Source organism: Sciurus vulgaris, assembly GCF_902686455.1.
Source record: "Sciurus vulgaris genome assembly, chromosome: 14".
Classification (NCBI taxonomy): domain Eukaryota; kingdom Metazoa; phylum Chordata; class Mammalia; order Rodentia; family Sciuridae; genus Sciurus; species Sciurus vulgaris.
This window is the reverse complement of record NC_136475.1, coordinates 34183250-34255338: the sequence shown is the minus strand read 5'-3', so window position 1 is coordinate 34255338 and position 72089 is coordinate 34183250.

Sequence of the window (72089 nt, the reverse complement as noted above, 5' to 3'; positions counted from 1 at the left end):
AATATAATCATGTGACATTTTACAGTATTTATAAAAACTATAGTTAGTCTGAGAATGAATGAAAGCAACAGATACATCTGGTTCAAAAATTCTTTCTTTCCCCTTTGGAGATATTAAATGGACTGATTAAATTGGGGATTTTCACGTTCATTAATCTTTAGTGGGTTGCTCATAATCATTAAATATTCAGACTTATTTACAAGCCATTACAGAGTCAGAATAAAATAAACAGTAATTTTGAAGAATTATTTATCCAAGTATCAAGTTTGGATGTTGATTGATGAGGCTATTTAATTTTCTAAGTAAATTTGATTTAGATTCTGTGTCACCACCGCATGTTTGACTAGAACTGAGGAAGGCAGCATAGTGTAGGTAAAGAAACTTGATTCTTGATTTATCTTTTAATTCTGATGTTTATTATTTGTTTGATCTTGAGCAAAACTTTCCTGAGCCTTCATTTTCTTACATGTATAAATAAGTAAAATAATGACTAATTTGCAGATGAACATGCTTGATCTCCACCTCTCAACCATGTGGTGTCACTGAACTTTCTCATACCCATGGTTAAGTGGGACCAGATAACAAGTTGCTGGTTTATTACTTATTAATTTTGAAATAAGTATTGTTCCTTTGGCCAAGAAAATTTAATTGTTGAACTAGATCAGTAAAAGTTGTCTTTGACTCTGTGATAATGATAGCAGATATTAAACATAGTAGCTATTCAATGTCCCAGAGAGAGGCCAACACAGACTAACCCAAGGAACCCTGGATGGACAAGAAGAATGAGCAATTGGTGAGCCTTTGTTTCTTAAGTTGGGTAATTTTATTACTTCATCATGTAAAGTGTCTTCAGTGACAATTCTTGAGGGGACTACAGCTAAAACAAAGAAATTTGGTGTTCTGGATATTCTATAGTACCTAATAAATGAGAGTGATAGCTACTATTGGGAATAGTCATTGTTACTGTCACTTGATACTTTTAAAATTTTTCTGGTAAGTGGATCCTATGAGAAGATAACTAATTTTCATGAGCAGTGAAGTAGTTTCCATCTTTAGGTTGCAAGGAAAAGAGAATTAAAAAGGTGATTGAGGAAAAGAATGGAAAAATTCTCCTTTGTATAGAATGTGCAGATTTACAGATTTGTTCTCTGAAACTAGGTTTGATATCTAGAATTAAGGTAACCAACAAAGTGGCAATTTAAAAGAATTGGCTTCCATGGATTTGGTTGTTTTTCCACAGAAAACTAGTTACTGTTAAAACAATAGTAGTAATAGATAATAATAGAAATCCTTAAACTAGGGCAAGAATAGCAATGATATTTTCACATTTTTCACAATTAGTTTTCACATTTGTGAAACCACATTTCACAATGGTTTCTGTGGCATAAACTGAAGAAAACTTGCTTTCTCTCTATTCATATTACCATCAAATATTAACTACAATTAAAATTATATATATATGAATATATAATGCATATATCAGTTCTCTTTTCCTCTCTTCTTTCTGATGCTAGATGTAGAAAAACACTTTCACCCCCTCACACAAATACAGGATTTTAATATTTAAAAAGTGAAAAAATATATTCTTCATACTGAGAAATCAATAGAAAGAAGACTTCATTTTTACGTTGTTTTGTTTCCTCCGTCTTACCTTTCAAAATTCATACAGTTTTTGAAAAAAAAGGTAATATGTCATATTACCTACCTTTCATGTGTTAAGAGTATAATCAATATTAATTTATATAATTTATTTTTTGCAAAATGTCTACAGTGGTATGGTTACTTAATTCTCTAATGCAAGGAATGCCTGCTGTATTGAATTTATAAATGATAAGATATGATTTAGATTTTTACAATGCTCATATTTTCCTAACTTTGGTCTATGTCTAAAACTGGTTATTCAGGACAGCATAAATTTTCCTGTGAATGTTTTACTTCTGCCATATTAAAAATTTGACTCTGGTGTTATAAGGAAAAGAAATACTTATTCTGGGGGGAAAAAAGGCTGAAGACGAGAAATGTCTTGTTTAACGTAGTGTGTAATATCTGTAATGTAAAATGAATATTACCCGTATTGCTTTTCTTTTTTTCCCTCATTTTTTATTGGTACATTATAATTATGCATATTGATGTGATTTGTTGCTACATATCCATACAAGCTCACAATATAACAATATAATTTGACCAGTGTCACTCATCAGCATTCCCTGCCTGGCTCCAGATAATCTGCTTTTTTAAAAATTTTAATTTATTTTTACTTAAACAAATGGGATACGTGTTGTTTCTGTTTGTACATGGAGTAACAGCATACAATTTGCGTAATCATACATTTACGTAGGGTAATGATGTTTGATTCATTCTGTTATTTTTACCCTCCACCCCCACCCCTCCCACCCCTCTTCTCCCTCTATACAGTCCCTCCTTCCTCCATTCTTGCCCCCCTCCCACCCCCATTATGTGTCATCATCCGCTTATCAGCGAGATCATTCGTCCTTTGGTTTTTTGAGATTGGCTTATCTCACTTAGCAGGATATTCTACAATTTCATCCAGTTGCCTGCAAATGCCATAATTTTATCATTCTTTATAACTGAGTAATATTCCATTATATATATCTACCACAGTTTCTTTATCCATTCATCAACTGAAGGACATCTAGGTTGGTTCCACAATCTGGCTATTGTAAACTGAGCAGCTATGAATATTGATATGGCTGTATCTCTGTAGTATGCTGATTTGAAGTCCTTTGGGCATAGGCCAAGGAGTGGGATAGCTGGGTCAAATGGTGGTTCCATTCCAAGTGTTCTAAGGAATCTCCACACTGCTTTCCAGAGTGGCTGCACTAATTTGCAGCCCCACCACCAATGTATGAGTGTGCTTTTTTCCCCACATCCTCTCCAACACCTATTGTTCCTTGTATTCTTGATAATCGCCATTCTAATTGGGGTGAGATGGAATCTTAGTGTAGTTTTGATTTGCATTTCTCTTATTACTAAAGATGGTGAACATTTTTTCGTATGTTTGTTGATTGCTTGTACATCTTCTTCTGTGAAGTGTCTGTTCATATCCTTAGCCCATTTGTTGATTGGGTTATTTGTATTCATGGTGTAGAGTTTTTTGAGTTCTTTATATATTCTGGAAATTAGTGCTCTGTCTGAAGTATGAGTTGCAAAGATTTTCTCCCACTCTGTAGGCTCTTTCTCCGCATTGCTGATAGTTTCCTTTGTTCAGAGAAAGCTATTTACTTTGAATCTATCCCAGTTATTGATTCTTGCTTTTATTTCTTGCGCTATGGGAGTCCTGTTAAGGAAGTCTGATCCTAAGCCAACCAGTTGAAGATTTGGACCTATTTTTTCTTCTATAATCTGCAGGGTCTCTGGTCTGATTTCAAGGCCCTCGATCCATTGTGAGTTGGTTTTGGTGCAGGGTGAGAGATAGGGGTTTAGTTTCATTCTGCTGCATATGGATTTCCAGTTTTCCCAGCACCATTTGTTGAAGAGGCTATCTTTTCTCCATTACATGTTTTTGGCCCCTTTGTCTAGTATGAGAAAATTGTATTTATTTAGGTTTGTGTCCGTGTCCTCTATTCTGTACCATTGATCTACCTGTCTATTTTGGTACCAATACCATGCCGTTTTGTTTACTATTGCTTTGTAGTATAGTTGAAGTTCTGGTACTGCGATAACCCATTTCATTTTTCCTGCTTAGGATTGCATTAGCTATTCTGGATTTCTTATTCTTCCAGATGAATTTCATGATTGCTTGCTTTATTTCTGTAAGGTACGTCATTGGGATTTTAATTGGAATTGCATTGAATCTGTATAGCACTTTTGGTAGTATGGCCATTTTGACAATATTAATTCTGCCTATCCAAGAACATGGGAGATCTTTCCATCTTCTAAGGTCTTCCTCAATTTCTTTCTTCAGTGTTTTGTAGTTTTCATTGTAGAGATCTTTTACCTCTTTGGTTAGATTGATGCCCAAGTATTTTATTTTTTTTTTGAGGCTATTGCAAATGGAGTTGTTTTCCTCATTTCCCTTTCAGATGTTTCATCGCTTGCGTATAAAAATGCTTTAGATTTATGCATGTTGATTTTATAGCCTGCTATTTTGCTGAATTCATTGATGAGGTCTAGAAATTTTCTGGAGGAGTTTTTTGGATCCTCTAAATATAGAATGATGTCATCAGCAAATAGTGACAGCTTAAGTTTCTCTTTTCTTATTCATATCCCTTTAATTTCTTTAGTCTGTCTAATTGCTCTGGCTAGAGTTTCGAGGACAATTTTGAATAGAAGTGGTGAAAGAGGACATCCCTGTCTTGTTCCCGTTTTTAAAGGGAATGGTTTCAGTTTTTCTCCATTAAGAATGATGTTGGCCATGGGCTTAGCATAAATAGCCTTTACAATGTTCAGGTATGTTCCTACAATCCCTATTTTTTCTAGTGTTTTGAGCATGAAGGGGTGTTGTATGTGCCGAACACTTTTTCTGCGTCAATTGAAATAACCATATGATTCTTATGCTTAAGTCTATTGACATGATGGATTACATTTATTGATTTATGGATATTAAACCATCCTTGCATTCCAGAGATGAACCCCACTTGATCGTGGTGCACAATATTCTTAATATTTTTTTGGATGCAGTTTGCCAATATTTTGTTAAGCATCTTTGCATCTATATTCATCAAGGATATTGGTCTAAAATTTTCTTTCCTTGATGTGTCTTTTCTTGGTTTAGGTATGAGGGTGATATTAGCTTCATAGAATGAGTTCGGTAGGGTATCCTTTTCTATTTCCTGGAATACTTTGAGAAGTATTGGAATGAGTTCTTCTTTGAAGGTCTTGTAGATCTCGGCTGAGAATCCATCTGGTCCTGGGCTTTTCTTGGATGGTAGATTTTTAATGGCTTCTTCTATTTCATTGCTTGATATTAATCTGTATAAATCGTGTATGTCCTTCTGGTTCAGTTTGTGAGGAGCATATGTCTCTAGATATTTGTCAGTGTTTGCGGTAGTTTCTATTTTGTTGGAATACAGATTTTTGAAGTAGCTTCTCATTATGTTCTGTATCTCAGTGGTGTCTGTTGTGATATTTCCTTTTCCATCACGAATTTTAGTAATTTGAATTTTCTCTCTCCTTCTCTTTGTTAGTGTGGCTAAGGGTTTGTCTATTTTGTTTACTTTTTCAAAGAACCAACTTTTTGTTTGTCAATTTTTTGAATAGTTTCTTTTGTTTCAACTTCATTGATTTCAGCTCTGATTTTAATTATTTCCTGTCTTCTACTACTTTTGCTGTTATTGTCTTCTTTTTCTAGGGCTTTGAGCTGTAATGTTAGGTCATTTAGTTGTTGACTTTTCATTCTTTTCTGCAATGCGCTCCATGCAATGAATTTTCCTCTTAGTACCACTTTCATAGTCTCCCAGAGATTTTGATATGTTGTATGGTCGTTCTCATTGACCTCTAAGAATTTTTTTATCTCCTCCCTGATGTTTTCCATTATTCATGTTTCATTCAATAGCGTATTATTTAGTCTCCAGGTGTTGGAGTGTTTTCTGTTTTTTTTATTTTGTCATTGATTTCTACTCTCAGTCCATTATGATCTGATAGAACACAAGGCAGTATCTCTATTTTTTTGCATTTCCTAAGGGCTGCTTTGTGGCATAACATATGGTCTATTTTTGAGAAGGTTCCATGTGCTGCAGAGAAGAAAGTGAATCCGGTCATTGATGGATGGAATATTCTATATATGTCTATTAAGTCTAGGTTATTGATTGTGTTATAGAATTCTATGGTTTCTTTCGTTGGTTTTTGTTTGGAAGATCTATGTAGTGGTGACAGTGGTGCGTTAAATTATTACAGAATTATTGTGTTGTAGTCTATTTGATTCCTGAAGTTGAGAAAGATATGTTTGATGTACAGGGATGCACCATTGTTTGGGGCATAAATATTTACTGTCATTATGTCTTCCTGATTTATGGTTCCCTTAAGCAGTATGAAATGCCCTTCTTTATCCCTTGTGACTAACTTTGGCTTGAAGTCCACTTTATCTGATATAAAGATGGAAACCCCTGCTTTTTTGCTGAGTCCATGTGCATGGTAGATTTTTTCCCATCCTTTCACCTTTAGTCTGTGGATATCTTTTTCTATGAGATGAGTCTCTTGCAGGTAGCATATTGTTGGGTCTTTCTTTTTAATCCATTCTGCCAGTCTACGTCTTTCAATTGATGAGTTTAGGCCATTAACCTTCAGGGTAATTATTGAGAAATGATTTGTAGTTCCAGTCATTTGGCTTATTTTTGGTTTTTAAGTTGGCTTGGTTTCTCCTTTGAGTGGTTTTTCTCTAAGGTAGTTCCTCCCTTTGCTGACCTACATTGTTGTATTTCATTTCCTCCTCATGGAATATTTTGTTGAGAACATTCTGTAGTGCAGACTTTCTATTTGTAAATTCTTTTAACTTTTGTTTATCATGGAAAGATTTTATTTCATCTTCAAATCTGAAGGTTAGTTTTGCTGGGTATAGGATTCTTGGTTGGCAACCATGTTCTTTCAGAGCTTGAAATATGTTGGTCCAGGCCCTTCTAGCTTTTAGAGTCTGGGTTGAGAAGTGGGCTGCTATCTGTATTGGTCTCCCCCTATATTTAATCTGATGCTTTTCTCTCGTGGCCTTCAAAATCCTATCTTTATTTTGAATGTTAGGCATTTTCATTATAATGTGCCTTGGTGTGGATCTGTTGTGATTTTGTGCATTTGGTGTTCTGTAAGCCTTTTGTATTTGATTTTCCATTTCGTTCTTTAGGTTTGGGAAAGTTTCTGATATTATTTCATTGAATAGGTTGTTCATTCCTTTGGTTTGTATCTGTGTGCCTTCCTCAATCCCAATAATTCTTAAATTTGCTGTTTTCATGATGTCCCATAGTTCTTGGAGATTCTGTTCATGATTTCTTATCATCTTCTCTGTTTGGGCAACTTTATATTCAAGATTAAATATTTTGTCTTCATTGTCTGAGGTTCTGTCTTCCAAGTGGTCTAGTCTTTGGTGATGCTTTCCATTGAGTTTTTTATTTGGTTTATTGTTTCCCTCATTTCAAGGATTTCCATTTTGTTTTTTTAAGAATCTCTATCTCTTTGTTGAAATGATCTTTTGCTTCCAGCAGTTGCTCTTTCAGCTTTTTGGTATTATCATTCATTGCCTGCATTTGCTCTCTTATCTCATCCTTTGCTTCATGGGTCATCTTAATCATATATAATCTGAAGTCCTTTTCTGACATTTCTTCTAACATTGTCTCATTGGATTCTATTATTATAGAATCTAGATTTGTTTGGATCCTTTTCTTCCCTTGTTTTTTCATGTGTTCATGTATCTTCCCCTCTAGCAGTGCAGATCTGTGGTATTGCAGATTTCTCCCTATAGGCTTATAGTGGCCCTATAGGTTTCCAAAACCCTTTCTTTAAGGGGAGATCAGTATTAGCAGTGCCCAATTCAGACACTATGCAATCCTAGACCAAATAGCCCCTATGAGGACAATAACAAAATTGTCATAATAAACAGAATGAGTTCAAATAGAAAAACAAACAGATTTGCAATAAGGTGCAGTTTCAAGTGGAGGACAAAGAGGATGCAGAGGGATGTAGAATGTAGCTGTTAATGGGATAAGAAAAAAATATACAGAAGTTCTATATAATAGGGTGAAAGTGTAATCAATAGAAATTGGATGTTAGCATGCAAAAAAGGGAGAAAGGGACTCTGAGGGAACTGGTAAACAAAAGGAAAAGAGAGCAAGAAAAGTAAACAAATAAAATCTTAAAAATTTTCAATAAGGAGAAAAAGAAAATCTACAGTATAACAGTCACATAGTAATGAAATCTCCCAGTCTTCTGTAGCCTGATGCATGAGAGGTACCTGACAACGAACTTCAAGTCTCCAGCAGGCGTCTCAGGATGGGATTTGCCCCACCTAAAGATTGGAGCTATGGCTTCCAGGATTATCCAAGATGGGCCTCTCTGGCTTCTAAATGTGTTGGCCATTGGGGAGCTACAGCTCAGGGTGTGGACGTGGTCAGCAGGAGGTCCTGGAGGTGGGGTGGGGTAGGTCAGTCCTGGAGGTTGGGTGTGTTTGGTGTGATTGTGGGATCCTGGAGGCTTGGTGCAATCATTTGGTCTGGGGTCCTGGTGATAGCGCGCAGTCTGTTGATCTGGGGGTCATGGCTGCAGGGAGCAGTCAGTTGATGTGAGGGCCCCAGAGGCAGGGAGTGATCAGTCTGGCTGAGGGATCCTGGAGATGGGGCTCAGTCAGTCTGGCCAGCGGTCCTATGGGGCCTGACTGTTGTCTCAAAATGGTGGCAACCACATGTAATCAAACCTGCAGGTACTGTAACAATGAACTTCCAGGCAACAGCAGGCAGTTGGTGCTCCACTGGTGGTTGGCGATCAGCTTGCTGACTGTTGTCTGATGATAGGGAGGTGAACCTTGTGCGTTGGGTGATGGATAGGTGTAAGGCAGGAGATAGACAGGTGAGAGGCAGGCAAATGGCCGATGATAGGTGCCTGACAGTGAGCAATCGGCGCTCAAAAAAGGCGTCAAATGCTGGCAGACTGCAGGTGATGACAGCAGACAAGTGGGGTAAACAGCAGGGGATCAATAAGCAGCAAAAACTGCCTCACCAAGAAACAGATATCCTCTGCTTGAAACCTGAGTTATGGAGCGACAAGGAACATAGCCTTCCTCTAGTCCACCATCTTGAATCTGATCCCGTATTGCTTTTCTCATCCCATCATGCATTTATGTCTTATAATGTCACAATACCCAGCTGGTGTATAATTTTTCTAATTTATATTATTAGTGTTGTTGTAGTATATGAAAGTATTTTCAATAACTACCTAGAATTTTCTCTCACTAAATATTTCAGTCCTATTTTTACTGACTGTGCAGAGACATTAAAATATATAAAACTTCATAAACATTTCTTGAATAAATTGCAGTCATACTACAGAATATAAAAAACTGATTCTATGATTTTTGTGAGGCTAGACTTAGGTTTTCAATTTTTCCATTGTTAGTCTCCTGAACTGAAGGAAAAAAAAATGAAAACTTAAGATGATTAATGCTTACTTATAAAGCAAGAATAATTTTGAAATAGTATTCCTGTGTTAATGTGAACTTAATTTTGTTTGTTTGTTTGTTTGTTTATTTATTTATTTATTTATTTGCAGTAAAATTGAACCCAGGTCCTTGTGCTTGCAAGACAAGCACTTTACCAACTGAGCTATACCCGCCACCCCTGAACTTAATATTCTTAGTCTGTTCTACTGTTAAGTAATATCATCTTATTTAAAAATGATACCATAAAATATAGGCATACTTAACTGTATGAAAAATAATAGACATTGAACAATAAAATATTGAAAGAATTATGAAGAAAAAACATTTTAATGACTTTTTAATGAGGCAAAATCTACATAAAATTAACCATTTTCAAATGGACAATTTAGTAGCCTTAATACATTTGAACAGTTATATATGCAGTCACCTCTTCTGGTACCAAAACTTTATACCTCAAAAGAAAACCCTATATTCCTACAGTTCCTCTTCCCCTTCTCCTTTCCTAAGCCTCTGGCAATCACTGACTGGCTATGTCCACTATCTACCTTGTCTAGATATTTCATATAAATCCAATCACACAGATATGACCTTTTATTTCTAGTTTTCACTTAGAGTTATAGAAAGAAAGATTGTGTTTATGTGTGTGTGTGTGTGTGTGTGTGAGAGAGAGAGAGAGAGAGAGAGAGAGAGAGAGAGAGAGAGGGTAGTAGTGCTGAAGATGAAACCCAGAACCTTACAACTTGCACATACCAAACACTATGACTGAACTCTGGCCCTTGGTATGATCTTTTTCAGTTTCATCTGCATCATGGCATATATAAGTATTCCATTCCTTTTAATAAATGAATAAAATTTTGCCTCCATACCATATTTTGTTTTATTTATACCTTAGTGGGCATTTAAACTATTTTTACCTTTTAGTTATTGTGAATAGTCTCAGAGCATTAATGTTAAATTATTTGTGCACCTGTTTCAGTTTTTTGTGTGTACATATCTAAGAACAGAATTTCTGGGCCATATGGATATTCTGTTTAACATTTTAAGAAATTGTCACATTGTATTCCATAGTACCTGAACCATGATACATTCTGCACAATCAATATGTAATGTTTTCATTTTCCTCACACCCTGGATGTACATTTATCACTTTTTGTTTTGTTTTGCTTTTTAATATAGTCAATCTAAGAGATGTAAAGTGATATTATATGTACTTAATTTAAATTTCCTTAATAATTAATTCTATTAAACATTTGTCCACGTTTGTTGGATACTGTGTGTACCTTTGAAGAAATGTTTAATTAAGTCTTTTGCTCATATTTAATTGTTTTTGTCATTAAGATATGAATCCTTTATATATTCTGAACATTAGATCCCTATGAAATATATAATTTACAAATATTTCTACTCATTGACTCGGTTGTTTTCTTTTTTCACTTTTTTGTAAACATTCTTAGATGCCCCAAAGTTGCTAATTTTAATGAAGCAAAATTTATTAATTTTTTGTTTTGTTTTTTTTTACTCTAAGAATCTATTGCTTATCCAAATTCCTGAAAATTTACATCTGTTTTCTTCTAATATTTTTGGCTTTGGTTCTTATATGTAGTTAATTAATGCATTTTGTATCCTTATACTTTTCTTTCTTTTTTTTTTTTTTTTTTTTTTTTTGGTACTGGGGATTGAACCCACAGGTGCTTAACCACTAAGTTATATCCCCAGCCCTTTATTTATTTTTTAATTTGTTTTGGGACAGGGTCTCACTGAGTTAGTTCCTTAGGGTCTCTCTAAATTGTTGAGGCTAACTTTGAACTTGGCAATCCTCCTACCTCAGGCAGGGTTGCTGGGATTATAGGTCAGCACTTCCACACTCAGTATTCTCTTTTTTCTGAATGTGAATATCTTTCCCTGCCATAATTATTAAAAAAAACTATTTTTTTTCCTGCAAATGGTCTTGGCAACCCTGTCAAAAATCAGTTGACCAGAGATAAATGTGCAGATTTATTTTTGGACTCTCAACTGTATATTATTGTCCCATATGCCTGTCCTCATGCTCCTACCACTCTGTGTTGATTACTATAACTGTGGAGTAAGTTTTGAAATCAAGAAGCGTATGTATTAAATTTTGTTCCTATTTTTGAAGATTGGCGATTTGGAGTCATCTGAAAATTTCTCTGAATCTAAAGTGACTTTTCCATTTCTGTAAAAAGACCATTGATTTTAACCACAGTTGCATTTCATCTGTAGAGAACTACGGGTAGTATTGCTATCTGAATAATAATTCTTCCAATCCATGAATGTAGGTATCTTTCCAATCATTTAAGACTTTAAATTAATAATACTTTATAGTTTCCAGTATATAAGATTCATGTGCTGAATTAATTTTTAGGTATTTTATTCATTTGGATATTCTTTTAAAAGAAATTGTTTTCTTAATGTTTTTGTATTGTTCAATGCTGTTGCATAGACATACATGTAACTTTAATATTTTTATTTTAATGCCCTGCAACTTTACTGAATTTATTTTTTACAGTAGATTTTCTGTGTTATGTGGATTCTTATGAATATTTTGCATACAAGAACATGTTATTTGTGAATATATTTTTTTTTATTTCTTGCTTTTTATTTTTAAGTCTTTTGTTTCTTTTTCTTGCCTAATTATTGAAGCTAGACTGTCCAGTAAAGTGTTAAAAATAAGCGGTAAAAGTACAAATCCTTTCCTTACCTTAGGGGGACAGTTTTCAGTCTTTATTGAGTATATTATTCTGATTTTTTAAAATAAATGTCCTTTATCATGTTTAGAAAATTGCTTTCTGTTATAATTTTTCTAAGTTTTTTTTTTATCATAAATGGTAATGGGAGTCTGTTGAATTGATTTTTCTGTGTCATTTGACCGATCATGGTTTTTGTTTGTTTTACTTATTAGTCTATATTTCTCTGCATATTTCTATTAATACAGTTCATTGTGTTGACTGTCATATTGGACCACCCTTGCATTCGTGAAATAAATAACTCTTGTTTATGGTATATAATCCTTTCACTCTGGTGTTAGATTTGGTTTGCTAGTATTTCATTGTAGATTTTTTTTTTAAAGCTAAAGAAAACAGAAGAAAAGAAAAGGTAAATATTAAAGTAGGATCAGAGATTAAAAATAGGAAAAAAATAAGAATATCAAGGAATCAGAATAATTCTTTGAAAAGACTGATAAAATTGTTAAAATAATAACTTAGTCATGAAAGAGAGAGAAGGTACAAATTATCTTTATGGAAAATGAAAGAATAGTCATTACTATTATCCCACTGCACATGAGAACAATATTATTAATGACTCAATCCCATTATATTGATAACTTCAAATAAAATGAATTAAGTCCTTGAAAAATACAACCTACCAAAATCCAACAAGAAAAAATAATCTGAATAGGTCTATGTGTATTAAAGAATATTGAATAAATAATAATCATCCAGAAGTTAAAGAAACAGGCCCAGATGAGTTCACTGGTGAATTTGAATAACATTTAGGTCAGGTCATACTAATTGTCTTATTGTGATATCATAATCATATATTTGGTATTCATATCTAGTTCCTGACACAAAGCTCCCCAAACCTTTGAGATTTTCTGAATGATAGAGGTGAGAGAGCATTTTTTGTTATATATAGTTAGCCACTTTCAACTGTAACTAATTTGTGCTGTTGAGATGACTTTTGGTGGGTTCCTAGGTAGCTTGTGGGTAGAAGCAGATTGCCAGAAACAAAAGCTATGTGAGTAGAGGGTTGCAACTTTCAGCCTCATTCCCCAGACTTTGGAAAGTGGGACTAAGGATTAGAATTTAGTCATCAATGGCTGTGATTTAATCACCAATTCCTGCATAATGGTACCTTCATGCAGTTCTTAAATGATGGGGCTCTGAGAACCTTCAGATTGATTAGTGTTTCCACATGTGAGGTGAGTGATTCACTCCAACTCTATACTCATGACCCATTTGGATTGCATGTCACCATTTCTTCATATGTCTGTTCATCTGTGTCCTTTAACAAATACTTCTTAAACCAGGTGGCACATGCTCCCAATCCCAGCAACTCGAAAGACTGAGGCAGGAGGATCACTAATTGAAGGTCATCCTAGGCAACTCAGTGAGACCCTATTCAAAATAAAATATAAAAAGATTGGGAATGTAGCTTAGGAATTGAGTACCCCAGGTTTCATCCCCAGTACTCCCTCCCTCAAAAAACTTTCACAATAAATTAGCCATTGTAATTTAACAGCTTCTCTGTATTCTTTGAGCTGCTCTAGCAAATATTTAAACTTCAACTTCACAAAGGAGTCCTAGAAATCTCAATTTTATAGCTGCTCATTCACAAGTCTAAGTGATTCCCACTTTAAATTGGCATCATAATCTTGTGGGACTGAGCCTTTAACCTGTAGTCGGTGCTAATTCTTGTTTGTTAGTGCCTGAATTGAATTGTCTTGTATAATATCCAGTTGGTATTTGGAAATTTGGAGAATTGTTTGGAAATCCCCACACGTTTGGTTCACAAGTGCTCTGGGTAAAAACAGATCATAATGTCAATTTTCTATAATCTCTTCCAGAAAATAGAAGCAGAGTGAACATGTCCTAAATCATCCTGTGAAGCTACCAATACCCTAATAACAAAAATATAAGAACTCTGCATACTACAAACTTTTAATATAGCTGGGAAAATCCTCAACAAATATTAGTAAAGTGAATCTAAATGATCAAGTAGGATTTATTCTAGGTATGTAGGTCTGGTTCATTTAAAAATCAATTAGTGCAGTATACCACAAGAAAGGACAAAAGAAAGAAAAAAATCATACAGTATGTTAACTGATTCAAAGATGCATTCAGGCAAATTCAACACCTATTTATTATATAAATTTCCAGAAGACCAGTAATAGTTGAGAACTTCCTCAACTTAATTAAAAAAGATCACAAATTCTGTATGTAGCTAATGTCATAAGTAATAGTGATAACCTCAACAATTGCCAGTAAGATCAGGAACAAAGCAGACACCCTCACACCAGTCCTGTTTAGTTTCTTACTGAAGGTCCTACCTAGTGCAGAAACAAAAGAAGAGGAAATATGGGCAATACATATTTAAAGGAAGACATAAAACTGCCTTAATTTTCAGATAATATGATTGTCTATAAAGAAAATCTCAAAGACTCAAAAAAAAAACCTATTGGAGATAGGTAACTGCATATATCAAGATTGCAGGCCAAAGTTAATGAGTTCAATCCCTGGTACCAAAAAAAAAAAAAAAAAGAAAATAGAAAAGTTATCTCACAATGGTTGACAGACCTAAGTGTAAAATGTAGAAATGAGAAAAAAAAAAAAAAAATAGATAAAACATCAAAAGCATGGCATAAGAAAGAAAATGTTTATAAATTAGATATTGCTGAAATGGAAAACTTCTGCTCTGTAACTAACACCATTAAAACAATGAAAAGGTAAGCCATATAGTAAGAGAAAATATTTGCAAAACACATATATCATAAAGAACTTGTATCCAAAATATAAAAGAACTCAACAGTAAGGAAACAATCCTCAAATCAGCAAATGATCTGAACAGATGCTTCCCTAAAGAATATATACAGATGGCCAATAAGCATAAAAAAAGGTATTCAGTATCATTTGTCATTATGTAATTGTAAATTAAAACAGCAATGAGATACATTACAACTAATTAAGATGACTAAAATCCTAAAATTAAACAAAAGAAAACATAAAAAACAAACAGCTATGCCATTTCCTAATGAGGATGAGAAGCAACAGGAAATCTTACTCTTCAATGATAGAAATATAAAATAATACTGCCACTTTGGAAGAGTGTGACAGTTTCTTCAGAGTTAAACATGGATGTAACATATGATCCAGCTACCATCATTCTAGATGTCAATTCATTTGAAAACTATATCCACACGCACGTGCGCGCGCGCACACACACACACAAAACTCCATACAAATGTTTTCAGTAGTTTTATTCATAATCAAGCAAAGTGGAAGAAACCAAGTCATCTTGCAATAGGTAAATGGATAAATAAACTGTGGTATATCTATAAAACCAAATAGTATTAATTGATAAAAGTAAATAAACTAAAAAGCCACAGATATGATTAACCTTAATGCACATTGCCAACTATGAAAGACAGTTTTGAAAGTCTCTATGCTATATGAATCTAATTATATCATATTCTGGAAAATGCAAAATTACAGAAATGGTAAATGTTTCAATAGAGAAAGGGAAAGTTGAAAATTTAAATCATAGATGTTTTTACAACAATAAAACTATTCTGTTGATATAATAATTACTGCATGACGTTATGAATTTTAGAAAACCCATAGAAATTTACAGTATAAAACATCAGCATTAAGGTATGCAAATTGTTTTTTTTTGTTGTTGTTTGTTTGTTTTTGGTACTAGGGATTGAGCCCAGGGGAGCTTAACCACTGAGCCACATCCCAGCTCTTTTTTTATGTTTTTTATTTTGATACAGGGTCTGGCTAATTTACTTAGGTCCTCATTAAGTTGCTGAGGCTGTCTTTGAACTTGCAATCCTACTGCATCAGACTTCCAACCAGCTGGTGTGTGCTACCACTCCCAGGAAAAGAATGCTTACCTAAGTACAAATAAGGGATTCTGTAAGACTAAAGGCAAAGGAAGTGTATATAAGCACTGTATTTCTGTTGATTAAAATACTGGCCACAGGGATGTGATTTTAAAATTCCGATATAGATATACTTGTGTTATGGATTTGAAAAATTATGTAAATGAATGATAGATAGTCAAAACTACTTTCTCAGTGTTCCAGGGGCTAGAAAACCCCATGTAATAAGGTAGAGTTGAAGACAGTGATATGAATTTTTTTTAGGTTTATTTTAGATTCTAATGGCTGTGTGTGTGTGTATACACCAATATATGTTAGTATATCTGCTTATAAATTTACTTTATATGCTGTTTGTTTTATATATATATATATATATGCATGTGTGTGTGTATATACATATATATATATACACTCAGAAAAAAGGTTATATACTGCAGTATATATACTAAATATATATATGCATGTACGCACTTATATATCATTTTTCTGGTAGTTGAGAGGTCCTAGAAGCAATAAAATTCTGGAAATGGGTGCATCTAGTACTGAGATTTTGGTTTCTAATATCATCCTCCAGTAAAAAGAAATAGGACTCCTTGCAGAAATGACTGATACTAAGATTGAAATAGAAAATACACAAGATAAGATTAGAGCATCTTTTAACATGTGTGTACACACACATGAATTAGGGACTTCTGTCCAAGGTACAAAAAGCTGCCAATGGTAAAAAAAAAAAAAAAAAGTAGGACAATTATAGTAACAAAATTTAGTTATTACCATAGTATAAAGCAAATATTGTCAATCTTTATTGATATAGATTAAAACAATGAAAATAAAAGGAAGCACCGTAGACAAGTAGGACTATGAGCCTAGACTACCTTAATTAAATGTAACATTGAAGTATGAATTATTTGTTAATGTCATTATTACATTTTGGTATGGTTTTTCAAACACAAGTCTAAATTTGGAACTGTAGACTTTAAAGGTAAGGCCATGTATATTAAATAGTAAATTTAATCAAAATGCAAGCCAGGAAAATAAAGTATGCTAGGTATAATGTCGGAGGAAGAACAATACAACATTACTGCCTGTATTGTGAACATTTAATGCATAGTTTTCATAACCTGCTATTGTCTCCATTATCATTCTAGATAATAAAAGTGAAATTACATAGTTTTTATCTCAAAGAGAAATTTATTTCATTTTGTTCACATTGTTTGACTTAGCTTAGTAGACTATATAGTCCCATTGAAATGGCAAGTGGATTTATTGTAATGATCTCTGGTAAATGATTTTTCTTAATATGTGTCCTACTGGGTATCTATCCTCATGTTATGAGTTATTTGTGGCAAGAACCAAATGAAATCCTGTATGTTTCTTATATTGACCTACCTCTTGGCTCTAAGGAGTCAATAAGTTATTAGCCTAGGAGTAAGGTATCATTTACTTCTCCTTTAGAGGAGTATGAATTTGTGTGTATGTGTGTGTGTATGTTTGACATTGTTGAATAATTGTGTATTAGGAAACAATCTATGTACCTTAATACAACTCTTTGGGTTTTTTTGATGCTGTTGCTCTAGGAAATTTAAGGATTTATTTTTAGAAACATCATAATGAATGCATAATTATTACACTTGTCCCTATAGAATTGCCTTCTCTGGCATTTTAAGAAAGTGCTAATGAAATATATTCAAAAGGCATCACATAGTATCGTTTAAAACCCTCACGTCCCTTCACTTGAAGAAAATTTCTTTTTAGGGATATTCTTCCATTACCAAATAAAATTCTTTATTTGATTAATTCAGTGAGGAAAGAATTCATGTATCTTTGTATCTTTTTTTCCAACAGTATTTCAGAGCACACATCTAGATATAAATGTTAATGTGTCTACAGAGAGAGGGAGAAAGGGACATTACTTTGTTCTTTTTCCCAAGAATCCATTCAATAATCAAGATAATTCTTCTGTTTTGGTGTGCTGAAGTTTAAATATGTTTCAAGGAATTGTTTTTTCTATGTGAACATCTAAATGTAACAAATTATTTAATTTATTTTTATTTTGGTACTGGGGGTTTGAACTCAGTGGTGCTTTATCACTGAGGTACATCTATAGCTTTTTTAAAAAAAATTATTTTTATTTTGAATCAGAGACTCTCTAAGTTGCTGAGACTGTTCTTGATGCTGTCCTCCTGACTCAACCTCCCAAGTTGCTGGGACTACAGGTATATATACTGAAGTAGTTAATGCTCTGATTTTCTTCACTGCCCTGCATCAAACTCAGTTGTCAGAGCATCTTCAAATAGTCAGTTAGAAGGTGAACATTTCCACCACTGGCTTCAGGATATATTTGAGTAAGTGATGTCTACACTGCCACAACTAGGTTGGGTTAAGAATAATTTCAGTCATTGTTAGCACTTACCCTCATGATTCGGAGATGTTAGTAAACTTAGAGGACATAAGGAAGGGAAGAAATTTTTTTCATTTCCTCTCTGATTATGTCAATGAAAGCAGTAGTAATTGCTACTGCATCTTTTGTTTGAACCATTTTGCTTTTTTATTGTGCTGAGGAAAGTTCCTGTGTTTATAGTCAAAACACAGAAGACATCCATCTCTCATTGAATACAGTATAATCAACTGTTAATAATAGCATGTTGGCCAGGATTATGACACAATATTTTCCTGTTTTTCTTTAGCACCTCATATTCATGTGATGTGTTTTTGGAATAACCTAATGTTTAATATATTTAAAATCCCCAGTAAATACTGATGAACTTTATGCATTCATCTTTGACCATTTTTCACACTATATTACACTTCAGTCAACCCAAGCATCAATGTAAAGGAATAAATGGGTTGTGAACTATTTGTACAATAGATATATTCACTCATGAAAATATACACATTATGTTTTACCACACAGAAAGCATAAAGTCACACAGATGAAATGTTGAGCAAAGATGACAGACACAAAAGTACAGGTATTTAACTTACATATATCATATAAAAAGTTGGCAAAATTAATATGCTATAATAAAAACCACATAATCTTGGGATGGAAACATAATCTGGGGAGGGCCCTAGAAAGCCTCTTGAGCACTTTAATTTCTATATCTTGGTCTGGGTGGTAGTTATATGTTTACTTCCTAAAAATTAAGCTATAAATGTGTAGCTGTTCACTTTTAAATAGTGATTTAAATAAATGGTGATTTAAATAGTTTAAGAACAGTAAGATGTAGGCAAATAGGAGACTCTAATAGTTATAGTAATGTCCAGTTAAGAGCCAGTATAGGTTATCTCTTACAATTTGTATCTGATATGAGATCTGCAATGAGATTAGAGTGAAAATTTCTCCAGCCCTACCTCAGAATGTGTTTAATTGTGAGAAAGCTAAATAATCCTCTTGTCAAAGTCCTCTTCATTTTTATCATCCTTTTACTTACTACAGATTCAACCTAGAAGTTTCCATTATATAAATTTTGTTAAAAAATTTAGGTGGTTCATCAGACTTATTTTTCTTATTTTAGAGGAAAATTCAAAATACGTCTTAACTTAGTTATTTTTCACACACACTCTGACTGTTGCCATCACCAGAGTATACAATCATGTTCTTTTGCTATGTTACTCCATTTTTGTAATGTAGTCTTAATGAGATCTCTTCCTACCTTACCTCCGTGAACCCTGATCCTTCTGCCTATTCTCATATGAGCAGCAGAATTATCCTAAGAAAATATAATCTGTACCTGGTCATTCCTGTTCTCACAGTCCTTCAGTGACCTTTTGTTTCAGTGATATGTTAAAAGCCCCATCATCTTCTTGGCCTCCTATCCTCCTTCTCTCTTCTTTATTCAGTCCTCTCCAACCAACTTATCTTGTTCCTGTCCTCTCACTTAACGGTTTATTTTATTCAAATGTGAACTTTTTAGATATGCCTTTGGTTAGCTTTTGGTAGCCTATACAGGTTTGAATTAAAGTATGACCCTTATTCCAAAAACTTCATGCTGTTTTCTGATTTATTTTCTCCCAGATTACAGAACTAGAATATTCTATATCTTTTACTTCCATATGTTTCATTCACTACGACATTGATTCTCCCCATTTCATTCCCACTACTGTTTTTCTCTTCTTTGTTATTTGCAGAACATAACAAAATGCCTGACAAATGGTAGATTTCAAATACAGTAGACAGAAAATAGGTCATATATATACATACATAATGTGCAACACCAGGCAAAAAAACAGATAAAATGTAGCACATAATGAATAAAATATGGTGAACGATGTCATTTTCAATTGCCAGCCCCTACATTTACTTTTAGATGTGTGGTCAAATGTAGTGTTAATGAAGAGATTCTTGTCTATACTGACATGAAATGTAAACCTCAGTTTTCATCATCTGCTATGAAGTCATAAATTGGCAGATGTAAATAATTGAAAGTGGATCACCATACTGTTGAATAAATTTTTCCTTGTAAAATTGAAAGTATGTATGGCATAAATTACCAGAGACCTGGTATTTAGGCACTAATATATGGATGACTTATTCATACAAAAGCAAGAAAGAAGGTATTTCAGGAAAATACATTTAATATATTTTATAATATTTCTTAGCACTAGATTGATACTTATTTATAATTATTGTAATTAAGGAAATATTCCATACATAGTCATATTATCAAATATTCTTCATCTTGTATTCAAGTGTACATTTTGCTTCCTACCCCATCAGAGTGAATGTTTTCTTGTTAGGGAAGACATAAAGACAGCTCTACTGGTATCACAAGAAAATGAATATTGGGCTTCTCTTGAGAATCTCCAGGTGTGAGAAGGTTGTGAACATAAATGTTGACTTGTGTTTTCAATGCTTTAATGAATTTGTTATGGGGAAATAAATAAGGTAGAGTCAGCATATAATCAGAATAAAATGGAATAATGGATGAGAATGTAGACAGACTATATGCAGACTTGAGTTCTATTTGTTAAATGTGGGGAGCAAAGAAAGTATTACTGTTAGTATTCTACCTGGAATCAAGAGTACAGAGGTATCTTTCACATGCTCTTTCACAAACTCATCCGTTGTTTCATGAATATTTTACCCCTCTTCCCCATTTCCACTTCAGTGAACTGTTCATTGACTTCTCACCTTTGGAAGTTTTTAGGAGTCAAACAGACAGTGAATAGTAAATGGTTACCTGCACATTCGTGACTGTGTGTGTAATTCCTTGAAATGTTACTATTTTGCTGTTTATATAGGGTTACTATTTCTGTTAATCAGTCAAAGATTAAAATAGTCATTAGCAAAAGTACATTGTGACATTTTTTCCTTTTGATTAGATTTTTAAATATACAAGGTACTTTTGAAAATGGAAATTAACATGGTCAAGATACCTTTTAGCTCTAGTTGGACAAGATGACTCAGCTCTGTCTGCTGCCCCATTCCCTCCTCTTTTATAAGGGACCACTTTAGCATGGCAGAATCCAAAAGGTTACAATCAACATAGCTGTGTTCCTCAAATATTAGGGAACGAGTATGTAAGCAAACAGACAAAACCCTACTCTGAAGCCTATAGAAGAATACATTTCATCATCTCCCGTATGTGCTGCCTTTCATGCCATGCTGGTCTGTGGTTGGATAACCTGAAGGTAAAATTGGTGGGGCTTTCATCCATATGTTCTTGAGCATGTAGTCAGTGCAGTTCCATCGATTGTTTTCTGTGAAATTTGAAATACTTTTTACATTTTCCCAAAGTATTGCAAGACTTGCCTCTGGTTGATAGTTGTAAGAATGTTTAAGTAGATCATTCCTTTATTTATTAGGTTTCCAATTATTATTTTGAGAAAAGCTTTTATTGCCAGACATATTAATATAGAGTTTAAAAATTTAAATTTACGTTTATAAAACTTTGTGTTTTTCACTAAACATGGTACAGTCAGATTTCATATCATTTGTTTTCCTCATGATTAATATAATCCATCGAGGTTTAGTTATTCATGAATTCATGTATATAGCCTTTATACAATTTCATACCTCTATGTTTTCCCCCAATTTTGGCAATTAGGACACTGAAATATATCCTTTAAAATTATATTCCTGACTATGTATTCTTTTTTTCAATAGTCTATCATTTGCCTTCAAATGTGAATGAACATACTTTAATTATTACCAGGTATTATTTATTTATTATTAGACATTAACTGATAATAACACTTGACTTTAAGCCCCCAAATGTAAAATCAAATACAGTGATAAAATTATAGTGGCTCAAGATCAAGTCTTAATAAGTTTCATAAAGAAGATATTTAAATAGACACCTAACAGTCATTTTCTCCTATATTGGTTCACCGAAGTATTACAGGAAAGCATTCTTAGCAACAGAAGCAATCTCCTACATACCACTGGTGAAGGATAATAAAAAACATTGAATATTAGAATTTCTGTGAAAACATGTCATTTAAAAATAAAGACATTAAAAATGATGTAGAACCTTTCTTAATATTTATTAAGTATTTTTAATTTTATAATTTAATCTTTCTCAAGCATTGCAACAAAAGTTAATATACTTTTATTATTCTGCCATGACAATTATTTCTGTTCATTGAGACTGTAAAATTCTATAGTAGCTTATCAACACCTACCTTCTTCTTTTAGGAAAATGCACTTCTGTGATTCTTCAGTGCAATTATTGTGGTTCATAAAAACTGTGTTATTATGTTGGCTTAGTATAATATGCTTTTTACATAAAAATAACTTATAGTTATCCTCTCCTCTGTTGGTAATTATAACCCAAGTCCATTGCAGTAATAAACTTGGGCTGAGTACTTGATGGACCACTTTATTTTATTCTAACTGCCCTTTTTCTATTACAACTATTTATTATGTCTCCATAAATGTGATGCACAGCAATAGTAAAGTGCAAAGACTCGACACACCTAACTCTTTTCGAAAGGTGCACTTTTTCCTTAGCAATGGCCTTAAGTTGTTATTTATTTGGAACATTGCAGAGTATTCCAAGCCATATTACCCATGTGTTTTTTTTTGTCATGAAAAAGAGATGTATAAACACATAGGATTAAATGCACCAACACTTCCCATGAACCTGACCTTGTCACATATAGTGACTTCACTACTAGCTTTCCTGCAAAGAAGCAGCATTAGGGTTGGACTCAGAGATGATATGAGTAGTACAAAATGCTTAATTTGGCGTCCGTTTTTGGCCGTGCCCCCCAAACTGGGAACTAGTCTAATATATTTTCTTCCTCATATTGATGATAGAAAAGGTGAAATTTATACATTATATTTTGTAATGTATCTCATATATGCCCTCTTCTGTCCATTCAAAGAACAATTATTCTGGCTTTTTGTAAAATTATTTTTATTGTGATTGTAGAAAATATGAAAATTTATGTGCAGAGATAAAATGTTTCCTGAAATAGAGCTCATACAAAATGGGTTATATGATATGTTATAAAAGACTTTTGATAATATTTCTGCCATGCCCTCCAAGTCATAATTTTAAAAAGAGAAGAAATAAAACAAAATATAGGCTACCAACAGTTTTATGAGTCCATTTGTGGCATCTCAGTGAAAAAAAAAAAAACAAAAAAAAATCTATATATAATGACATTGTTATTGGGACCTTTTGATCCTGCCCAATTTGATTTACACTCATTTTCTTTTATTCTATCCTCAAACTTATTGAACATATATTTCAAAATATTTATATTACCTCTCTCTCTCTTTTTTTTTTTTTTTTTTTTTTGCAGTGCTGGGGATTGAACCCAAGGCAGGCAGTCTACCAACTGAGCTATAGCCCCAGCCCCATTCCTTCCTTTCTTTAAGACTGGATTCACTTTTATATTTTATGTCTGATTTTGGTGGGGAGGAAGGGTTTTTGAGTACTTGCTCATAGGAGGTCCTATGCTCTCAGCAGTCTTCTAATTCCAGATGTTATGGCCTTACCTGGAAAGACAAAAACAAAAGTGAAAAAATATTAATTTCATTTGTGTAGATTGGTCCAGATGGAATCACAGTCCACCCTGTGATGTTCTTAATGAAAAGTTTGCTGGCCTTTAACTCAGTGCTCTCAAGGAAGAGCTTTCCTTTCTTAGGCTTAGCCTTCCTTTCTGGAACAAATGAAATTGTGTCAAAATTCCTGAAGAATCTGTTCTTGTGTTTCTGAATGCCATCTTTTGGCCCTAGATCTATTTCTTAGTGGTAAGTTTGTGGAATTCACAAACCCATTTCAAATGTTTATGATATTTATCAAAAGTATTTTTATTGCATAAAACACATTTATGATTCTTTGTTTTTCTGAACTTTTTTGCACAAATAAGTATTGTAGGAAGATATAAAGTGGAAATAACTATCCATTTAAAACATGAATGGTATGAATCTACATCCATGTACAACCATAGAAACGAAATGATATATCCCTTTTGTGTACAATGAATCAAAATACTATCTGTAAAAAATAAAAAAATAAATTATTTAAAAAATATATCAGAAATCTCACAGGGAAATACATTATTATAGGGTATATTTTCAAAATGCAAATGTGCATGAGTATGACTGTTACATATGATATGCCATATAAGTTATCCTGTACCTTCTTTCATATTTAATTGTTTTATCCATCTAAATATCAAATTTCAAGCTTTTCAAATTATATAGACATACATTTTAGAATATATTTGGGAATTGATATTAACAGTGTGGGATTAAATGGGCAGGCATGAAACATGGGGTCAGTTTGAATATATTGACATGGTCCCATTGTAATGGTCAATTTGAATTGTCAACTTGATTGGATTAAGAGATGCCGATGATTAAGAGGCTTCTGGGAGTGTCCATGAGGGTGTATCTAGGAATGATTGGAATGTGGAAGAGTGAACTGAAGTGGAGACCCTTCCTAAGCCTGAGTAGCCCTGCCCAGTAGGATGGAATAAAAGTTGAAAGATCAAGAAAGTACGTGTAAGCTCGGCTCTTCTTAAACAGGTTCTTGATTGCAAGTTCTTGATTGCTGCTTCCATCACCTGAGGATATCGCTTCTTCACTCCTCCAAAGCAAACTCTGCCAGTGATTCTCCAGGTAGTTTCCAGAAGCCTTGGTCTCGGACTAGGGTAGCACTGTTGATCTTTCTTGTTCTGGGGCTTCTGCATCTTCAGCTGCTGGTTCTTCAGATGACTATTGTGGACTATTGTGGTTGGGTAAGCCAATCTATAAATTCCCTTTTGTAATCATACTTCCTATTGATTCTGTTTCTCTAGAGAACCCTGACTAATACACCCACCAACAGAAATTTGCACTCAGTGTTTTAGGGAAGAGATATTTTTACTCAATGACATTAAGTACTAGGTTGATAGCATTTTCTTTGCCACTTTGTTACCTTAGAATTTATAAAATTCTGTTACCTTAGAATTAATAAAATTTCTGAAAAATATAAGTAATTCTTAAAAAATTTTACCTTTAAGAAATGAATTTTTGGGGTTGGGGTTGTGGCTCACTGGTAGAGCACTTGTCTAGCATGTGTAAGGCACTGGTTTCAATTCTCAGCAACACATATAAAAATATGAATAAAATAAAGGCCTATCAACATCTAAAAATATTTAAAAAATAATTTTACCTGTTTCTTTAAAAACTGTTCTTATCTGTTTTTCAATAATTTTATTAATGTACCCTATATCTTCTTGAATTTACTACAAATATTTCTAAATTTCAATAAAATCTCTTCTAGTATCTATTTAAATACTGCTTTTTTACAGTATCTTTCCTAACTGGATGTTTAAGATTGTTTTAGTGTGATTCTCAAACAACAGAAAATTTTTCTTATTGTTTTGGAGGCTGCACAACCTCATGATGTAGGTACTGACTGATTCACGTCCTGATGGGGGCACTTTTCTGGCTTATAGGTAGCCTCTTCTTGCATTGTCTCATATAGCTCTGAGATAGTTTGGTATTTTCTGAAAAGAACATTAATCCTATCACGGCAACCACCTCTGGTGACCTTATCTAAACGTATTCATATCACAAAGGTTCACCTACTAAAATCATCTCAGTGGAGTTGAGATTTCATTCTGCCAATACATCAAGTCTTACCTGTTTTATCTATATACATAATTTGCATCTAGTGAATTTTTGCCTTTACCTGTTATATTTTATTCTATAACTTCCATGTGATTTCTTTTTAAAAAGATTTAAGATGTTCCTGTGGGAGTTCTCTTGTCATCTATCTCTTAACCATAATGAGACATAGTTAACTGGATGTTCTTGTCTGATAATTCCAGAATCATAATCTATTTTAATTGTCTTTACATTGTCTTTTAATATTCTCTTGGTTTTGGGTCATTAGGTTCTGTTACCAGCATGTCTATCTTTTTAGCATTTTCGCATTTAGTTTTGGATACTGTGGATGGTAAATTGCAGAGCTTCTTGTTGATGCTGCTTATCTATTAGGAGAGTATAGTGCTTGGATGGATGATCATTGGGGAGTATGAATAAACAATTGATTCCATCAGCAGCTGCAGTCCTTTGAAGTACTTTGAGACTGGACTGGGACTTGAAGATGAAGGAATCTTATTTCATTCCAATTTGCCCTATCTATTCCTAGGTTATGATTCAACAGAGATCTCAATAGAAATCCTGGCACACAGGCCAAATACATATTTCCTTGTTAAGCTTAGGTACTCTATTGTTTTTCTTCTTAGCTCCACGCCCTAGTTTTATGACTGGGTGCTATTTCTTTTGACTCTTTTAAATTTGGCAGTGTATTGAAGTCTAAATGCATATAAAAAGTCAGGCTCATGATTGTAGTTTCTTTTTCTGTGGTTCCAATTTCTGGTTCCCTAGTCCTGATCCCAAGACTCTGCTCCTTTTGACCTGGATCCCTGTCTTCTTCCTAGACCTTCCAGTGCCTTTGTGAAACCTCTGGGCTGTTGCTTTCTGCTGGGCTGCAAATTTTTGCATCAGGAGTCAACAATTGACCCGAGAAGGAAAAGATTCAGGGAAAGAATATTTCTCCTGACACCCTCAAGTCCTGGATTTATTGCTCAATTTCTTATGCCTTTAAACTCTGTTTTTAAAAAATTTTCTTGGCATATCATTGCAAATTATCTAGTTTTATAGTTGATCTCAATAGAAGAGTTAGTCCAATACAAGGGAAGCCATCATACTGATTGTAGAAGAATGTTTTGTTCAGTTTCACTTTTTTCCATTAAGTACTAAAAATATTTGATATTATAAGTTTATTGCTAACCCTTCTATATTTCCATAACATAAGTTTTGATGGGTAATTTATTTTCTAGATGAAACTATAATTTAACCCATGATCATTTTAAATGGAATTTTACAGTTTTCTAGATAAAGGATTGTCTTGGGTTTTATTATTTATAATTTTATTGGATTTCCATGAAGGAATGTTGTATATGATTTCTAGTCTTATAAATCTACTAATGATATTAGTGTTATCTAATATATGATGACTGTAAAAAGTTCTAGTGGCATTTATGATATTGTAGTTTGATACATTTTGCATCTCAAAAATTTTGAGCTTCTTGAGGGCATACTGTAAGCCTTTGTTGCTGTATCTGTAATTCCTGATTATAAAAACACTGCCCAATGAGTTATGTTGATTGGTATGCTGGAATAAATACCATGCATAGTTAAAATAATGTTCACATCAATTATCTGTCTTCCTGATGATCTGTCTCCTGCCTGTCTACCTCTTTGCTATGTGGACCTCTTCAAGCAAGCACGTGCAAACACAAGTATTTCCCCTTATAAATTTACATATATATAATTACTATTTGTTTTTGTTATTAAGTGTTTTGAGTTCTTTGTATATCCTGGAGAGTAATGCTGTATCTCAGGTGCAGGTGGCAAAGAGTTTCTCCCATGCTATAGGCTCTTTCTTCATGTTCTTGATTGTTTCCTTTGCTGTGAAGAAGTTTTCAGTTTGATATCATCCCATTTATTGAAAATTCTATTATCTTTCAACATGACATCAGTAATGAACATTAATAACAATTATCCTTGAATAGTAGCTAAAACTATGAAATGTCAATTTTTGTGTACATGTGAGTATTTTTAAATGACAACTTTTAAATGAAATTGTGCTCTAACGTGAAGCATTCTAAAAAGTTATAGATTCAGTTGTTACTTCTTATAAATGTAGTACATTAAAAGTAGTATAAATACTTTGTCCTTCCGATTGTATTTAATATCAAAAGTTAAAGCAAAAGCTACAAGCTACAAAAGTACAAACATAATATTTTATTTTAATATTTGTTTCAAACCTTTATTGGCATCTAAACTTATGAGATAAAAATTATAGGAACAATAATAAAAATTATATATTGTATATCAAATACTCTACAATTATAATATTATCATAATTATTAATATAAAAGGAATGATTTAGTAGTCCTTGTACATCTTTCTAATATATTGCCTATTATTTCTGCATTCAGTTCCTATTCCCTGATTTGGGAATAATACACACATTGAGGAAAATGTCTTAAGAGCAGACTTCTCACAACTGAAATATAAATTCTGTTTGGAAGTTACACTTTGTCAAGCACTTATAACAAGATGATTGATTTCTGAAAGATATCAAATTTGATCATTACAAAAATATTTAAAATTTAGGTATTACTTTCACTTTAAAAAGCATAATTAAAGAGAAAACACTCAAATGATCTGAGTGTCTCACAGCTGGTAAATGATGAATTCCGAATTCTAACTTAAGCCTGTCTATCTTCAAAATGTATGAACTTCATGCTGCCTGTCATTATATCCAGGCTTGTCTTTAGCAAGACATGTGATGACTAAATTCTATTGGTTCAACAATAAATTGCAGCCTTGAAGGCCAAGTAGGGCAGATTTCAGAATATAGATGAATGTCATATTCAGAAAAGATTCCATCCTCTATCCGTAGGAGGCAGTGTGAGCAAGTAGGTATACATACCTGTAACTCTAACATTAGTTAAGATAAGCTAAAATGGGTCCTGGATATAATGTTATTGGCCATTGGAAGAAAAGTTTAAAAAGTAGAAAGAAAAATGGAAAAATCTAAGATGAAAGGAATTAGAGTAAATTGCATGGTTTAAAATGTTAGGAAGTTTAAAACTATGTAGAATCTTTTAATTGAGGATATTAGAGACAGTGTGGATACTGACAATAACTACTTGAAAGTTTCTCCAATCAGTGTAGGGAGAGTGCTGTCTTTAATTATTTATACTTGAATAATATCATTCTATTTAAAAAAGCTGTGTATGTGGGTCTTGATTTATGTTCCAAGAAGCAGCTGAATATAATAAATAGCTATGAGATTTATAGTCAGGCAACTGTGATTTAAAGCATGGTTCATGGCTTTTAATTTGTGATCACTAGGAAAGTACATTATCTTTGTCAGTTTTCTTTACTTTGCACCTGGTAACATCATGAATGAATGACATAGAAGGCAAATGTAAACTATGCCCGAATAGTGCAGGCATTTAATAAAGGATAATTATAGATTATTATTAAAACATATACTGTTTTAGCAGTATATGCCATTTCTTTTAAAAGTACATTTGAATATTTGGTTTTATTTTTATAACTAGATTCAATAGAATTATTTGGATATAGCCTCTCAGTATTTTCCCCTCTATAACTTTTATATTTGCCAATTGTGAGACATACTGAAATAAAACTTTTAAAATAATGAAAGACAATTTGTTTGACTCTTCTCCAAAACTAACAAATATGAAAATAATAGACAAGGCAGATGGCTAAATTTTTTTCAAGGTCACTCAAAATATAAGTGCTGCATTAACAAAACTAAGTAAAATCTGATTATCTCCCTTCTCTTCTTATAATTATCTTACTTTGGAAGAATAATTTCAAGTCTTTTGTTTTTTAACAGATTTTATTTTTCTTTAAGTGACTAAGTCAACATTCATATAAAGACCTTTACTACAAAAAGCAGTTGCTTGTTTTATTATTCATTTTTTATAATTGTTATCTGGGATACTCAAAATTACAAATGATCTGTGGATTAATTGTCTAGTTTTCCCCTTTATATCTGTTATCTATATTTAGTTTTATATTTTTGTGAGATTTTTGGCAAAATAGCCCTTTGCTACTGCAACTGTGAATTCCATAAATTTGTTTAAATTTCTTTACACATTTTACTTCATGCATATTTATTTCATCCTTCCCCTTTGACCCTTTCTTTTCAGACTTTATCACCTGGTACTATAAATTTATAGAAGTTAGATATTCCTATATTATAGAGAATGTAAAATGTTTTCTCCTGAACTTTGCATCATATATTTTTAGTCATGCTTCTCCTTCTTTGTGACTTTCAATGTTTCCACCATGTACAGATATATATTTGCGAGAAATAGGGAGATTGAGTTGTCATGGTTACTGTTTACTATTTATTTCTACAGTAATGTTGGAAATATTGGATATCACATGCAGAAGACTGAAGCTGGATTCCTATCTCTCATCAGTTACAAAGATTAACTTAAAATGGATTAAAGACTTAAATGTAAAACTGAAAACTATGAAAAACTATATGAATGCTTAGGGGTAATGCTCCAAGATATTGGAACAGGCAAGGACTTTTTTGGACAAGACCCCAAAAGCACAGGAAACAAAAGCAAAAATAAATAACTGGGATTACATAAAACTGAAACACTTCTGCACAGCAAAGAAAACACTCAACAGAGTGCCAGAGGCAACCTATAAAATGGGAGAAAATATTTGCCAGCTGTTTATCTGACAAGGTCTTGATATTCAGAAAATAAACTTCAAAACATTAATATAAAAAATCAAAGAACTGATTTAAAAATGTACAATAGATATAAGTAGACATTTATGGAAAGACCAAATACACATGGCCAACAGTTATATGAAAAACACGTGATTGCTAATTATCAGGGAAATGCAGATCAGAAAAACACTGAGGTATCACTTCACCCCAGCAAGAATCAAAAAGACAAATGATAACAGGTGGCTGGCAAGGTCATGTAGAAAAGGGAAATCCTGCACAGTTTGTGTGAATGTAAATTAGTCCAGCCCTTTTGAAAAATAGTATGGGGGAGTTCCTCAAAAAGTTAAAAACCAGTCTGCCCTATGATCCATCAATCCCAGTACTAGATATATATCCATGGGAAATAAATAAGTATATTGAAGGGACATCTACACTCTCATGTTCATTGTCACATTATTCACAATAACTAAGGAATAGAAACAACCTGTTGTATTCACCCAGTGATGAAAGGATAAATAAAGAAGACACAGCACATATACCCAATATGTAAATTACGTAAAGGATGAAATTCTGTCATTTGGAACTGGATGGAGATCATTATGTTAAATCACACAAACCAGGCACAGACAAGTGCCACATATCATTCAGATGTGCAGTCTAAGAAAAAATTATTTCATTGAAATTGAGAACTGAATGGTAGTTACCAGAGGCCGGGAACAGTGTTGAGGGAAAGGGATGGGAAGGGTTGGTCAATGGGTGCCAAGTTACATTTAGGAAATTGCAAAAATTCCTGGCATACTATTGCACAGATTGGTGACTATAGATAACAGTTATGTATTATATATTCAGAAGCCAGAAGAAAGGATTTTAAAAGTTTTAACTGAAAAAAATGATAAATGTTTGAGGAGATAAATATACTTAACCTAATTTAAACATTGTACAATATACTCAGGTATTACATGGTACCCCCCATTAATAATAACTTTTATGTTTTTGTGTATCAGTGAAAAATAAATATTTCTAGACAGAGGCAGTACAGGTTACTATGCAGTACTCCAAATCCGTTTTGTAGGTTTAAAGATTGGTTCTCAGTAAATACTGCTACCTGATTTCTTTCAGCATTGTCTAGTACCTATTAGCTTTCTCAAATATATCAAGCCAGAAATAATATCAATTTGCTTGGAATAGTATAAAGTACTCAAAAAATGAAAGCGGTTGTTACCTTAATTTTTCATCTGTACAATGTTGTACTCCTTTCACTATTTGTAAAAGTAGTGAAAGAAAGCATTTAGATTATCACACATGAGGTTCCACAGGAAGTAGATTCAGACACAGATGCATACATTGTAATTATTGCAGAATGTTTTGGGGGAAAATGTTTGTGAATAAGTGAGAAAAAACCATAATTGAGTAGAGGGAGGTATACTATTGCTGCAGTGGTCAGAGTTGGGACTATGGTTGCAGAGTCTCAGTTCAAAATGTCTTAGGTCAGATTTTCTGGTGGAAAGGTTCCGTAAGGGAAATTCACTTGCAGATGGTCTACAGAGGAGAATTGTTTGGAGAGCTTGGACTGAGCTTATTTGCGTAGAAGCCTCAGTCAATCATATGGCAGTGGCAGCAGAGCTGAAATGGCTGTTCAGAAACTGTTCTGAACTGAAGAGATATGAATGAAACTTTGTACCTTGCAATAACCAGGTATAGAGTATGTTGGCCCCTTGAGGAGGGGTGTATCCTGGAGTGAGACTCATCCCTTCAGTCAAAGGCAGTCCAGGGAGAAGAACTGAGTCCTATTCCATTAGCAGGCAGTATTCCCAGCAGCAGGGGAGAATGAGTACCCTTGCCTCGAAGGCCAGCAGTTTGTTCACTTTAAGGATATACATTTGAATGTGTGCAGTGGGAAAGTCTATTTGTGAATTTTTGCTTATTTATTCTAGGATCATATACATATTTTTCCTTAGATCTCCACACTAACTGTATCTGTAGATATTTGAATCCACCTACAACCAAAATGCAATAATTTAACTAAATGTTACAAATACTTCTTAAATGAGCCCAAGATATCATTGAAGAATCATTCTTTTATTAAAAGAGGAATATTCAGTTTTTTAGCTTGATAGTGACATGTCAGGTGTTAGAACTGTAGGACTTAGCCTTGTTATTTCATAGACTTAAGGGTTTTTATAAATTTTTATTTTTTTAGAGAGATAACAAAGAGAATGCAGAGAACTTCTGTGTCAGAGGACCTCCAAATAGGCAGGAGATAGGGTGTTCCTTTTTCCTCTATCTCTCTTGCTATCGAACTCTAATGAGAGAGAAAATGTTTTGAAAAATCCTATAAATCAAGCAGCCAAGGATGAGTAATGGAATGCTGAGATTGGGAGACATAGCCTGGGGGATTCCAAGCCTCTAAGCTACATCCAGAATGTCCTGGGAGAGAGAGTAGACAATTTGCTTAGAAATATGCTCTGTTTGACAGGCTTACAGAATACTCCTGGTTCAGCAAGTTCCATAGAAGGTATGCACACATTCCAAATATTCCAATAAATTATAGTGAGGGAACATGAAAGGGCTGGCAGGGCTGGACAACAGGCAGAGTACCTGGAATAGAGAAAACAGGTGGAAAGTGTGGGTACTTTTGTACTGGTGCACATTTCTGAGTCCAGAGACTATCTGTTTAAGCCAGCTTTTTGGTTGCTGTGACTAAATGACCTGACCAGCACAACTGTAGAGGAGGAAAAGTTTATTTGAGGGCTCACAGTTTCAGAGGTCTTAGTGCATAGAAGGTAGGCTCCGTTCTTCAGGGCTCGAGGTGAGGCAGAATATCACGGTGGAAGAGAGCATGAGAAAGCAGAGAGACTCCTATCTCCACATGCAAAATATATGGCCCATAGCCACGCCCCAATTTCCACCTCCTCCAGCCACACCCTACCACTAGAATTAATCTCATCAGCATTTAATTCACTAATTGGGTTAAGACTTTTACAACTGAATCATTTCTCCTCTGAACCTTTCTGCATTGACTCACATGTGAGCTTTTGGGGGACCCCTCACATCCAAACCATAACACTATTGAAGCAACTTTTGTTACAAAGTCCAAAACGCTAGATTGAACAGGGTTTAAATTAGTGGACATAAATATAGTGACCAGATCAGCACAGACCAGAACAATCACTCTGCATCCAGGATTCTGAAATCCTTCAGAAAGCTATCCAGGAAATAAGCAGGAAATCTGAGAACTCACCTGGTAGACTGAAGTGTTAAAAGGAGACCATTTAAACTATGGTCTGAATTAAAGGACTATGAATCTGAACTAAGTGAAAATTTGAGATGTTCAAACCAGAGGATATTGTAGGATCATTAATTAACAAGTTACTTTTCCCAATTCCCCCAAATAGGAGAGGATATTGGAAATAATTTCCTGGTTACAGCATATAAAGATATTTCATATTGAATAGCAAGAGTAGTTGGAGTGACTTTGTTGCACTGTACCAAATGTGCAGGTAAATTGACTTGAATGGAAAAGCCTCATTTCAAACGCTACCTTTCTTTCATTTGTTTGCTATATTTAGTGTTTAGAGTCTGTCAGAATTTAAAAATATGTTCATCTGCTGATAGCCACACTGATCCACATACACAAATACCTATCAATTATAAAATAAGAAAGAGAAGAATTGTCTAGGCAAACTTGTAGGAAGGTAAATGTGAATATAAAAGAAAGTCGTGCAATTTTGCAAATGTATTTGAAGAACTAATGTGTCAGAAGAGGACCTATTTGGAATGCTGAGGAGACTAAAATCAGAAACTTATTCTGATCCTACTTCATTATTTGGCAAACATGAGAATTCCTGTCAAAAGAAGAGAGTAATCTACTTTAGGTCAAAAGGTATGTTTATTAATTCATTCAATCAGTGAATACTTGAGTGCTTATAATAATTGAAGTATTATGCTGTTCATAAGGCATTTAAAGATGTGTAGAATATGGTCTAGATACTTCATGGTTTTCTGAAAATTATAGAAAAAAAAGGCATATTTTCACCATAAAGGGGATTAAATGCTATAATTGATTTTTTGGTAGAGAGGTGGGAAACATCTGATCTGGAATGATCATTGGAAGCCTATTGAAAAAGATAGAAGTGGAAAATAATCATAGGCAACTTGGCAAAGTTATTGGCAAAAATATTTCCAGTCAACTAATAGAATACTCTTTACTAAAAGACAGCTATATTTTGATAGTGTGTAACATGTTTGGAGGAGGGCAGATATTTTATGTGGGAATAAAATAGGACATAGGGTGGTGAAGATCAATATATTAGTTTGAGTTGTAGATAAGAACCAATTCATAAGGAACATAAAAAAATCTTATGTTGTAAGAAAATGAGTTTTAGGTAAAGGGAAATCATTTCTAAATTTAAAGCAGGAATATGTTATAGACCAGATTTGTTCTTTACTAAAAGTAGTTTTCTTGCATATGATAGAGAATGGTTACAACAGAAATAAGAACAGAACTGTGGAGAAGTAGCAAGGATATATTCCACGTTTTGAAAAGACATATATGATGAGCTAATCTGAAGTACTTGGAGCAATACTAAGGAAAAAAATTGTTTTTAGATTTTCAACAAATTAGACTTGCTGTTTGAATGTGGGAAAACAAAGAGAAAGGGCAAATCAAGTATGAGCCCTACGTTACTGTATTTAGTCTGCTTTACTGACTAAATACAAGTGAGTACCACCTACTGAATGGTAGGATGTAAGAGAAGAACTGTTGATTGTAGTTTTTGTTTCTTAGTGCAAGAGGCAGTAAGAAGGAGGTGATTCCAGTTTCCTTTTGATCTACCTTGTTGATGATACATTTAGGGGTTCCTCATGTTTATCAGCTTGTATACCACATGACCAGTTGTATAAGTCTAGCTCAAGAAAACATTTGAATGTGAAAAGGTAAGATTCTGCAGTTCCTCAGATGGGCCTTTCTTTAGTTCTGAAGAAATGCTCAGGACTAACACTGGGGAAAGACAAGGAGAACAAGCTGAAAGAGAATTGAATTTTTAAATGATAAAGGGATGCAAAAACTCCATAAAAATAGAATCTGGATGGATAGATATTAAAAGGAAGACCAATAGGCTCCTTTATTAAGATGTGCTTTAGAGGTGAACTGAAGGCATGTTTCCAAAATAAACATATGTTAATACCATTTTCTATCTCAAAGAAAGTCAGTCAAAATTGAAAAGTGCCCAATATATAAATATGCATCCTGAGATAATGAAGTGTTTGAAAAGTAAAAAAATACAGGTTAGTCTATTACTTTTTCTAAGAAATTTAGCTGCATACCAAGAAATTCTACTTGAGGTAATGTGGAAAAATATCAGATTTTCTCTTTTACTTTTTAAGATGCAAAATTATTGAAAGCAAAAAGCTTATGTAGAATTAAAGATTTTTAAAAATTGTTGAACAGGATTCATTAGAAGATCTTGGTATTACAGATTTATGCACCAAATCATTCCTAATTTCTGATAGTAGGGCACAGATTTGAATGGAAATACGGAGAGAGGAAGGAGAAGAAATTTGCTCTTTGTGATCTAATCTTGCCCCAAAAGAGTTGCCATCAGTTGAGAGTGTAAGTATAAGAGTTGCAGTGTGGAGCTAAGTCATACAATACATTTAAAAAGGAAGTTAAAAAATAAAAGACACAAAAATCCTACAAGTTAGTTCGGAGAACTCAATTAGTGATGCTGCTGATGAGAATCAATCAGGACCTACTTCCATTTCCCCAGATGTGAAGATTGAACACCCAAGAAATGCCAAGGCAAATGCAGAAAGCAAATTTTATTTAAAGAATAGAACAGAGATAGACTTCTCTCCAAGAGAAGGGGATCCAGAGCTGGTATCTGAGGAAATGGGGGTGTCCGATCCCTTTTATACTCTAGAATTCCTTTGTTCTCATGGCCTCTCCTCCCACTCTTCTCCTGGGAAGGTGACCAAAAGGTAGGCCAGAAGGTGAAGGTGGAGAGATCCTAGTGCAGAATGAAGCTTCCCAGAGGTACTGGCAGGAAGGGAGCAGCCCAGGAGGCATTCATTAACAGCCCCTTGCAGGGAGGAACAATTCTCTTGAGGCAGGTCACCTTGAAGACGGGTTGTAGCAGGGGGAGAGCTCTGGAAGTATTAGCATTTCATTTCTTCTGAATCGGCTTCCATTTTTCCAACCCAATCATTTATTACCTACACTGACTGTCTTTTTGTCCCCCGCCTCCCCACCTCACTAGTATTATTAAGTTTTTTATAAGTTCCAGGTTACTTATTTCTGGAATTCCCTTATAGTAGTGCTGGGTGACTTGGTAGCAGACATCTCACAGAAATTTGAATTGATATGAGGTGGACTATCACTGGAAGCTAAAGTGAAAGGCAATGACTTACTGGATTTAAGGGCATAGGAAGCAGTTGAGGTCACAGATTTATGAGATTTGGAATGAGTAGGAAAAACAATAAATCCAGGTCGAGAATAACAGGAGAAGAATAGAAATTTCAGGAGACAGGAGATCACTACAGAGTTGGAGAAGAGGAGTAAAGAAAGGAAAAGAGGTTTGCTAGATTCAGGATTTTGAATGTGAAGTAGTGTTGAAAATATTACAAGTGGTCTTTTTCTATAATACTGTTTTTCTTTTTTCAAACATTCTCATTGGCCTTAGTCTAATACAGTGAGAATAATCCAACTAACTGACAAAAATCAGACCAAAGGAATGCTGTATTTTAAGGCTACAAATCCAATGGCCCTCCCATTTCAGTACCATATTCTGTTATAAATGCTATTTGTTTCATATTGGACAGTCCACAAATATCCTATGTGTCAGTTTCTCATTCATGCAGTATTGAGTTCAAGGATTCTTGAAAAATTGTAGTATATCAAACTTTATTGAATATTAATTAAAATGCATAAACCTTTGACCTCATTTCTTTAGAAGATAAATATTGTCATTTTAGTTACTGAGTATGCAAAAAAAATTAAATGTAATTTTTAAAAATCTTATATGGTATGTGGCATATACAATGTGGTATGAAGTATTAATTCATATCAATAATAATATTACCAGATCTCAGAATTTTATAACATGCAAATATAAACAGAAAAATCTGCTTCCATAAATTATTTTAGGGAAAACAGGGTCTTTTAATGGTAATAGAAAAAAAAAAAAATACTTGGCAAGTATTTCAAAGCCAATTTGAGAAGGGGTTGCCTACTTAAAATATATTTGTTAGGTAATAGCCTCCCTTTGTTCATTTGGAATTTTATATAATTAGTTGTGATTATGGGAGTGAACAAAACATATGAGAAAAATTCACATGGGTATATTTGGAGAGGCTTTTGTGTTGGAGTAATTGGATCTAAGAGGGTAATACAAACCAAAGTATATTTCATTAAAAGGAACGAAACATAAAAATATGCAATTTCACATATTTTTTTGGTTCCTCATTGCTATCAGCATCCTAATGATATATTCAGCTCTTAATCTTTATATGCCTTTTGTCTAATTTAATGGATTCTGTTTAGGTTTCAGGCAGTAATCTCAAAACTTCATAAATTGCTTCCTTTTCATCAGTGAAGTGTTTGGGGGATATGTTTAGCACATTTATCTAGGAGTTTTTTTTTTATCACTAAAGCAATACTTGAATTAAAATAAAAAATATAATTCAAGTATTGCTTTAGTGATTTTTTTAGTGAAGAGAATCATATTAATTTAAACTATTAATCTTTTACAAATTTCTGTCTCAAAATCTTTTGCATCAAGCTATCTTGCACAGAAAAGTATTCTCTTCATCTGAATTTCAGAACTGAAATTATAAGTCAGTCATTGAAACATATTTAAATGGTTAGAATTTAGTTAATGGACTATCTTTTAATAAGGTATTTTATTTCATTGATTTTTATTTCTCCCATTACCAAAAAAAAAAAAAAAAAAAAAAAAAAAATCAGAATAGTTAAGAAAATTTGAAAAAGAAAGAAAGAAAACATACAAATTATGTAGTCTGATAGCCCTAACACAGTGTAATGTCTGCATTTATGTGTGTATGTAAAACTCCTTCATTATTCCACAGACCATTTACTGTAGGAAGGTCATGTTTTCAATGATTAGTGTTGGGGCAATTGGGCATGCATAAGCAAAAACCCAAACAAAACAAAACAAAACAAAACAAAAAGAACAAAAGAAATAACAAAAGTACCTTAACTTAAATCATGACTTGAAGAAAACATAAAAGAGAATGTTTGAGACCTAGGGCAAAGAAGACTGGTCATCATCTGTAACAGAAAAAAAGTAGACACATTTGAATTCATAATCTATAAAAGGGAAAAGTAAATAAATCAGACTTTACCCAAATATATTTTTCTTTGTGAAAAGTTCTGAAAAACTAAAGATTGGGGCAAAATGTTTGCAAACTGCATGTCTGACAAAGAACTTATGCCTGGAATGTGTAGAGTTCCCAAATACCAACAGAAAAAAATGAAAAACAGAAAATGGGCAGGAAATATGAATAGACATGCTTGGCAAGTAAGCACATGCAAATTTGTTGAAAGCATTAGCCTTTAGAGAAATGGAAATTAAAATCACAATGAGTTATCACTACACAATGTGAGAATGGCTATAGTTCAAATCGTGCAAGAATTCAGACAGTTCAGCTGGGCCTGGTGGCACATTTCTGTAATCATGCTACTTGTGATGTTGAGGCAGGAGGATAAAAAGTTGGAGGCCTGCCTCAGCATCTTAGGGGGAATCTGTATCAAAATAAAAATTAAAAAGGGATGGAAATATAACTCAATGGTAGAGTGTGCTGTTCAATCTTCAGTAATACACATATACGTGCGCACGCGAGCACACACACACACACACACACACACACACACACACAAATGCAGAGACAATATCTTTATACATTGGTAGTTAGAAAGTTAACTGGTAAAATCATGCTAGTCATTAATGGAGAGTTGCTTATAAATCTAAACATGTACTTATCATATATGATTCAGCAATTTCACTCTTAGACATTTATCCTAGAAAACCTAACCAAAACTTTAATAGTCATAGAACTGGGAACACTTCTCTCTTTCATTAGGCTAATAGCTAAATAAACTAATGCAAATTATGGAGAATTAGTACTAAAAAATAAAAAAGCAACAAATAAAACAATTTTAGTAGATCTCAAGGACACTAATTTTAGTGGAAAAAAAGTCAGTTTCAAGGAATGTATGCTATATGACTCCGCTTAAATAAGAGAAAACAAGCATAGGAAACTAAAGAGAGCAAGAACAGATTAGTGATTTCCAAAGGATGGTGTGGGGAGGGAATGTGGGACTACAGTATAAAGAGTAGCAAAAAGAAATCCCTCTGTGGGAAGGGAACAGTCCTATATTTAGATGGTAGTGTGATTACATAAGACTATACATGGGATCAAATTTCATGGAAACATACATGCATACACTAACTGGTGAGAACTGGATAAAGTATGAAATCTAGTTAATAGAAATATACCAATGTCAATTTTCTAGCTTTGATACTATATTATAGCTATATAAAATGTTATCAATGGGGATAGATTAGTAAAGGCACATAATTCTCTGGACTTGTAAAATTTTAAATCATAATTATGTCAAAATAAGATAAGAAGAAAAACAAAATATGTGGGCAGAAATTAACAAATTTGGAAACAGATTGCAAAAGATAACAATACAAACAATACAAAACAAACAATACAGAAACGAATAAAATATCCAAATGTTTGACAAACAAGAATGATATAATAGATGATGATATGGGAATAAATGAAACAACTGCAGAAAAGAGAATTTACAAAATCTAAGAGAAAAGCTTTGAAAAATTTATGTTCACTGTATATGAAAAACATTTTAAAGGCTTAGTTTCTTTACAAATATAAACAATACAGTGAAAATAAAATGTGAAATAAAGCATGGTCATTAAAAGGTTGTCTGTTTTTTTAAAATCTATGCACGTATAATCATCCCTGACAGTTCAGAGGGAAATTCCACAACAGAAATATTTAATAGAAAAAAATAAGCAATAGAAATATTTCTACCATCAATAAATGTTATAGAAATTAGTTTGAGGAGCAACATAACCAACTCTATGATTGTGCTGAGGTGAACTTGCAAAACCCTAACTGGCAAGTATGTGTGAAACAAAGCACCTTAGTACAATTGCAGTTATGGATAGAGAGCACAAATGATAGATGAAGTCAGACACAGTAAGTCCTCTGTAAACCAGATTGAAATTCAAGAGGTAGATGAGTTTTCTCAGGAAACTTAAGAATTATTTATGTATTATAATAACTATTGAAATAAATGAAAATTGAATGTAACATATTACATTAAAACACAGAACAAGAAAATATATCAAGAGATGCAAAAAAGTAATTTCATTAAATTTACTATTAACATATTTGTAAATTTAAGGTAGCATTCAGCATCCTGTAGAAAGAACATCTTTGGAGAAATTAGACAAATATTTAAAAAGTACATGTTTATTGCTGGAAAATATTAGAAAGGTCATTTATTTTTATTAAGTATTTTTAGTTTTATGTAACATTCAGATACATTTTGACATAATCACAGAAACATCTCATATAATTTGCTCTAATTCAGTCCCCAGTGCTTTCCCTATCCCCGTCTCCCCATCCCCAGCTCTTCATTCTCCTTTCGCTCCCTGTGCTCTCCTCCTTCCACTAATCTTCCTGCAATTTACTTATGGTTCTTTTTAACTTTTTTAAATTACTGTCTTGAGTACTTGATGTTGGGATTCTTTGTGGTATATTCATATGTGTATATACAAAAGTTAAGTCAGATTCATTCCACTCTTCTTCCCTTTTTCCATCCCTCCTCCCTCCCTGTCAATCCCCTTTGTCTAATCTACTGATCTTACAGAGATCATTTAAATTCAGGGAAATAAATGATCATTAATGAGATAATAAATGACAACTCATGAAGTAATATAACAAGTAAGAATTAGAAAAGTTCAGTCACTTTTAACAGATAATGTAACTATAATCAAAGATAAATACTGTAATCTATGAATGTTAAGTTCAACAAGATTTAGATCTAATATTCCCTTTTGAGAAATCAAATATATTCTTATGGATTAGCTATAAAACACATAAATAATATAATGCTTTTCAAGGTCCCCGTTGTGAAGATAAATGTATGATATTTCTAAAAGTAAATGGAACTAATATGCATAAAAGAAAGAGGTTCATAGAGGAAAATTGTATTATTTTTGGGAAAGATATTTGAAATGAACTATATTGACAGGTAAAGTTCATGAATTTCCATGAACCAAAATTTTTTATAACCGCAAACAAAATCTCTAAATTCCTTAAGTTTATCCATTGTGAGAAATTTATTTTATTTAAGAGGAAAAATGATCAGTCTCAGTAATGCATTATTCATGCAGGGTAAAAAAAAAACGCCAATCACTTTCCCTTAATAGCCTAACAGTAAAGAAAACTATATGAACAGCACATATTTATAGGAAGGAAATATAGTTATTCATGTAGTATTTTTGGCCATAGAAAATTCTCAAAATAGGACAAAACGAAACGTGAAAGAAAATATTGAAAACTTCAATAAAAAAAATCAAACTATTGTTCACCAAAATCTGATAAAAAGCTGGAAAAAATAAACAAGATATAAATTTGGACATGAAAAGGAGCTATAAACTTGAACATGAAAATGAATTAATATCTACTGAAAATATTTTAAAAAACTGTATTTGCTCTGGACATACTGGAAGATCATGCCTAGTTAGGAATGTTTAAGAAACAAGTTATCCATGTGGCTCTGTCTCTCAAAAATTTTGTCTTTCTTTGATTGAGAATTTTTTCTATCATTTATTTATGTCTTTATTATTTATATATTTGTTACATTACATATTTATAGTTAACAATGTAATATTTTGATTCAGGTCTATTTTTAATAATCAAACAAGGGTAACTAGCCTATATATCACCTTAAAGGTTCAATATTTCTGTATGGAAAGTACATTCAGCATTCTCTCTTCTATATATTTTGAGAAAGACAACACATTATTGTTAAGTATAGTTACCTTATTGAGCAGAACATCAGAACTTATTCCTCCTGTCTAATGGTAACATTGTACTAATGACCAGCCTCTCTCCATTCCCCCCACACTCCTCTGCTAACCACTGTAATCTGACCTTCAATAAGATCATTTGTTTAGACCATATATGAGTGAAATCATGTGGTATTTGTCTCTGTGTGCCTAGTCCATTTTCCTAATTGTTTGCCTTTGCAAGTTCTAGCAAATAGATCCATTTAATAGATCTTTTATATATGTAAACTCTTGTGATGTATAATCAGGATATGTCCTGGACTTTTCCTGCAGTCACCTGTATTATCTGGTTTAATTTCACATTAGGTATGTGTGAAATGCCATATATACCAACATCTCATTCCTGTTTCTTCATCTTCATTTTTCCAGTCAGCCTGTTTTGTTTTCTTCCATCTCTCTATGGGAAAGAGACTTAGAGACTGGCAGGCTTTACTTCACTCAGATCAAGGAGGAAAGGAAATACTGATATTCAGTTCAATGCAAAAGTAAGGAAAACTCATTGGCATACCATTTCAACTTCTGATATTCTATCTTTTCCAAGCACACCACTCACTTTAAATATTTTATTAAATGCCTTAACATTAGGCCCATACAAATGCCATGCAAGCAAAATTGAATATGATGAGTATTATTGCTGCAGACAACTCTTAACTCATGTCTTTGATCTTTGCCTAACTAAAGCTTCTGCTCTCTATAATTGTGCACCATGAGAGATGCCCTAATATTCCTTCTAATTGATATTATTCGTTGGAATAATAATTCACATTTTCAGTGCAGAACTATATCCAGATTTTTGGACTGTTGATATATAGCAAGTCTATAGTTTTCAGATTTTTACTATTAGGTTATTCCACTATATTATAATTTTAAGTTCACACTTTTTATAATGAAAGATGTACATAATTTGCCTTTGTAATTCCCCTTTAATCAGAATATAAAACATGTTTTATTTAAACATTTAATTAAATTACATATTTTTTCAATGCAGAAATGGAAACAAAGTAACTTAGCCCAAATAATTATAATAATAGCTAATAGTTTTAAAGCACTAAATATTTGTCAGACATTATGCTAAATGTATCTTATGAAGATGTCATTTAATCATCAAGCAATCATGTGGAGTATATACATTTGTTTTCAGAGAAACTAAGACTAAACAAGTTAACTTACTGATGATCTCACACCAATGGTAATGAGCTGAAGTAGGTTTGACTCTAAAGCTTATTCTTTTACCTATGCAACACATTACTTCATTTATTTGTGATATTTTAACCTAATGAGAATTAGTAAATGTTGTTTTTTTAGGGCATTTCCAGGAAAAGTCATATATGTCTTTAAATGGAAGAATAGGCATAGATACATAAAACCAAAAGTGAAGAAAAGACTGCAGATAGAAAAGTTGAAACTGTGGAGTGGAGAAGGTATGGAAGGGCAGTCAGTGTGGTGATTGACAGGAAGTACCATGTATTTCTAAATCCTCAGAAATTATAAAAAAGTTTACTACTAGTGAAATTGAAGAGAGTATATCTAAACTAATTAAAGCAAAATAAAATCATGTTCACATACAGGGGTACCTTGATCCTTGGAACCATGTTTAACTGTGTTTATTACTGCTTTTGTTAATTTCTAAATGCTAGCTAAAAAGGTGACAGTTTTCCTAAAATTGGAATAGCCAGTAGATTTCTGTATTCACAAGAGAAATTATACATCTAGCACTAGCCTGAGCTGCTTTACATGCGCCATTGATGCTCAATGTAATTTTGTGATTAGATCCAGATGCTTCTTTCCACTTGTAAAATCATATTAAAGAAAGGATAATGTACAACATTAATCATGTCATTTTACTTGATAAATCATAAGGGGTTTCTCTAAATAATCAAAGGCACTAAATAATCTAAAAACATAAATGCCATTAAGAGAAAATAAGTGAAATTCTCCCATGGGTTAACAGTTCAATTAAAATGGATATGCTTCATCAACACCTGCAATTTGTAAGATGGGTAGATTAGGTAACATCATCCATAAAGTAATGGGGAAAAAATGTCAAGGTAGAAGTATCAGTTTAAAGGGTTTAGACATGGATTCCAAAATTTCAAATTTTGGAGCTTAACTTACAACAAATACAATTTATAAATAGACTTCTGGGTATAATTTCATAAAAAAATTATTCAATTCCCAGCCATTGTTTATTGAAACAAGTGTTATGCAATTAGTCCACATATGCAAAATAACTCTTTGTTCACAATCTAATAGGAAAGTAAATATATACTTTTATCAATTAAAATACAAAGATCAAATTATGCTATAAATACATGAACAGCATGATATTTAAGCACAAAGGTTGGAATACCCTGCATGCATACTTCAGAAAATTTTACATGCTTTAGAAACTGTCCTGGGTTAGAGAAAGTTTAGAATTTTGTCAATAATATTGTTATAAAAATTTAGTAAGTGTATCCTATTTTCAAGAGCCGTACAAGAGAAAAGAATAGCATTATCAAACATTTTAGGCCATCATACACTTTTGTTCGAGTCAGACAGAGAAACAAATTATTTCAAGTGGTTTGGCATTTTGAGAAGTTAGTATAGAGATGTTCACTGCTGAGATTATGAAAGTGACAGAATTGTTGGGGACAGGGATATTAGAGGCTTAGGCAGCAGTGTTTGCAAAGTCATGGAGGCATGAATGAGCACTACTCTCATTTGTAGTTCCAAAGAGTTAATATGAGGAACACCTAAATAACTTACTGAAATTAGGATTTGTTATGTGAAAACTAGCCAATGGATATTAGGCAAAAAAGTGGCACATTTGACTTTGACTTTTAGGAGCTGATAAAGAATGCCTGTAGGAGAGGAAACTGGTAATAGGGGATCAAAGTTGATGTAAATTTTCGTTCATTATTAGAAGGGTCTAGAGAGGAAAGCCGTAATTTAGAGGTTTTTTTTTTTTTTTTTTTTTTTTGCAATATAGTTGGTGAATATATAGGTGTGAGAAGGTAGAGAAGTTCAGAGAGAGAGAAGTTGTGGAACATAATTTGAAGTATATAGTTTTGGTCTGTGTTAGAGCTGGAGAACATGGCTCAAACAGTATTGGCAGGTAGTATGATTAGGAGGCTGAGACTGAGGATTTTACAAGGTATAAAAAGTATGCACTTTGGGGATTACCTTTTCTGTTAATGTTTAAAATACTTGTGAGACAAATAAGAAAAAAGTGGAACTATCCTTCAGGCCACTGAAATTCTGCAAATAAATGATGGAAAAATTAGTTCTGTTTAGACTCTTGGAGAAACTAAAGAAATATTTGCAATAAGTCAGAAAAAATAGGGATCATAATAAATATTACCTTTTGTTAAGTAAATCTTAAGAATAGTTACTATTGGAAAACCAGTTTAAATTGGTTGGCAGATTTGAAGTCTTATGATCAATACCAGTCATGATCAATGTAAGTATTTTTCTTCCTAGATAATAAAGTGGAAAACTTGTTTTCTTTCTGTTTACAAGAATTGTTTCCCCTCAAGATCACATCTACCAGAAGTGAATAAAAGAGAGCAGTAAAATTGTTTGCCACTTAAATTTGGGGAGCAAAACTAATTATTCATTGGTCTTTGATTGCCATTATAAGAGAACTGAATAATAGGAACTGACCAGTAGTAACTTGGGGTGAATCTCAAGCCCAACTCACAACTAATAGGAAAAGAAAGTCATTGTTAGAGAAAACTTAAAAGGTCAATGCACCAGACAACAGTCTCTTTGCTTTGGTTCTTTCCTGGCTTCAGAAGAGAAAAGCAAATAGCAGAGGAAAAATCTCCTAAGCGTATGTCATGTCATCTCATAGAGATGTGTGAAAGAGTAAAGCTCTGGTAGTGTGCAGAATAACATCTCCACTGTTTGTGTCTCGGAGAAGTTAACTGTATCTGGCTTCTTATTTACATTCTACATTCCCAGCCCATTCCTGCTTCAGCTCCACAGTTGCTCCTGCTTCTAAAAAAGGCCTGTCTTTTGACATGCACATCACCAAATCCTGGTTAATTTTCCTGATCTATTCAGGTCCCCTTCAGCTCACTTAGATAATGACTCTTTAGCTTGAATTTAGCTATGTAACATTGATCATTTACTTGTTTTCTCTTGAAGTTCAATTTAATCATTCTGGTTTAGTTCAGAAGTACAAATTATTTTTCACATGGTGTTTGGGAAAGAGAATCTATGTAGTTATGACCTGGCTCATTGCTGTTCCTCCTCCTAGTTCCTGCTAGTTCTGCTCTTCATACTACTTTTAATTTCGCATCTCTCTGTGGCAGTGCCATTAAGTCCACCAATTTCTCCAATATCAACCTTCCTCTAACATCAGAAGTACACATGTGCACTTAGCTGTCACTCTCTTCCATGTGCTGCAACACTTAGGCACATACTACTATTGCCATACTCTGGATTTGAGGTCTTCCTTTGGGACACTAGCCATCTACCATAACATACATCCTTCCCATTTTGTATTGACTATGGTCTTTAACATACAATTAAAACGTGGAATTATAAGCAATTTACATTGCATTGCAGGGTGTAAATGCACATATTTAGCTTTTTTTTATGATTAGAACCACTGTGCTACAGATGTTATAAAATTCCACAAATATGGGAAAGGGAGACCCTCATGATATCATATAAATCTAATTACTCCCCAAATTTCTCATTTTCAAATACCATTAAATTCAATGCTAGAATTTTGTGGAGACACAAACATTTCATCCCTAATTTTTATATTTAATGTTATAATGTGTTACAAGTTTTAGGCTTATTACCATTTTAATTAATTCTAAAATTCTTTGCTACACTTGTTTATAGTATGATGTTGCAAATGTGATCAAATGTTTGACTTATCTTTTGGTTATTTCTTATATGTCTTCCACGGATTCATTTTCATAAGGTGTAGGAGTTGTATTCATGAGTCATTCTTTATTTGAGAATATTTTCTGTTTGGTACCCACATGAACAACAATTTAGTTTAATGTAAGATTCTCAAACACACCCCCTCTCCAAATGTTTCCATTTCTTTACTGTCCCTTAACTTTTATTGTTGCAAAAAAAAGGTCTTAATCTAATCTTATTTATGTGCGAAATTTGATCTTCATTTTTAATTATCTCAGTATACTCAGAAATCTTTTGCCACTACCAAGAACAATAACAACAAAAATACTGTTTTGCTTAATAAGTATGCCCTTTAAGAAATTTGCCTGCAAAAATATTTGCAATGGGTATCCATGAGTTTTACTTCATCTCTGGAAAGGCTTTTGTGCAGCTAGTTTTAAAGTTACTCCTATTTGTTTTTTTCCTCTTCTTTAGAAACCCCCTATCCTTGTTGTGGTCCTGACTTCTTAAGTCTCTGCATGTATAACTTAGTTTTGTTGATGAAGTTCTTCTGATTTTTATATTTTATGAAGACTCTTGTATTTGTCTCTCACATCTAAATTTGATTTCTGAAAGCCCAAAACATTCTTATTTATTGTCTGCTCTAGGCTTCACAATTTTGCTATTTTGTTTTTCTTTCTTAAAAATGTATGCTTATCTCAGGAATCGTCTTATCTCATTCTGGGCTATTTTTATCCTGATTTCTGTTCATCTCCACCTGTCTTGTCCTCTGCTCATGCCTTTCTCCTCTTAAGTCATTTTGTTGATGTTTTGAATTTTATTAAGGGTGCTAAATCTTTCCCCCCAGGGCTTTTTTTTTTCCCTTTGAATTTGTAATAAATATTTTTTGTGGTTGCACACTGTCTCCCAGTCTTAAAAATGAAAGTCTTTCCGCTGTACCACACCTCCCTCAGCTGGCTGCAGCAGCCCAACTATTTCTCCTAGGTGTACTTGATATTTTTTTTGTGCTGTCTGGGAGGAATGCCTAGCCCCTTTCTAGAATCTGACAACTTGCTAGTGAGCAATACTGTACTTGCTCTTCATTTCTAGTTTTATTTTCTTTCCTTCTTACTACACTTATCTAAATTTTCTGCTCCACAAATTTGAACCACTTTTAATAGTTAAATTGACCCAAAGTTCTCCTTTCTGTATGCTATTTTATCTATCTGAAATTCTTGTTTTTCTGTTTTCCCTCTGAAATCTGTGCTATTCTTGATTCTTTCCTCTGTCATTTCATGTGCGTGTGTATGTTCATGTGTATTAGCATGCTAACTTTATTTCCCAGGAGTTCGGAGCTATCTGTATCTATTTATTCCCCATTTGTATTCTTTTATTCATCTTTAGATAATAAACTCTGAATACCTAGGTGCTATCATTTGCTAACCATGTGATATTGAGCAAATTATTTCAACATTCACTTACCTTCTTTCAGTCTTACGTTCCACACGTGTCAAATTAAAAAATTTTAACAGTAGTTCCCCTTAGTTTTACTTTTAAGCCAAATGAGCAAATCATGTAAATCTACTGATATATGGCCCCTGACATCTAGCATGAGTTAAACTATTGTCATTCCTAAGAGGTACTGCTTTCCAGTGACTGACAGAAGTGTGGACTAAATATTCCTAAAATTGGTTACAGTAACAGAAACAATGTATGGGGCTGAGTCTTTCTCTTTAGAGCTCAGATGCAGGAAACTAAGAAGGAGGGCAAAGTCTTCTTACTACTAAACAGTTTGTCTTTAGAGAGTTTAATCTCAAAGATATTAATTTGTAGTTTGTACAAATTAATCTATAAATGCTTCATAGTCAATGGGAAATTATTGTCAATTAAAATGAGGATGAATAGTCTATTTTCCCTCTTTTGATAATTTTTACAAAATAAATTTAGAATTAAGATAAATGCTGAATGAACATTCCTATGCTGCTTTCAGTATTTGCAACCTGATATTTCACACTAACTGTCTGTCAGTCTCTTTGTGTGTGCGTGTGTGTGTGTGCATTATGATTTACATTGATCATGGAATTCCTTATGCCATATTTGTATATGCACACAACATAATTTGATCGATCTCATGCCTTAGTACCTTCCCTTTCCCTCTTCTCCCTCAAGAGAGAAGGAGGGAAAAGGAATCTCACAGATCTCACAGAAATAGAGGCAAGACCAATAAAATAGAGGAAAGGGATGAAAAGGGAGGAAATGGGGAGATACTGGGAAATGAAATCTATCCAGTTATGCTATGTCCATGTATGAATATACCACAAAGAATATGGATTACATGTATAATTATAATGCACTAATTAAAATAATAAGAACAATAATAGAAGGGGGATCCGAAGAGTCCAGCAAAGAGTATGGGTGAGGGAACTCTTAAGACCCTTTGTTCTGTGTTTTATTTTTTTTTTTCTTAGTGTTTGAATTTATATGGTTATCATTTTTTATTGTTCTCCCTCTTCAGACTTTGAGATTTACTTATTTACTGTCTATGTCAAGTTTAGTTCTTTATTTTTAAGGTATAGTAAAACAGATACACAAATGTGGTCCTACCCAGTTATACTACTCTTATATGTGATTACAAGAGTATTATTGAAAGAGATGTCTTATGAACTATACAATAGGTGATGTCTCTTCGATATAGAAGAGAGCTTATAGATGACTGACCAAGAAAGAAAAAAAAATCCCTTCCTGTTTTTAAATCTAGCTTTTTATTTCCTTAACTAAATAATCTATTAATATTGTTATTATTATTTTTAAAAATTCATTATATAGTTATGCTTTAAGCTAATTAATGTCAAGAATCTTTACATAACTCTTCAGACCCTGGTGCTTACTCTATGTCAGACACAACACACTCAGTTGTTGATTCTTGAAAGACTGAATGAATAAATAGATGGGTATTATCATTACCAACAGACTTGGTTATTCTTATTCAGCCTCTTGTATGATTACGAAGAGACAGTTTTCTAATTTCCCTTTATACTTTGGTCCTGAGTTTACCTTGATGAATGCTCAGTTAAATGCCAACTGGAAATGATAAACTTACTGAGGACATCCCAGCAACATATCATTCTTCAGAACTACCAAATGATATAAAACTAAGTTTGCCAGAACATACAGATGCTTAAAATATCCAAACTATATTTTCCTCAGACCAAATTAATCTATTCATATTTTCTAATATTATTTATACTTTCACCATGAGGCCTAATTATCCAAACTCACTGTGCAAAAATTGCTTTGAAATCCTGAGAATGTTTTGTAAGGTTCTCATTCAGAGATCTCATGGGGACCCTAAACTGGATTTTTAGTTTCCTTCCAAAGGTTTTTCAGACCTACTTCTCCATATTAAGTACTATTTCTAATCTATTTCTTCTATCCTGTTCTGTAGTTTCCTTTTGGTGTAAATTTAATCACTTCCCAATGTATGCATATCAAAAGACCACAGTTTAAATGGTAAATGTATATGCATTTTATTTATCAATTATACCTCAGTGAAGCTGAGGAAAATTTTTTAAAAAATAAAAATTTTTTTTTTACAGTACAATTTTGTCAGGGTCTTAAGCCCCCCTGTTCTTCTTGACCAGTGGCAAGGGAAGGGGACACTCCCTAACAAGGTCAGACCAGGATAGGCAGGGCCCACTGACCACCCACACCCAGTCCTCCAGTGGAGGACAATCCGATGCTTCAGGGATACCAGTCACAGCAGGAACTCGTTTATTGAGGAAGTTACACAGCTTTATGTAGGGTGGAGGCTAGGCGAGAACCAGTCAGCTTAAAGGTCAGCAAGGCACAGGGAGTTCACGCAGGCCATAGTCCCATAGGACTATATGGCAAGCACGAGCCAATCATGTTTCCGGAACTGCTGTTAACCAATCCCTGATGGCGGTCCGATTTATTGTGATTAACCTTTGAAATTGCCTTTGAGGCCTTGATCTTGCTCACTTGCCAGGGAGTAAGGAATCAGCCTGAGTTAGTTAATGTGTCATTAGTCACAACACAATTTTTAGTGTATAAGAAAAAAAAAATGCTTGAATATAGTCTTCCATTCTATATTCCAGGCACTAACCATGACTCATCTCTGTTCTAGACTTATCCTGATTGACTCATCTAAATTACCAACATGCTTAGCAGACACCTTCATTCAGTCCTGTATATTTCTAGTATTTGCCCCAAATCCTATGTTGCTTTGTATCTCTTTCGAAATGTGATATATCAGGCACATGAGATCTGTGGAAATAAACTTCTAAAAGTCTGTGTACTTGAGAGTGTGTTCCTAAGAGTAATTCTATGCTTTTTTAAAATATCTCATTTTTATAATACTCATGTTCAATTTCAGTGTGTTACAACAGTTTGTGTTGAATTACTATTCTAGCAAAATTAATAACAAGTTTTCCCATTAAAATATTCTAAATTACAAAATGGAGGTTGTGCCTTTAAAAAAGTGATTAACTTTTTGGCCATTATTATCTTTTGTGTTAATACCAACACACGAGAAAAATAAATTTAAAATAATCCTTATGACATGGAGAGCAATATTAATTGCAGAACATATAATTTAGGAAAAAATAGAAAGATTATAAATTCATATTCCAGCAGATTTATTAAAATCTGTGGCTTTTAATAGACTGACAGTAAAGAAACCATATTCTGAAAAATACATGTTTTTTGAAACAACAAATAATGTTGATTTCATATGCATTTATTCAACAAATATTCATTGTCCACCTACTGTGTGCTAGCTATACTTTAGGGACTAGGTGCACATCAAAATTCATGATCCCAGATAGTTGGTAAGACTAATAAATACATAAAGAAATAATTAAAATGTGTTATATGTGATTTTAAAAATAGAGTAATAAAACAGTATTTGATTTACTCTATAGAACCATCTGAGAAGGGCATTGAGCTATGGTCCACTCATCAGATACTATGCTTGGAAAAAATCTATATTTTATTCATAGAAAACACATATCTGTGGTGCATAAATAAATATTAGTCACTCTGGAGTTACAAAATTATAAGAAACACTCTTTTTCCTCCAGGTACTTGCTGCTTGGTAGCAGAGACCTGGTACTTAGAGATAGGTCTAATAAAATAAAATCTGCTTAAATGAAATCGCTCCATTTAGTTTGTACTCACTATGTTCCAATACTGTTCTGAAAGGATCCTGCTCATATTTTAATAGTTTTAATCCTTCAGATACATTCTGAGGTAACCCTTACTAGCATGTAGGAGCAAACTAAAAATAAAGAAGTTGTCCAGAGTTATAAATGAAAGATTTTGCCACATTGGTACTGAATTCAAACAGTAGCATAAAGCATACATGCTTAATTTCTATGATGATGAATGAATATTATGATATAAATGCAGTATTATAAAGTCAAAAAATAGGTTTCTGCTTGAGGTGGTCTGAGATCTTTTTAGACCTAGTGATTCCTCATGGGATATTTACACATTTGCAACATATATCAAAATCACACACACACACACACACACACACACACACACACACACACACAATAGAAAAGAATATGAATGAATATACATATGAATATATATATGTTATAAAAAGAAAATATGAATGAACAGATATCTTTTGAACTTTATTCATTCTGCAGAGTAATAAAGATAATGGCAATTTAAACTATAAGTTGCATTTCAGTAACATCAATAAAGAAGTGAGAGAGATGAGGGAGGAAAGAAGGAAGGACAGAAAGAAAGATAGAGATATGTAAAGGACCTGGAAGGAAGCAATCTTTGTATGTTATAAAGAAAGGAAGTGAAGAGTATCTTCTAGAATGTGTTTAAATTTCAGATATGATGGCCAAATGGTCTCACTTTCAGAAAGTAACAGATATATGTTTGAATGTATTTAAATTATTAAAATGTATGGATAACTATAGAAAAACAATTACAGATATGAAAATACACTGGTATGTAAATCCATTCAAAATAAATTGAGTTTAAAAATTTTGTGTACAACTTTACTTGTGTTGCCTATAGACGTGACATTTTTATTTTTCAGAATGAAGTTTACTCAAAGCCAAGAGTTGATTTACAAACAGAATGTTTGTTGATTTAGACCTTCTCTAACTCTATTTAATATATGACTCTATCATCCAAAAAGAAATATATCAATTTTAAATTGCTTTATTGCAAGTTGGAATACATTATTACAGTTTATCTGTTCTTTGGTCTGACATAAATGGAACCATTTTTCCATCTTTTAAAGTGTGTTCTCTACTATTTAGGCACAATGAATTTATTAGCTTAATTTTCATTGTCTTTGTTTCTTTTAAAAATATTTTCTAGGAGGAAAAAATAACTGGTACAAATATATCATTTAGCTCTCTCATGTATTTTTCAATTAATCTTTTCACATTGAGATAATTATAGTTTCACATTCAGTTGTAAGAAATAAGAATAATCACTATTCCCATTTTCTCTTAATGGTAACATTTTAAATTATAATACATTTTCACAACCAGGATATTGATATTGATATAGGTCAAGTTATAAAATATTTCCAATCCCCCAAAGAGCTTTTATATTGCTTTTATAAGTATCCCACATCTCTTACTTATCCTGTTCCTGACCTTTGTTAATCACTAATTCATTCTTGATTTCTATACATTTGCCTTTTCAGTAATATTATACAAATAGAATAGACAGGAGGTAAAATTGTGGGATTAGCTTTTTTCACTCAGCAAAACTCCATGATAATTCATCCAAGTTGCTACATGTAAACATAATCTCTTTTGTTTTATTGCTGAGTGGTATTCCATAGTATGAATATGTGATAAACTGTTTTATTATTCATCTATTGAAGGCCAGCAATTTGCTTTCAATTTGGAGATACGATTTCTCAGAGATAGTTGTATGAAAGGAATTGTGCAATATTGACTATTTTCACCAAATATAATACGTTTGACATCTACTCAAGTTGTTAAGTGTATAATTTTCTTTTTATCACTGAGTATTCTGTGGGATGCATTACACTTAACTCATATAAAAATCCACCCATTGAAGAAAAGAGTAATTTCTTATTTTTGGCAACGAGAAATAAAACTGCCATTAAACTTCATATTTGGGATTTTGGTCTTAGCTCAAATTGTAATTTCTCTGGAATAAAAACCCAAAAGTACAATCACTATTCCATAAGATAAAAATATGTCTAGTTTTATAAGTAACTGCCAAATCATTTCCAGAGTGACTATATCATTTTATATTCTTACCAGCAATGTATAAGTGGTTCAGTTTCTCATTAATTCCAACATTTGGTTATTATCATTCTTTCTGATAGGCGTGTGGTAATATCTCATTGTGGTTTTAATGTGTAATTCTGTGGTGGCTAATGATATTCAGCATCTTGCTTATTTGCTCACTATATTTCCTGCCTGATGAAAAGTATTTCAATTATTGCTTTCTCATTTTTCGGTTTGATTTCACATTTAACTGCCGAGTTTTGAGAATTCTTTTTGTACTCTAGATATAAATATTTTGTTGGATGAGAGATTTGTTTATCTTTTGCTCTACTTCTGTAGCTTGTCTTATCAATCCTATTAATAGGGTCTTTCACACTGCAAAGGTTTATAATTTTGATGAAGTCCAGTTTACAAATTTTTAATTTTGTATGGTTGGTGCTTTTAGTGTCAAGACTAAAAAGTCTGCCTAGCCTAAGTTCCAAAAGTTTTATCTAACTTTTACAAAAGTTTTATATTTTGCATTTAAGTCCAAAGTCTTTTTTGTGTTAGTTTTTATATAAGATACTATATTATTGTCAAAATCCCTTTCCCCCCCTCCCTCTCCTTGTTCTGTAAATGTCTGATTGCATTACCATCATGTGATTTAAAGGCTATGCTTTCTTCATAAACAGATTTTACATATTAGAAAAATTCAGCTGAGCATATTTGTGAGATCTATCACTCACTTCTCTAATTCTGTTCTGTGTGCACGTTATATGCAAATGCTATGCTATTTTGCTTGAGCATTGATACATTTTGGTACCTATGGCGTTCCTAGAACCAATGCTCCATGGATATTGAGGGACAACTGAATAGAGATGCTATGCATGTTTTTGGAGCTTATAACCTAAGTATTTCATTTATTTGGGGAAATTGTGAATGATACTATATTTTTTATTTTGGTTTTCTTGTATTCACTGTTAGTATACAAACTGGGATATGTGTGGGCATGCATGGTATTATATTCGGCAACCCTGTTGAACTCTCTTATTCTAGAAAGACTTCTGTTTTGTAAATTCCTTGGGATCTTCTACATTTAAATAAAAATCAACCATCTTAATTAGAGGAAGTTTTATTTTTTCATTTCCAAACTTCATGACTTTTTATTTCTTTTTTCTTTACTAACTGCCGTAGCTAGAACTTCTAATTCTATATTGAGTGGCAAGAGTTGGCAATGTTTTTCAATCATTCCCATTTTAGAGTGCTTCATAATCTCTTCTGTGTTTGTATAACATAATACTGGACGCTGAATAATGTTTCACCAAAAGAAAGTCTATTTGACTCATGCTGAAAAGGTTGCCCTGATTGTAGCACCACATGGCAGAAGCAAACAAGCCATGGATTAGCCTTAGTTTTTAAAAACTGCTCTCATGAGAAAGCATTAATCCATTTATGAAAATGAAGCTCTCATGACCTAATTACCTCCCACTGAGCCCCATCTCTTTAAGAGTTCCACCATCTTAATACCACTATGCTGAGGACAAGATTTCCAGAACATGAATTTATGGGGAACAAACTATATTCAAACTACAGCACAGTGAAACTGTTAAATATTTCAATGTTAGGATGTTAGCCCTAGGTTTCTTCTATATATCTTTATGAATTTGAAGTAATCTTTTATATCCACAACTTACTGAGAGGTCTTTAAATGATTGTGATTGTGAATAGACTTCAACTTTTGTATATGTTTTTTCTTTTCTTTTTTTTGGGGGGGGTGGGCGGGATCCAGGGGGTTGAACTCAGGGGCACTTGACCACTGAGCCACATCCCCACCCCTATTTTGTACTTTATTTAGACCATTGCTTAGCCCTCACTGAGTTGCTTAGTGCCTAGCTTTTGCTGAGGCTGGCTTTGAACTCTCAATCCTGCTGCCTCAGCCTCCCAAGCTGCTGGGATTACCGTGCCCAGCTGTAATGCTTTTTCTGTCGCAATTGATGTAATCCTATGATTTGCATTTTTAATCTGTTGGTAAAATGGATATAAGATTATGCTGAATACTTTTGGAATGTGGAACACCCTTTGTATACCTGCTGTAAACCTCAACAAATCAGGTGTATAATAGTTTTAAACTTCACTGGATTCAATTTGCTAATGTCTTTTCATTTAAATTTATTTTAGCTGAAGCATAAAAACATAAAAGTTTTACATGTAAAGGATATTAAGTGATAATTTGATATATGCTTATGCTGTATAATATTTAAATATTATATATATATCTTCACATAATTTATCAGTATTTGTTGAACATTTTTGCTCTAATTCAATCATGAATGATTTTGGTCACCTATGGTTAGGTTTTTCCCTCTCTGTGGATATATTTATTCTTTACTATCTGATTTTGGCCTAAGGTAATATTGTCCTCATAAAATGAGTCAGAATCATTCTCTTCTGCTTTACAAAAGAGATTGTGTCATATTGTTGCTAATTATTCCTTAAATATTTAATGGAATTTTTCAATGAAATTGAAGTCTAAATTCAATTTCTTTAATGGTTTAATACTCTTCAGATTATTTTGTTGTGGTTGAATTTTGATTGTGTTTTTGAAAAGAATTGGTCCACTTTTTCAAAATTGTTGCATTTAAAAGCATAAATTTGTTTGTAGTATGCTTTAACAATCTTTGCAAGAACTACAGGGTTTGCCTAGACAACCTGTTTATTATGATACTGGAAATTTGTGTACTCTTGGTTTTAATTTTTTTAAATTTTTGTCCTTACTGGAGACTTATTATTTAATTAACATTAATTTATCATGTCTTGTTTTTACTTTCTTTCCTAGTTATCTCTTCCTTTCCTAGTTACTTGATGTTGGAACACAGAGGACTGACTGGAGATAATTCCCTTTTTTAATATAAGCATGTAGTCTTAAAATTTCTCATCTTAGCCTTGATTTAACTGCATCCCACACATTTTGACATACTATATATTTATGTTTTTGAATTCCATATATTTAAAAATTTTACTCTAGACCATGGATCATTAAAATCTTTGTTTTACTTTTCAAGGACTAAAGTATTTTCCTATTTTTTGCTATGATTTCTAGTTTGATTTCTAGTTTGTTATTTTCTTTCTGGTCAGAGTCTATATGCTGTAAAACTTTAATTTATGATATTGGTTTATAGTTACAGTATAGTCTATCATGGGAAATATTCCATAGTTCTTAAAGTATGTGTTCTAATGTTGTTAAGTAGATTGTTCTATCCATTATCATTAGAGCCTCTCACCCAACTGTGCTATTTAGACTTTGCAGATATTTAATAGTTTTGGGTCTGAAGTTTAATCAATTACCTAGAGGAGAGGTGTTGAAGTCCCAAATTGTAATTGTAAATGTGTCTATTTTTCCTTTCAGCTTGATCAATTTTTATTTCATATCATTTGAGGCTGTGCTGTTTTGAGCACACATATTTTAGGATACATATGTCTTCCTAAGCCATGAATCTTTTTATCTTCATATAATGTTCCTCTTTGTCTCTTATAATTTTCTTTATTCTGATGCATATTTTAGTTGTTATTAATCATTCTCACTTTTGTTAAAAAGTTAATTTTCATGGTCAATTTTTTCTTTACTTTTATTTTCAAATGACTCATGTTCTTAAATTTAAACTGAATTTATTTTAAACAACACAATAGTCATTCTTATGGTCTGGCTTTGTGAAGTTTCAGTTAGTAGTCATCCAATATTAAACAGAAAATCCCACCAGTAAACAATTCATGGTATCCTGTTCTATCCAGCTTGGGATATGAATTATTTCTCTTTCGGAGAATTTCCATTCTGTATATGCTCTCTACCAGTTATTAATCATCTTTATTATCAAACCAGTCATCAAATATCACAGTGATGATCCCAGCTCCCCTTATGCAGTAGCCTAATGCTTGTCACTTCATCCCATCATGTAGTTGGTGCATCATCTCACATTAGCACAAGAAGAAGAATGAGTACAATCCAATAAGATAATTTGAGAGAGAAAGAGAATGCATTCATATAACTTTTATTCTAGTATATCATTATTGTTATTAGTACATTATTAGTTATTATTGTTAATATCTTAAGTGCCTAGCTTATAAATTAAACTTAATTATAGGTATGTACATAGAATATACAGTTTGTTATTATCCATGATTTTGGACATCCCCTGGGGTCTTGGAACATCCCTCACAGGTAAGGGCAAACTCCTGTGCAAAGTTGGGTAGTGATTTTTCCCCAACTCCACCAATGTATTATTTTAATTGACATCATCGCACTATTACACTTAAGGCAATTATTGATATGTTATGACTTGAGACTTATTTTATTATGTGCTTTCTATTTTTTTCCCTCTGTGTCTCTTTTTCTATCTATAAAGTGATAACTCTAGAATAGTCACTATTTTACTTACCTTCTTTCCATTCTCATTTCTCTTTTCTTTTTTAGTTCTTTTTTTTTTTTAATTTCTACTTTTTTTAATGGGGCATTATAGTCGTACTTGTTGATGGAATTTGTTACATAGTCATATCTGCTCACAACATAACAATATAATTCAGCCAGTATTACTCCCCAGCATTTTCCTTCTCTCTCCCTGCCTCGCACCCATTGGGAGATTGGTAGAGAAAAGGGACCAGTGTGTGGGAGCCAGCTTCATTTTTATTTTCTCACATATATTCTTCTAATAGAATGATATTGACTTGAAGTCCTTGTTATATCCTATTTCCTCATCTGATTTTAGCAGATATTATATCCTTTGCTTAAAATATACTTTCTCAAATTTTCCTCTTGGCCACATTCTATTTGTTCTTCAAGATTTATTTTTGTACTTTCTTGTAAAGGAAACCTTCTTTGTCCTAGTCTCCTCAGCCCCACAGCTTTATCCAAGCTTATACTTTATTAAGAATCACTGATCTATATTTCTTTCTTATTCCATATATTCTTCAGTTAGTTATTATTTTTTATTATTTAGCTAATTGTGGTATTTTATTACTTTTGGTTTATTTATGCCTCTCCTCTATCAAGTTTAGAACATTTTGAGATCCAGGTTTATATCATAGTACTTTCTACATCTCTGTACACTTAATCTATACATGATATGTAGGATTCATTTGTTAAATCCTGTGTATGAGAATGCATTAATATCACTCACATAAAATATTATTAAAATATGTAAACAAATATTTTCATTATTAATTTTGATTCTGAACTGTGGTATTTAGAAAATAAATTGGTTAATTAACAAGCAGTAAAGAATTTGTAACTATATTGCTATTATCGAGTTGAATGAGGTTAAGAATATGTAAGGTCAACTCTCTAATCTCAGGGTGAGAGTAATCTCTTTGTCAGGCATTCTTCTATTACAAAATAGTATAGATCAATCACCCAAGAACTAATTGATATTCAGTGGAAGGAGGCATCAGTGAGTTTTTGTACTATTTAATATAGAAAGGATGGAAATTATAAGCCTGAAAGTAGTTTTTTTCCAAGCTATGATCTGTAATCCATTACTGATCTTATAAACCTATTATTTTCAAACAAGTTTATTTATAACTAGGGACATCAATAAAATGGAAGTGATGAAGAGGAGAGATGAAGTTTGCTATCTAACTTAGAAAGCTCAAACAATTGAGATTTATTTAATTTCCTGCTTTATAAAAAAGATATTACATGAAATTACACTTATCTGTGAAGGTTATGAGTGAAATAAGAAACAAAAATATATGTGTTTTAAAAACTGGGGACCTTTGAAATAAAACAGAAATGTCATCAGTCTCCTTAAATCCTGAAAAAAAAATATTGTCTGATTACGGAAAGCACTTTTTTCCAACATTCTTAATCCAAAATATTTTATGAATGCACATGTTTGAATAGTACCTGCCCCAAGCACTCTGAGAGACTCTCATATTAATGAGATTTAATGGTACATTTGAATAACTCCTAGATGACCAACATTACTTAGAAGAGAAACACACCTTTCACACTAATTTGTGTTCTTGGATGACATTGAAAAGGGGAACTGGTTAAATCATTTTCTGTAGCACTATATTTAATTGACATAGATATAATGCCAGTAACAATTTCATGCAGTTGCAAGAACAGGAGTTTAATATATCTGGCAGTAAGGACAGGGTTTTCTTTATTTGACAGTGTTGAATAAACCTCTCTAAATGCTTTTCCTTTAACTTTCCCTTATTTCTAGGCTGAAGTTTAATAAAAGGCTAAAAAAAAAATCAAGATTTCTTTAGGCTTCTCAAAGCTCAAGCATAGAGAGAAAAAAGATGTTATCTCAGGGAGACTGTGGTTCAGAATCATTAAAAAGACTAATGCCAGGAACACAGGCTGAGTTTACAATTCCCTTTGTATATGGCAGAGGCACCCTCTCCTTGTAGTAAACACTTAATCTACTTTCATCTTGCTTCCCAATCACCAAAACGGAGGCAGGAGTCCAAGAGGGATTTGATGATTATTGTTTACAAGGTGCTCCAAAATGTTCCCTTGAATGTTCAATCTGTCTTACATATGATGCTTGTTTTTTCATTTACAAGTTATTCGAAGACCTTGCTAGAGAAGTAGGATATTTTGACAAAGTGTACTTTCCACAGCATGTTTCCTATGCATTTAATGCTGTGCAGTTTAGAATTGTGATGATCCATAGATGGTAGCATCTTTGTGGGTCTTTTGGCAGAGGGTAAAAGCATTACATTTATTAAAGCCTCTAAAATAGGCATAATGATTTTCAATGACATAATCCTTTTGCTTTTACTTTGTTTTAATTATACATTACAAAGTGCAGAGCTCAGGCAGATCTGAAGTCTGGATCTTCATACCCCTGGGACATTACTTCTTTCCATAAGTTGGTTTTGTGGTTTTTCTTTGACACTCCTTGAACAAAATGCCTTGTTTGAAATGTTCTTTATCTCTCAACTGTTTTTCAATATTATAAGGATTGATATACAATTTTCTCATTTGTGTTATTTTCTAGGATTCTTTGTTGCTTTTATTAACATTTAGACCTGATAATTATTTAACAGAATTTCTTTTCCATGTGATTGTTTTCTTCTTTTCTGCTTATTTTTCATTTTTTTAATTTCAATTTTAATTAATTTTTACAGACTGCATTTTGATTCATTGTACACAAATGGGGTACAACTTTTCATTTCTATGGTTGTACACGATATAGATTCACACCATTTGTGTAGTCATACGTGTACATAGGGTGATAATGTCTGTTTTAGCCCACTCTCTTCCTTTCCCCACCTCCTCCTGCCCCATTTCCTTCTACACAATCCAAAGTGTGTTTTCTGCTTTCTAAGCCTATATTTTAGTTTAAGTGTATGATAATCATGGAATTTAGCCTCTGAATCATCTCCTTTTATAAATCCATTGAGTTTTTTCTATAGTCTAAGTTACATTTTTTTTTAATAAATAGGCTATGGGAATTGAAATAGAAAGTTGTAGAATAGAATTCAATATATATTTACCAAGTTCTGAGAAACCAAAGAACATAACATAATGTTTAATATTTTTAAAAATTCAAAGCATTATTTTAATAAAAATTTAAAAAATAACTGGAAATTGTTAAATAGTTGAAAACAATTCCACACAAGGCATTAATATGCAACCATTAAAATGAATGCCATAAGACAGGCATGGGGTCATGAGCTAGTAGTTTTAGCTACTCCAGAGGCTGAAGCTGGAGAATCTCTTGAGCCCAAGAATTCAAGGTCTGCCTGGGCACTAAACAGCACAGTGAGACTCTAGCTCAAAAAAGAAAAAAAATAAATGCCTACTGTTTAAGAACATTATCAAAATATAGTATTAAGGGAGAAAAGTGATTTATTAGAGTATGTCAATTATTTTTAAAATAATATTTTCTATTTCTCCATCTGCAAAAGATAGGTAACAGATGTAGTTGCATTGATTCAAATGTTAGATAACAATGAGAATACTGAGAATATATTGTGATATAACTGTGAAATGAGATTCAGTTCTGTTTATAGTGATTTTTTTTTTTTTAATAGAGGAAGAGAAGATGGATTGAAAATGGCAATGATGATTAAGGACAATGCTGGCACTACCCTCAGGTCCAGTGGACTGTAATTTATGGTAAGTAGGCTTCCCAAAGCTAATACAGAGGAGGTTCAGATGTCCATTACACAAAAGGTTGAAAGTGTAAACTGCTTAGCTGATTACAGACCATGGATTTTAGATGGCATATGGAAATATTTTATGAAAGATGGGAAAATGAGACAGAATATTAGATATACAAAGATATATGAGGATCTGTTGGAAGGATATAAAATGTCATTGGAAATTGAGTTTTCTTGGAACTAAAATAATTGGATATATGTATGTATGTAATGTATATATATATTTGGGTTAAGATATGGAGATTTTAATTGTTTTTGCCTTTTATGAGGAGGTGTTTAACTATTGCAAGGATTGTGTATATGGCCAGCAAGAAAGGAGAGGCCTTAGACAAAGTGTGATAGTTTCCTGTGATTCCCTGTTGAGGTAGAAGTGATCTCTCTCTATATGTGTGCACTGTAATAATGGCTTATACAGTTCTGTAAAAGGTGGGTGTTAGACCCCCACAAGAATCCTCTTCATTGTAGTTGGTCATGCTTGTATATGTATATCCGTGGTTATGTGAACATGCCTATAGACTTGTACTTCTTTTCCCCTATTTTGTTAAATGCTAAAAGTGATGTATTGGAAGACTCTTTCGTTTTTCAGATATTTTTCAACTATTATTCCCTGTCTTTTCTTCTAACTAATTTGTTTTTAACTTTACCTAGCATACTACTATATAGAATTTGAGTGCTGTTTTTGGAACTGTAGACTTTGGTAGTCTTGTATCTCATAATTACCTGAAGCTAAAATCTCAGAGAAATCATTAAAATTTTTTATACTCCCTTGAAATCATAACTTTATGCATTTTTCCCTGTTGAAATATTTCTATGTAGTCAGTCACTTAGGAGGAAAATTCTCCCTTTTGTTTTAGCCTTCATTGGTATCTGAATCTAATGCTTGCATGTCTTGGTGAGTTGCCTCTGCATAAAGAGGTTAAATTTTGGATTGGGAATCATTGGACTACAGTTTTCTTCTGTGGTTTTACTAAATGTTTGGATATACTTACAAATCCTTGATAGGTAAATCTATTGGTTTTGTTTTGCTTAAATATCAGGTAATTTTTCTCTTTTTGCTTCCAAGATATCAAATTGGGAAACATTAGGTTGACTACTACTCTATTTTTTTAACAAATGTAGAAAAATTATGCTTATATTTCTGTTAGACATTATATATTCTATGGTTAAATAGTAGGATTTAACTTATCAATTATCAATTGAGTTTGTACTATGTACAGGCAGTGATTTCTGTGTCTGAAATGTAATGGTCAGTAAAACACACCACAGTTCTTGCTAATGTATACCTTATGTAGAAATAGGTTTAGTGGGGGAAGAATAAAAAATAAACAACACAATTATTTAATGGTATGTTAGAATGTGTCATGGAGAAGATAGAATAGGGTAAAGGGACTTGTGGTTAAAGTAGGAGGTGTTCCCCACAAAACTCATGTTGAGACAATACAAAAAAAATTCAGAGCTGGGAATGGTAGCACATGCCTATAATCCCAGTGACTCTGGAGGCTGAGACAGGGGGATCACATGTTCAAAACCAGTCTCAGAAATTCAGCAAGACCCTGTCTCAAAAATAAAAAAAAATGTAAAGGGCTGAGGATGTAGTTCTGTGGTTAAGCACTCCTGGATTCAGTCTCCAATATCAAAAGAACAAAACAACAACAACAAAACCAAGGTGAAAAAAATAGGTTATGAGAGATTTAACCTAATCAGAGTGTTAACCCACTTAAATGGATTAACTGGGTAGTAACTAATAGCAAGTAGTGTATGGCTGAAGAAGGTGGGTCACTAAGGGTATATATTTTGTTCTTTTTGAGTTTATTTCTCTCTCTCTCTCTCTCTCTCTCTCAGTCTCTGTTTCCTGGTATTCATGTCATGATGTACTTTTATACTTTCACCATGATGTTCTGCCTCACCTTGTGTTTAGAGCTATGGAGTCAGTCATCTATGGAGTGATAACTCTGAAACTGTGTCTATTGTAAAATTGTTCCTTTCAAGTCTTTTGGTCAGTGGCAGGAAAGCTGACTAAAACAGGAATCAAGAATTTGGCAATGAAAAGTAGGTTGCAGTTTTATATAAAGTTATTCGGGCAGATCTCACTAATTAAATGGTATGTATGCAAATACTGGGGGAAAGAGAAATCCAGATGGAGAGAACACCCCATGCAGAACATCCAAGGTAAGATACAATGACCTGTGTGTTTGAGGAACAACAGGAAGGTCATTGTGGCAGGAGTCACACAGACAAGATTGAAGTGAATAAATTGTTTTAAATTATTATGGGCTACTTTGGGGATTTCTCCTGTATTTCTAAATCAAATGTGAGAATACTGAAAGATTTGCATGGGAAAGTACCATGATTTGACTTCTATGTCAAAAGAAATTATTCTGATTTCTGTATTGATAGATTACTTAGGGAAAGGGCAGAAGCAAAGAGAACTTGGAAACTGTTTTATAAATCAGCTTGAGAGACACCCATGACTTCCATAATAGTTGCAATAGTATAGATAATAGTTTTATTATGATGTATTTTTAAATAAATCCAGTAGAAATTCTTGATAGATTACATGTGCTGAGAGAAATAGAGAATATATGATTCAAAGTTTCTGGCCTGAGTCCTTTAAAGAAAGGAATTTTCTTCAGTTGAAGTAAACAAAATTGCTATATGTGTATGAGTGTGTGTATGTTTGGGGTGTCAGATATCATAGTGGAGATGAGGGTATGCACGTGTAGATATGTGCATCTAGAGTTGAAGGGAAAGAACCAGTGTGAAAGTGTAACTTCAGGATTTATTCCAACTCAGTAAGATGACGTTCTAGTGAGTGTGGACAGAAAAGAAAAGACTAATACCTGACTTTCAATTTACAAAATGGTAAGAGGTTGTGAGTAGAAAAAAAAAAACTCAGTAAATATTCTAGGAAGAGAAGAGACTATTTAATGAAGAATACAACAAAGTATATGCTATCTTGGAAGTTGACTGAAAGTAAGTGAAAGAGAGGGTTTTGTGCTTACTCATGGGTTTATAATGATGTGTTAGATAAAATGTGAGACTTGTGGTAATGGTCTGAAAATAAAATTAGGATAAGGCACAGATAACTTAGAGTTAGGAGATCTAAAGTGCAGGATAACGGAGAGGAAAATATGAGGGCCTATAATCAAGAGATCCCAACAGGCAGTTGCATTAGGACTAACCTGCTGCTGCTCAACTTAGCCCCAGATCAGTGCCTTTGGGGTTAGTTAGACCTTTGGTTGCCGGCAGTCTCTCATTTCTGATGAATGTGTTTGACCTAGCTGGCTATATGTCTGCCCACCAATCTGTATTCTGGCAGTGGGTCTTTCATTTTGCAATACTTCAGAAGAAATATTGCTAAACAAAGGATTTGTTCTGTGGAAGTTCTAAAATGTGTTTTCCTATAGATAAATAGATAAAGCATTGGGCTATTTAAGGGTGTTCAATCCATTTTGAATGATAAGGTAATTATTTGTCAAAACTCACAGAACTTAGAGAGTAAACTCAATGACAAGAAGCATGGACTCTGACTTCTGATATCAATTTGCTTAATTATTCAATTCCAAAATTCATGTAGAATGTTTTCAGAAATTTTAACCCATACCCCCATGACACAACTTTTAACTACATATAATGCTTATGTATAATGTTCCCTTTGTATTCATCTCAAAGACTTTTATTTTAATGCATTTAATGCATTTCATTAAGATTTTGGGTGCATTTTTATTGACCCTACAGTCCCTTGATATTAGTATAAAATGAACAAACTAATATGGGAGAATAATATAAAGTATACAATAACTACTCATGATATTTATTTTAAATGATTAAATAAATAAATCTAGGAAGAGAATGGACAAATCTCTGTGCATAAAAATTCCAAATAATTTATGTAGAAATTGCTGCACCCTTAAGGTTGTGGAGCATAGCTCACTATCTTTAAACACTGGCTTCTTCCAAAGAGTACTGTGTGGAAAGTAATTTTCAAAGGGTAAATTTTTAGTGAGAGAAAACCAATGAACAACTCCAGCCTAGCAGTTGAGATTAACATCAACAACGAGTCATATCATATTAATAGTTAGTACCCTATATATGAGGAGATACAAAGATACTTCATCACTGTGACCTTCCTCCCCCAAAACAGTCAGTCCAGTGTGATCATGAGAAATACATCAGACAGACAGGACCCAGTTAAAGGACTGCCTGCAAAATACCTGAACCAGTAATCTTCCAGTCAAGGTCATCAAAACAAGGAAAGTTTAAAAAACATCACCAACAGTTAAGAAAGTAAAGAGTACTTAATGTAGTGAGGTATTGCACTCACTACATTATGTATGATTTATCAAAATGTATAAATGCACTCTACTGTCATGTACAACTAATTAGAACAAATAAAAAATTAAAAAAGATTTTAGAAGAGAAAGAATATTATGGACAGACTTATACCATGTAGACTTATGTTAACGAGAATATATCCGTACTGCTTTATGATTGTGACAAATACACCATATTCATATGAGTTGTAAAGTGTTTGTGGTAGATAGAATGATGCCCACCTTCCAGAAAAAAAAATTTCTTACTCTAACCTGAATCTTGTACCTTATATATGGGATTGGGAAACTTAACAGATGTTAATTTGATTATTTCAGTTAATTGAATGTATCCAGTGTAATCATGAGGGTAGAATAAGAGGCAGGCAGAAGAGTCAGAGTTGTTACTGTGCTGAGCACCATAAAGATGAATGTGAAAAGGGACAGACAGAGACAGAGATTTAATGATGCTAAATTGTTGGACTTGAAGGCAGAGGCAGGGAGCCTTAAGTTGAATAGTGAACATGGCCTGCAGGAGCTAGAAAGTCAAGGAAGTAGGTGATTCCCTAGAGTCTCCAGAGGCAACACAGACTTGTGGCCTGCACAAGTGTAAGACAAGGAATGTGTTTTATTGTTTGTTGAAATTTGTTGGAAAATTAATACTAAAATAATGGAGTTTTAATAAATTGGGAAATGAGATAATATGGGACTTTCTATATTATCTTTGCAATAAATCTGGTAATTTAAAATTATTCCAATAGTATTTTATTAAAAAAGAATTTGAATGATTGAGTTGTATGAATTGAAAGGACCGCATGGAAAATGAAGAAGGAGGCAGGTTAGCAGGTCACCAGAGAAGTCCGCTTTATTGCAAAATGAAGCTTACATATATACTATTGGAGCTTCCGTGTTAAGGGAAAGGTGGCGTGCGCTTTTCTGATTGGTCCGGCTTAGGCGCTGGCGGGAAAGTTGGTGGCGGGGAAACAGGGAATTATGGGAAGAAGAAGCTGCCCCAGAACCATCTTAGATATTGAACCGTATATAGAGCCTTACATGAATACATAGGATAGGAGCTAACAGGACTTTGACTTTTCCTGGTCCTTATAGTATATGTCGCACTTCACATAATTTGTCTTCTCTCTCTGTCTTTATTATCTTCTATTTTTTATTATTTCACTCCTGTAGATCACTCTGGTCAGGTGCTATTTCCTTAAAATTTTTCCCTTTATGAACTCTGAAATCATATTAGATTTCTTTTTCATATATTCCTGGCAAAATTTTCTCTAAAAATTACATTTAAAAAGTAAAATATTAATAATTGTTGGAAATTTGGAAAGGGTATATTTTATCAACTGGAAATTTTCAAAATGATTTATAAAATCATTTTGCAATCCTTGAAAACATGCAATATTTGAAAATCTTTGAAAAATGGAAGGATGCTTTAGTGAGAAAAAAATAAAAACAATTGCTGATGTCTTCAACAATATATTAAATTTGACTTTTTAAATTTAAAATATAAAGTTTTTATATTTATGTTTAGGAAAACATGAAAGTAGTACATTCACAATTCAGATTTTTCTCTATTTTATTCCACTATTTAAGTCATTTTTCTATTTAATTTAGTTTAATTAATAATACTATTATTTCCTTTAAGTGCACATCATATTTCAAAGCATCAAGAAAAATCCAAAAGTCAACAACTTTGACAAGTTTGATTATAAGGCTTTTAAAATCAGCAACATTTATCATCTGAGATTATATATAAATTTTAGCAAAGGAGAAAGTTCTGTGTAGTGATTTGGTGTTTACTCAGTTTATTTCTCTGATTTTATGTTTATATTTATTTTAAAATGGGTGGTAGAGAAGCAGAATAGTAAAGTAAGTGGAATGGTTTTTAGAGTTCTTTTTTCTTTCTTACTAAATCCTGTCCTTATTTTCCATTAAATCCCAAAGGCAAATTTCCTATATGCCAAGCTTTGTCAGTGACTACCAAATCAGACTCACTTTTACCCTACCACTGATACTGGTTTATTGCATTCTCTTCGTGCTCTGTTTGATTAAGCCTGTACCTTCCAAAGGTCCACGCACGAAGCCCATGTTTTTCAGACACTTTCACTAACTACTTCATTCCACAGTTGCCATCTGATATTCTGTTGAATATATATTCTCCACTATGCTAGCTCATTAGTTTTTGTTTATTATTAGACACCGCTGAAGCTTTGGGTCACCAGCAGTTAGACACCATTTGCAGGGCTCTTGCTTTCCCCCATCATTGTAACTAACATAGTTTTTACTGGCTCAAAAGGATAATGTTAGATTGCACCATAGCAGTGGTTTTTAGAAGAAGAAAGTCATGAGTGGAACTGTTTTCCCATCAAATAAGTGATTATATTAAAGCATATTTTATATTAAAATAAATAAAATTTTAAATATCCTGTTATAATGTTGCAGGCGAAACCCGGGGCCCAGGGTTATGCCACGTGCATCCAAAGATGGCGACTGGCAGAGAGCAAACAGGTTCTGAATATGCATGGAGAAAGGCAGAACGCATTTACAATTGGCTGTATGATAATCAATTCAGCTGCCCAGCACGTGGACAGATATACTTTAAATGTATGCTCGAGCTCGTGACTGCTTGACCTTTAACAGGATTGGATGGACATATCTGGTTACAATTGCTTATGCATGAGACTGCTTATATATTGAGGGTGTTATTTAAATAAACGGAAGCTGCTTCATGAACTTCTAAAGAGTAGGTGTCTTCTGTCCCGCTGGTCCTGCCGAAAGCGGGAGAAGCGGCTTTCCTAAGAGGAGCCGCTTGGAGCCACCCGGCAGAGAAGCCGTGGTCTTTCATAAGAGTGGCACCAGCCGCTTGAAGCAGCCCGTAGGCAAGCAGCAGTGGCTCTCCGCATTATAAAAGTATACAGAGGTAAAGAGGTCCTAGAATAGCTCCCTTCCTTGCCCCCTTATGCTTCCTTCTAATGAGTTATTTAATGCCCTCTATTTCCTATGAAAACATTATCCAACCACTGGACTAGACTTTAGGAATCATGAAAACTAATCTACTAGATTAATGGAATCCAATAACTTGATTGTATATATGACTAGTTAAAAAACCAAAGACACATATCCAATATATTTCTGTTTACTTGCTTATATGTTAAAATGATGTAATATTACACCAATGTATTTTACATTATACATCATATATAAATGTTTAAATCAAAGCATTCAAAACTTTAAAGGTGAAATTTAAAAACTAATTATAAATTCAAATGATTTTTTATTTTTTTTAATTTTTTTGCTACTACACTGATGAATTCTCTTACACATCATTTGGCTGACTTGCATGTGATTTCACAGGTCATTACCCTAGATTAACAATCCTTAAAATCTTGATTTCAAACTAGATGCTGCTTCTCATAAAATGCATAATTCTAAGTAGTAAAATCAGATAAATAAAAGCAATGTAATGAAATGTTCATACAGTTAAATTTAATAAGTTTTGAAGATAATCTGTTATTCTGAAGTTACTTAATTCCTCACATTTGGTATATTAAATCTCATTTTTTAAAAGCCACTCATAATATGTGCATGTTGTCCTGATTTTGAAAGTTATAAACTCTGTTAATTTCTAATGTCTGGCAACTATAGTTTTGCCAAAAAAAAAAAAAAAAAAAAATGTATACATGGGAAAAATAAATAGAATGAAGTTACTCAAGTGAAGCTGATCAAGTTTGCATTCAGGTGATGATTCTATTTATATTCTGAATAGAGAGCTCCACTAGGTGACTTGAAAATATCTGCAGATATCTTCCTACTGGTGACATTTCTTGGGTCCTCTTCTATCTGAAGTTGAAAAAGACGTCTTTATTACAAATTAAGGAAAACTACTTTTTACTGGCAAACACATTCTCTTTTATAAGTACAAATACAACTATAGCAGCAGAGCTGAGAGAAACCATTGACTGTCATCACAAATCAGATATGAAAATAAGACAAATTTAAAGACCAGAAAATAAATACTAAATTGCTATTAACAGGGAATTTGGGGTTCATATTATTGACTACAATTTTTTTTTTTACTTTGAAAGAATAAAAAATAATTGGAGATTTAAATGATACAGAGAACTAAACAGAAGCAAATGTAAATAAAACATTTTAATAGATGAAAATAAATGAAGCATTTTACACACGTATTAAATGTGACTGAGTTTTTATTCAGTTTATTCCATTGAAGTATATGACCAGCAATAAATTTGATTACTGAGAAAGTATTTTAAAAGATTATTTTATACAAATACTGGCAAAGATAATTTTTTTTTATAAGAAAATTTTTTTTTTTTTTTTTTTTTTGTTCTAGATATCAAACCCAGGGTCATGGACATGCTAGATGAGTACTCAACCACTGAGCTATATTCCCAGTCTCACAATTTTTTTTTTCATTCACTAAAAATTAGTCTTCTCATTACTAAGAAACACATGTGTAAACATATTTTATGAATTTATGATTGATGAGAATCCTGTGCTTTATCCACTGTATAAAATTTCAATGTGGGGGAAAAGAATGAAGATGTCATTGGTTTTAAGTAGTAGAAGCAGTCTAGAAACATGCTTACAAGTGTTGTCTTAAAAATCTAAAGCACATTCTCTAAACCTTACTGGTTCATTGAAAATCACTCAGCTGGGTGGAACAAGGGGAAATATGTTTTGCCTCTAAATATCAAGTTGTTTAAAGGGAATACTAGTATAAAACTGTTGTTGTCAAACATTGAGACAAGTTTGTTGTATATTTGGCATATTTAATTTTGAATTAATGTTTAAGCACATATTCAGTATCAAAAGAAAACATAAAAAGCATATTGGACCAAATAGGTTTTCCATTATATAATCTACTTATTTTGAAAAACAGGGCATAGGGGAGCAGCACAAT